This window comes from Hibiscus syriacus, unplaced genomic scaffold, assembly GCF_006381635.1.
Source record: "Hibiscus syriacus cultivar Baekdansim isolate YM2019G1 unplaced genomic scaffold, ASM638163v2 tig00111276_pilon, whole genome shotgun sequence".
Taxonomy (NCBI): domain Eukaryota; kingdom Viridiplantae; phylum Streptophyta; class Magnoliopsida; order Malvales; family Malvaceae; genus Hibiscus; species Hibiscus syriacus.
In genome coordinates, this window is record NW_024063043.1 from 41,893 (window position 1) to 113,981 (window position 72,089).

General features: G+C 33.4%; 2 protein-coding genes, 1 long non-coding RNA gene, 1 other non-coding gene and 3 pseudogenes across 5 annotated transcripts; 2 read left to right on the top strand and 5 right to left on the bottom strand.

The window, feature by feature from the left end:
- Positions 1-5,066: 5,066 nt before the first annotated feature.
- Positions 5,067-8,209, bottom strand: LOC120157814 (annotated as a pseudogene).
- A 28,723-nt stretch (positions 8,210-36,932) lies between these two features.
- Positions 36,933-37,669, top strand: LOC120157832. The gene has a single exon (XM_039168839.1). It carries the CDS (start codon positions 36,938-36,940, stop codon positions 37,526-37,528), a length of 591 nt encoding a protein of 196 aa, XP_039024770.1. The 5' UTR covers positions 36,933-36,937; the 3' UTR covers positions 37,529-37,669.
- A 258-nt stretch (positions 37,670-37,927) lies between these two features.
- LOC120157831 (vacuolar protein sorting-associated protein 60.2-like) lies at positions 37,928-41,015 on the bottom strand. 2 transcript variants are annotated; one of them, XM_039168838.1, is made up of 7 exons: positions 40,780-41,015; positions 40,471-40,622; positions 39,969-40,062; positions 39,334-39,405; positions 39,116-39,248; positions 38,752-38,906; positions 37,928-38,135 (listed from the first exon to the last, which is right to left on the bottom strand). In XM_039168838.1, the coding sequence occupies exons 1-7, from the start codon at positions 40,846-40,848 to the stop codon at positions 38,082-38,084; spliced, it is 729 nt and encodes a 242-aa protein (XP_039024769.1). In that variant the 5' UTR covers positions 40,849-41,015; the 3' UTR covers positions 37,928-38,081. The 2 variants fall into 2 exon arrangements, with proteins under 2 accessions (XP_039024769.1, XP_039024768.1); XM_039168837.1 differs by having other exon boundaries at positions 39,138-39,248; positions 40,780-41,009.
- Positions 39,151-43,799, top strand: LOC120157834. The gene is made up of 3 exons (XR_005519174.1): positions 39,151-39,274; positions 39,601-39,604; positions 43,789-43,799. It is a non-coding gene; the product is annotated as an uncharacterized LOC120157834 (long non-coding RNA).
- On the bottom strand, positions 41,714-44,922 carry LOC120157833 (annotated as a pseudogene).
- A 4,695-nt stretch (positions 44,923-49,617) lies between these two features.
- Positions 49,618-49,690, bottom strand: TRNAF-GAA. Its single transcript has one exon. It is a non-coding gene; the product is annotated as a tRNA-Phe (tRNA).
- Positions 49,691-50,625: 935 nt separating this feature from the next.
- LOC120157785 lies at positions 50,626-54,512 on the bottom strand (annotated as a pseudogene).
- Between the last annotated feature and the right edge of the window lie 17,577 nt (positions 54,513-72,089).

Here is a 72,089-nt window from a genome sequence, read left to right on the forward strand (position 1 = left end):
TGAGGGAGCTGCTGCAACAAGATCCAGGTCTTGCTCGTCAGATAATGTCGATGAGTATGTAACTTCACTCTTGTCGAAAACTCCTTGACTTGTCGTGTTCAGTTAGCACCATAAGTGATGTTAAATCACCTATCAAATCCTACAATTGCTGTAATAGCGTTCCATTTTGGGTCTACGTGAATTCATGATAACTTGATGTTCTTAAACTCTTATCTATCTCTTTGTATTTGCTCGATGGATTAGAAATTAATTTTAAAAAAATTAGATAACTTTTATTTATATTAAATAGTTAATAAGAATATGCATTTGGAACTTGGTTAAATGATGTTAAAATGGCTTGCAAGTTGCAACAAAGTAAGAATTTGGAGAGTTACTTTTCGTTCTCTCCATAAACAGGATGCCTACTTTCACACTTTATGATGGAAAGCCTCAATTCCTCTGCCAAAACAGATTGGAAAAATTTTGCATCACTACATACAGATATACGATTAATGTTTACGATTAATTTAAGAATGTTTTTGAAAAGTGCGGTAGAAAATTTGTATGAGTAGGCCTGCAAACAATCGACCGGTAAGGAATCATTCGACGGGAAGTTTGTTTATGTTTGTTTATTTGTTAAACAAATGAATATGAACAATATTTTATGTTCGTTTAATTAAATAAATGAACACAAACAAAGGACTCGTTCGTTCATTTACGTTTATGAACGTTCGGTAACCTGTTCGTTTATGTTTATTCATTTATGTTCGTTTATTTATACTCGTCTATATTCGATCCAATCTCCAGTCCGTTTAAAACATTAAGACCTAATACATTTTAACCTTAAACCCATCAATATTTGAAAATTCTGTTAATACCCAATAAAAAAGGATCTAAATCAATTAAAGAAATATAAACCCTAAAATTATTTTAAAAGATCCTTTCAAATATAAACCTAATTAATTTTATGTTAGTTCGTTTATGTTCGTTCGTTTGTGTTTGTTTATGTTTTTTCATTTATATTTGTTTATCATTTTAATGAACAAACATGAACGAGCACGAACCAACTACATTCCTTAATGAATGAATACGAACAAGGAAATCTGTTTGTTTAACTTTTCGCGTTCGTCTGTTTGTTCAGTTTGTTCGTTTAACTTTTTTTTTTCGTGATCGTCCTCTTGTTCCTTTAACTTTATCAACTGCCATATCAGCACTCCAGTTAGATATAAATGGTAAGTGATTTGATTGAATATAAATAAATAATTAGATGGTCTGATTGATAAATTTAAAAGATCGGTAAAAATAAAAGTGTTAAATAGTTAAGTGGTCAATAGTATAATTTTTCCAATATAATATCAAAAAAATTCAAATTTTAAAATAAATTTAAGGTTTTTATAAATATTTGAGCAAATTAATATCTTAAAAATGATGCAGAAAGACCAAAAGATTGACAGGGTTGTAAAATAAATTTAAAGAAAACAAGTTTTAAAAGTGTGTTTAATATATATATTCAAAAAGTGGGTTTTTTTTTTAAAATATTTTGTTATATATCCTTTTTCAAATTATTTAAAAATATTTTTATAAAATTTTTGAATTGTAAATTTTATTTTATTCTTGAAAAATAAAATATTTTATTTTTGTAAAGAATTACAATTTTTTTCCAAAAATTTTTATTCTGAATTTTAAATAATATTTTTAATTTGTTTTTATACATCATTTTTAAAACATACAACTCACTCCTACTTTTAAGAATCAATTTATTATTTTTTTCTCCTAATAAAAAACACGTGTTCTAGTGAGAGAAGCTCTAACCGTAATCGTTTTTCAAATTTCAAATTTCCACGAGCACATGCGTTTTTGAAAATTTTTCTCTCCACCGTCATCCACCCATTGTCCACCGACGTCGTCCGCCACCCGCCGCCGCCGTCCGCCGCCACACTCTGACCACCGTTTGGACGTCGTTTTTTAGTGGGAAGATCGCCAGATCAAGGTGTTTCCTAATCTGGGATTGGTTTTGCGATTAAGACTCTGATTCGACGCAGATCTTCAAGCTGCTCACTGCGTTTTGAAAATTTTTCTCTCCACCGTCATCCACCCATTGTCCACCGACGTCGTCCGCCACCCGCCGCCGCCGTCCGCCGCCACACTCTGACCACCGTTTGGACGTCGTTTTTTAGTGGGAAGATCGCCAGATCAAGGTGTTTCCTAATCTGGGATTGGTTTTGCGATTAAGACTCTGATTCGACGCAGATCTTCAAGCTGCTCACTGCCGTTTTTGCCTCCACCCGCCGATCGTACACTGGACATCGCATCTCCACCGTGCTCAGAGCCTCTTTGCGACCATAACCCATTATCTTAGTGTCGAGAATCACTGCATCTCACCATGATTTTGCAGTGAGAAGTTTCGGCAAGAACAGACGTACAGACCTCCAAACCTTCTGTTTTTCTCCACCGCCATCCCAGTCTTCAGACACGAAACTATTGGTGGATCTCCTCCGAAACTGTTTTGAGCTATTGTTCTGGGAATTTAATTACAAAGGGTGATACGTAGATTCAGATGCTTGAATCAAATTCTGTTGATTAAGGAGGTATTTATTTCTTCTAGCCGGCAGTTATAAAAGAGGAAATAAGAAACGAGATGAGTTCCCAGGATTTTGAAGCAGGTCTTGATACCCCACGCCAAAACAAAAATCCATCCAAAGGTCTGAAACAGCAAGAGCTTATGCTTTCAAAAAGAGCGGCCAAGATAAAAGAGGAAGTATCCGAGAAACGGGTTGTAGCTGCCGCTCGCCGGACTATGACTCGTCGTCAGTCCGCGATTGAGGAAAAGGAGATCGCAGAACCTTTGGATAAACTGGATAATAAGGCGAAGCGCATAGATTTTATACTGTCGAAGGCGACTGAAGCGGAGCTACAAAAGAAAAGAGTTGGGCAACAGGCAACGACATTGCAGATATCGAAGGAAGCAAAGAAGAAGCAGAGTTGGACTATGGCGGAGGAAGAGTTTGAGAGGATGGTATTGGTGACTAACAAGAACATGGATGATTCGTTGGTTGAAGCAAGAGCGTGGATGAGACCATTGCGCAGATTTCTGAGGCGGAAATCCTACAACCGGATCGCCACGATTTTAATTACTGATGGAAGAAAGACTATCCAAAAATCAATATGGGCATAGAACTGGCTGTTTTACGTTATACATTGATAACTGACAGAGAAGATCCATTGGAGTTTGGATCTTTATTTTGTCCTTACGGTCAGGTTTTGGATGCCTTTATTCCAAATAAAATAAATTCAAAGGGGGTACGTTTCGGGTTCATTCGCTTTGCAATAAGTGGAGAAGCCAGAAAAGAGATCTCAAAGATGAATGGAGCTCGCATTGATGGTTGTAAAATTGGAGTCTATTTTGCTAAGTACAACCCAAGACATTCTTTTTGGAGAAAGTCTTCGCCGGTTGTTCACCAAAAGCCCAAGAGGGATGATGCTACAAGAAAAAATCTCTATTCAGTAGATGGTGTTGTTAATGAAGTTAAACTTCAAGTTTTGGATAACTGCCTAAGGGTTAGTGCAAGAACTATACCAAAATCAGTAATCTTGCCAGCCAAATGCAAGACAAATGACTCAATGGTTTCTCGTTAATGAGAGCTACTAGGAATGTAGTTATCATGATCTTCGAGGACTCTGCTATGTTGAGAAGGGTGAAGAATGAACATTCAGAGACTCTTGCAGAGTGGTTTTCCATAGTTGAAGCTTGGTCGGAGAGTCTAGTTGTAGAGTGCCGTCGAGTATGGGTAGTTTGCGAAGGGATTCCTTTTCACGCGTGGAGTTGGGGTACTTTCAAGAACATTGCGGCTAGGTGGGGCAAATTATTATCAATTGATGAAAGCTCTCAGTTTCCCTCATCTTTTGATTGTGCAAAACTGCAAATCCTCACAGAGACTACAGGTAGAATTGATGAGTCGTTGAGCTTGAAGGTCGGTTCTATTTTTTTAAAAATCACGGTGCATGAAGTTGAGCCTTCTTTCAAACTAAACTCTTGGACCCCTGAGGAAGTCGATGACTCTCCAGACCTGATTTGTTCTCTCGAGACTACGTCAGAGGATTCTCTGTCAGGATTGTCGGTGCCATCCTCAGGTTGTAATTGTCCCGTCGAAGATGATGTGATTGAATGTCCCCATTTAGGGAAGGTGTCACCCATAAAGAGTGTCAAAAGTGATGAGAATCCGAGTAACAAATTTGGTGAGGATGATCTTTTCGTGGAGAATCTACCTAATAAATCAGTTGACCATTTTGATGGAGTTAGCCTTAGGGCCTCGGAAGATGTTCTTATGATGGGTCTCATTACTTCTCATGGTTCAACTTGTGATGCAATACATTTAAAGGCAGATACCCCAGCAGTGCCCCTTATCCCTGGGGAATTAAGAACAAATCGTGGAGTGAAGAAATGTAAGACAAAGAAAAAAGTTCGGAATTAAGAGGCAAGGAGACATTGATTGAAGGGAAAGAAAGGTGGTTTTGTCTCAGTGAAGATAACTTATCGAGCTAACTTTGTTGGTGATTATGAATCATGTTGGTATTTTGTGGAGTTCCCTTCAGAGGCGGACGTTTTTGGTTTAATGGTTGCAGGTGTTTTTATGTATGTTATGTCAGTTAGTGTTGGGTTGTTTTCCTTTTGATGAAGGTTTATCTTAGGTATATTGTTATTGCTTCTTGATCTTTGTGGTCGAGAAGGTGAGAGTTTTAGGTGATTATGTGTTTTGTAATGGTGTTTATCACCGTTTGAGGGTAGTTCGTGTTTTCATATGTAATGGGAGTTCATTCAATAAAATATGAGATACTCTTTTCTTCCTTCCAATGAGACCTCAAACTTCTATATAAAAAAAAATCTTTAACCGACCTAAAATTCATATTTCATGCACTGACCAAACTCCAACTTACCCTATTTCTTAAACGAAGGATAATACAAGTAAATTGTATGTTGTTAAAACATATAGAATAAGATTAAAAAACACTATTTTTCTTATAGAACATCAAAGTCTAAACAAGCCTGAGTAGAAAGAAGACCAATAATAAACAAAGCCGATCATATAATATCCTAAATAATTCTCGTATTTAAAAGAGAAAAACAATAATAAAACTCGGAAAACATCATATGGAACAAAAGGTTGTACGTACTATCATAAACAAAGAGGTCAACTCCCGAAGCTAAACCTTTCCATATGTTCATCAGTTTCAAGAGCATATAGCGGTCCAGGATGACAACGCTAAGCAAGCAACAACAATATTCAAATAATTTTGTTAAACAATGCTACATCCACTTCTCACCGTCTGCCACCAACATTTGTTCGATCATTGTTGAGCGCATTGCACTCTCTGGGAGCCGCCGTGCATGTCCTCATCTTCCTCATAAGCCTCTTGAGCTTGTTGTGCTTGTTTCCTTCGCACCTCTTCCTCGAAGTTAACATCGTATAGAGTTGTTTCCTCGCACTCGCCCAGCTCCATATCAGTCAGCTGGACTGAGGTCTTCGGAGGTAGCACGGCCTCGAGCGCCTTGCACTGGTCAGGGGCCAAGGAGTCGGGAAAATCGACGGTGAACTGAATGTATAGTTTACCTCTCATGAATGGCCTTGACATAGGCATTCCCTCATCATTTATGGCCTTGCATTGACCTATAATAAAAATACTGAAATCAGGAGAATGAACAACATCCGCTAAACATACTCTGACAACGAGGATCAACCCCACTAAACATGAGAGACTTCTTTTCAAAACAACAATATTCAAACAGCTACCGATACCGACACCGAAAATATGTCAAAGATACACAAGATATTATCATTACCAGGCTTAACCACTTCCCAGGTTGGGTCTTAATGTGGAGTTGTCTGCCATCTAGGGGGGTCAGTAAAACTGGAAGCCACAAAGTGCCTCGGTAAGTGTTAATGTATGTTCTACGAATAAGTCATCACCCTTCCGTTTAAACTTTGAATGATCTTTTGTTGGAGGACAAATACAATGTCCCCAGTGACCGTGTCGGGCTGCAATGAAATTGTTAGCAAAGAACCAAGTTACTGACAGCAAGAATCTGGATTCAACAATATACAATAACAAAATGAAAGTCGGCTAAAAATTAAAGGAAAAAAAGAATCAATTTATTGGCCTTACAGCTTCATCAGCTTCTCCGGGAATGTTATCCTCTGCCCATTCTGCATACCCTTTTCAACATGAACCTCCAGTACTTTCTTCTCTTGAACAACTTTATCACCTTTGCACTGTGGGCACCGGTCCTTGTCATGATAGTTTCACCAGAACCCTTACACTCATCACAAGGATGCTGCATCTGTTGGATCATGGAAGGACCAAGGTGCCTGATGGAGACTTCATCCTGAACCTTGACAACCTGAACATTTCATCGATGCACCTGACTTGGACCCTTTACTGCAAAATTTTCACGCTGAGCATTTCTGTTAAAAATAGACCAAATAAAAGGCAGCCTAACCACTATTGATGCCATAAACACTAAGTTGCAACACAAACATTACTCAATTCAAATAACCCCCTGCATTTGGAGCAAATTACGTAGCGTGAAAGAGAGAGCTTTTTGGAAGTTCCATTATAGAGATCTTCCAAGAAACCCTAAGAGGATGGATTACATCCTCACCTTTTCTTTGTCTTCGGCCTCGACGCTCCCACCACCTGAACAGGCAACCAAGGCTTTAGAATGATGAAAATTCCATAACATTCTAATCACTGAAATAAAAAGAGCATGAATTAATCCAAAATCTCACACCAAAAGGATTGCCACCAAAGAAGGATTGGAAGATATCAAATGGATCATGGGCGCCGCCACCTCCTTCTTTAAGTGCATCCTCCCCGTACTGATCATATATCTCACGCTTCTCCGGGTCACTGAGAACCTCATAGCTTGAGCCAACTCTTTAAACTGAACTCCAAGCACACACACAATCAAACAGCTGATTTCTAGACACTACACACACTTAAACAACCAACACACCCAAATTCTAAACATTTCAAGCAAAAACCTTACAAAGAAGATTTCCGAATCATGACATAATGGACACAACGGAATGCATGCCACAAATAATTAGAACACGACACGACATGAACATAATGAATGTCATATCAAGTCATATAAAACCTTAAACATGATTGTGAATGACACACAAATATAGCATGTATACACAAATTTCCATGTCTGCTTTATGGACATAGTCAACAACCCAAGATACTCTGAACCCAAAATTTTAAAACATAATTAAACAAGCTGGTCGCTAGAAAATCCAAAACCTATATTACTCTCCAAGTCTTCATTTTGCTAACACGTAGCCAGCATCAACAGTCACTATTCGGACAGTGTAGGTACCCAGACCCTCAACTCATGGGAAAATAAAACTTTCAAGAAAAAGAATTGACAGTATCAGATTAGCATAGCTGAAAACCCAAAATTTTGTCATTTCCAGAACGCAAGCCTTATAAACGAGCTACTTCCTAGACTATTCAACCAAGATGGTTCAACCACGCCATCCTGTGACTTCAATTCTATCACCTTTCAACCCAATGGATGACCAAAATTACTCAACATAGCATGAAACTCAAAAAAACTCGATCAATGCATATGCTAATAAATCAGTTCATAATCCGCTCCACCCAATAATTAGAATTGACGAAACGGACTAAATCCAATTATTAAAACACAAAATCGGTAAAAAAAAAAAATTAACCTTTTCAGGATCACCACCCTTATCAGGATGATTCTTAATTGCAGCTTTTCTATAAGCCTTCTTCAAATCATCTTGGGAAGCGCTTTTGGAACTCCCAATATCTCTAATATTTAGTATTGTCGCTTTTCTTTGGAGCTCTCCCAAACATCTTTTTTTTATGAGATCAGACCCGAAAAATCAACAAATACACACAAAATCAGACTATAAAAATGTGAGATTCAAAAGAGATAGAACTAACGGATCTCGAACGATGCGCGAGGGTTGAAGAGAGCCACAATAGCGTACGCGGGACGGCGAGGGGATGAGAGAGAAAATGAGAAGGGTTGAACGAATGCAAATCTGTGGTTAGAGATGGAGCTATAGGAGGAATGGACGGTCCAGATCTAAAGTTGAAACACATTAGAGAGAGAGGTTGCTGAAAGGTGGGTGCTTGTTTTTCACTTGCTTTGGAATTGGGTTCATAGAAGATCTAGAATTCTACATACATTCACGCTTCTAATTAAATCGATAAAATTTAGAAGAGGCCATAATTGATAACCTTTTTCTTTAAAGGGATCAAACTGCAGTTCTACCAATTTAGGGACCAAGACTATATAAACATAACCCCTACGAGAATCTTCCAAGTATACATCAAACACTGGCATGCTCATATTTTTCCAAGACTTTACCGTATTTCGGAGGTTCTCGAAGTACCGTATCTTTGTATTTGTGTCGAATACGCGATGATACGAGTATCGCACACGAATACTTCAAGAAAAACTGTCTGAGCAACGTAGCTGCCGGAGAAGGACGAACATAGCTTTGCATAAAGAATAACATCAACTAACAAAGAACATCGAGGAGTCTTAAGAAAAACCATATATTATTTCAAGTTTTGACAGCCAGGTGACTTCATTCAACACACAACATACTGAAAAAAACACTATGTTCGGTTCAAACAGACAATAGTCGGACAAGGAAGCCGAAGACACCACAAACTGAAAACAAAACCGGTATTCGGTCCAGAACAAACAACAGTTGGACAAGGAAACCAAAGACGCACCACAAAATGATAAACGAAACCCGATTTTCGGTTCAAACAGACGACGGTCGACATGGAAACCGATGAGTTGCCGCAACTATCGGTTTGTTCCCTGGATATGCTGTCCATTGCACTTTTATGGACCAGCTGTTTCACGAGAGATAATCCTCCTTCCAGCTGCAAATAGCAAAAGAAAATCCCAAAGTAAACATCACTTAAGCCGGAATAGTTCGAGAACCATGAAGGCTACAAAGAATATCAAGTCAGATGAATAAGCAATGCAAATGAATGCGGACAGGGAAAAACAAAAGATTACTTCCTACTGAAGAACCAAAGAATTTAAAGTGATATTTTCAGGAAAAATGTTATGTGCTTTTAAACCAGAATGCCATCAGATTTTGATTGTCTGCAGTTATCTACTTGTATCATAGCATGAATCAAGCAACTCAACAAGTATATAACACTAATTAGGTCTCGTATCCTCATGAGATATAAAGATGAACTCTTCCGAAACTGAGCATCATGAACAGAGAAGAAAAATCACAGAAATTTAATATGTATAAATAGAAAGTTTGGAAACAGCACAGGTTAAAACCGAAGTTACCAGACCGAGAGTGTTCATTTTCTCTTGCACACCAATGAATTCTTGTTTTGCAGCGTTCAATGCAATGGCAATGCTGAAAATAGAAGGAAAAAATTTCCGATTATAACATAGGAACTTAAGCCTCAAGGTCAGAGCAATAAGAGCATGTAAACCAAACAATTATGCTGCTAAGAGAGTTCATTTCCGATGCCCAAATTCTATTTTAACTCAAATTAATAGATGGAAACTAATAGAAGGATATGCATTTATACCACTACCATCCAATAGTAGGAACAAATCTTATGCATGCAGTCTCTGTCACATGATTAAGCTTCATGTTTCAGATAGATTTAGCAATGTACATGGAATACACAGCATGGTACATATATTTAACCTTAAACAAATTCTCGATACAAATTCAGTTTCAGTTGTGACAGTTAAACATGATTTGAACATGAAATCATTTACAATACATAATGCCATCTTCTAATTGATAAATGCCAGTTAATACTACATAGATTTATGGTTCTGTCATTAATAAGGACATGAGGAAATTAAGCATTGTAGAATACATCTTTGTAAAGTAACTCGGACTTCATTATTTACCCAGCAACAGCCAAGTTTCAGATAATATCACTGAAGCCCTCCTCTCTTTAAGATTGATCAGCTTGTTTTCTTGTAACAAGAACAAAAGTACAACACTGTCTTCCCAACCAATCCCATGTTAAGTACATGATTTAACTATCTGTCGAATACTGGTTGATATAAAAGTTCCAACTACAGATTTTCCTAATGACTCTAATTATGAAATTACTTAAAATGCAGAAGGATAGCGTACTAACTACCGGTTCTTAAACTCATCACTAATTCAGGTATCAAAGGGCTGGTTTTTTTTTTTTTTTTTGTGGTGAGGATATTTGGGTGGCTATTGGCTAGCAGATGCACTATGATAGAAACCACTGTATGCTGCCCTTGATTTGTGCAGCTACCATGGATCCACAATGGTTCCGTATTATATATGATTAAACTGCATATTCCCTCGTCTAACTCAGCAGAAGCCGGAAAGGAGATTACTACTCTATGCAATAATATTACTAACATCTAACTACAAAAATGCTACTATAATCTATTTTTAATAGCCTCCGGAAAAAATTTTCCATGGCACGACAAAGCCTAAGAATAAAGATAAAGGGCTGTGTCTTCACAATATCGAAGGTGTTTTTTTCGGCCCGAAGATTTGACAGCCAATCCACATTTCTTCTCACTAAGGACAGAGTCACTCTTTGTGATGGATAGCAAAAATGCTTTCGTATAGAGAATTTATAATTATTCAGATGCATTTAATCCAATAGTAATAGTATAAAAGAAATTGATCAACAGAAATCCTCACCTTTCTTTGTCTTCCCTCCTCTCAGCAGCTCGTTGAACTGCATCACAGGCATCTGCCATACGACAAGCTCCGATGCTGGGAACCAAATAGAGAAAATTCATTTAGTTTAAATGCACAATCTCTACTATACCATCCAAAGAGATATTGCAAGAGATCATTATGCTCGGAAATAACACAATGGTATGTTATTGTTTTGGCAACATGAATTGAGTAAAATTGAATACTATGTCCAACAATATATTCAAGAAAGTTCGTTACTTTCTCCAAGAAATGATTATCTAGAATCAGTGTCGTCAAGAGCACAAGGTGCAGTCCACGCACTAGAAGAACCGTTATATTTCCCTAGGCATGACAATAAATGAATATGCATGTTCAATTTAATAAACCAGAGCTCACAGTTACAGCATCCTACTCTCATGACATATATATGCAAGCGATATGGAAAGGTCATAAAAACATGTTGGTATGGATCAATTGTAAATATCCTTAACTATATTTGTAAATCAGAATTAGTATCGAAAAAGTTTTCGGAGATAAACGACAAAAGTTTCATTTAATGAACAAATAAGATAATCATCAAACGGTAAGTTCCGATTCTTTTGCAAGAACACCACGTGCAACGGATAAGTTGATCGCCAAAAATCGATGCTCATTTATGGATCCTAAATCTATTTCAACCATATATTCCAAAATCGTTTTGTCGGATCAATGCATGACAAAACAGGTACCCGTTATTTTACCTTGCTGCGCTCCCTTTTATCTTAATACTCAGTTCAACCAGATCATGATAGTTCAGCACAGTCTGACCCCTGCAAGACAAGAAACATTACAAATCAAATCCGACCACGATGAACAAAAGAACATGAAAAGATATCCACATCACAAATGCAACCATAAAATCTCGAGAAAACAACATACAAAGCAGCAGTCAATTCTCTGAAGGTTTCTGCAGAATCACGGCAGAATGTGGGCAGCAGCGAGCGAAGAAGTAAGGGCCATTTATTTCCTTCATGCCATGACCATTCGGAAATGAATGTCGACCATGCCCTGCAAGAATTCACAAACATCAGAATTCAGATCTTAGTTATTGGGGCAAACAAAGATAACATCATATGGAGTGAGTTCAATTTAAAGAACCGCTGCAAAATTTTATGCATGTTTTACTAAAAAAAAATCAATGAACACCAACACACTGGATGTTGGTATAACATCATACTGATTTTATATGAACTTTATCAATCTTGGAAAGATCCTTATTGAAAAAAAACCACAGAAATCTTAATCTTTGAAAATTGTTTGAATTCATCAAACCTTGAAAGATGTAAAAAATTTATATAAATCCAATACCGAGAAAACCTATGTTGCTCCACCACCTCTTGGTTTTGAAGAAAGTGTCCGACACATTTTTTTCTGTGCCGGACACTTACATCCGAGTATGAGCAACATAGGAGAGAGAACAAAAGGGGTTTTGGGTTTACTTCTTGTTCCATAGAACGGATGATATCCATAAGTTCTCTGTTCAAATTTTCCCTACTAGAAGAAGCAGCCATGGATGAACAAAGAAAAGCTCAAACTCAAACTAAAGAGAGGTCTAGAGAAGAAAGGGAATCTGTTTGGTAATAAAAATGACGAAGATATATATAGGCAGTGGCAAAGGCAAGTAATTGAATGCACGAGGCTTTACATGTAAACATGCAAGATAAAGACATTAACGTAGCTGTCCCATTTTGATTCTTTCTGGGTTGTTCATTTTTCAGTGGCTGCTGCATAACTGAAACCGAAACGGCTCTCGGTTATTCACGTTGAATATCATTCCACCGTATATGTATCCGAAAAACACTCGTACATGAATACAAGAGTGTAAATTTTAAGAGATCCTTGTAAAAAAAAATCAAACATTTCGAAGAACAATTTACCTCAATCCTATTAACATAGTGGACCCTCTTCGTTCTCTGTTTCTGCAAGTTGTCAAGTGTCAACTGACGTCAGAGTTTCATTCATTCATAGAGTAATTGCATATTAAAATTATATTGATATTTTTAATTAGTAGAATTTGAAGTGAATTGGTGGAATTTGTTGGAAATTGCATGTTAAAGTAGAATAGTGAAATTTAGTGACTAAATTGAATTTTCGAAAAATTAGAAGGGCAAAGATGAAAATTCCTAAATGATATTTTTATATTTATTTAAGAATATTAAAATGGATTGGGTGCTGCTCCGTGGTTGATTCAGAATTGTAGGGTATATTTTCGGGCTTGACTATTGCTTGGGAGCGGGGTTACCGTCGGGTAATTCTGGAATCAGATTGCAAAGAGGTGAACAGATTTCGACGATGGTGTCGCATATACAGGAACTTGTCCGACGGGATTGGATTATTCCGAGTATGTATGTTCTCCGGGAGAACAACAGGTTGCTGATTGTTTGGCGCATATGGCTTGGAGTATGACTGAACAATTCCTGAATTACTTGGAGCCACCAGCTGAGATTGAAAACCTGGAGGAAGCCGCATGTGGAATTTGATCGAGAGCTTTTGCTCTTTCCGTTGTCTTAAAAAAAGAATATTAAAATGGAGATAAAAAGATGGCATGAAGATGAATATTCAGTAATCGTAATTTTGACTTTGGGACAAAAATAAATTTTTAATTCATTTTTAATTGGTTTTTAAAGTGAGAATAAAGAGATATTTTGGAAGAAAATTCTTGAACTCCTTCTCCGGTTGTTGTCCGAAACTCCATACCCAATGTAAGTAAATTTTTCTTTTTCATTTTTGATCAATTTTAGTGAGATTTAGGACTAAATTGTGAAATAAGAAAATCATCTACATTAAATTCCCTACATATAAATTGGTATAAATATCTCATTGATTCATGCTTGAATGGTTAAATGAGTATTTTTGGTGGATGAAGGGAAAGTCGAATTTCGTTGAAACAAGGTTGAATTAATTGATCAATGTTAGTAGCGTTGTGGAATTAAAATTAAGCATGAAAGTTGATTTAAAATCATTGGAGGTGTAACACCCATAACCTGTGTACATCTCGAAAAACGAGTTAAAGATGTTACATCAACATTATATAAATTAATTGATCATATACGTTTAAAAATTTGTTTCATTTAAAAAATAATTCTTTTTTCAACTTTAAAATATTTCATCAATCATATAAAATCATAAAATTACATTTAAATGTTCAAAATGAATATAGTTTTAGGCAATAATTAGGCAGTTTAGTGTTATTTCATAAACTATTTAAAACCCGCCTAAATACTGCTTGCTTTGAAAATCATTTTAAAAACATAAGCGTACCTAAATACTATTCATTTATAAATACAAATATAACTAGACTAACAAAAAATAATTGGTCCTAGTTAACTATTACAGACCATTTAAAATAAATCTGATAAAGTATCATACAAATATAATATATATGTCACTAATTAGTCAAAGATAAAATGTCTTACTGATATTGATATTAGGTATGATTTTCTGAAAAGATGCTCAAGGGGCTCCTCACTTCACGTTCCTTTCTCTATCTGAACCTAAGCATGAAAATCATCATGTGTTAAGTAAAACTTAGTGAGGCAGTAACTTAGCTAAGGTGAGACAAAACATAAATGTCATAAAGTAGTATAAAAATAAAATTGTAATTTAAAGAAAAACATTAAAACTTCCAAACCGAGCTATCTAAGTCGTTTTTCTCTTGAAAACCTGAAAATATTATCTCATGATTTTATCAAAAAATATGTAAGTCAACATAAAATATAGCAAACAATTATTATTCTTTTCATTCATACATATTCAAGAACTTTTATTTCATTTCCATATTCTTTACTTTCTTATACTTGTAATAATAACTTTCACATTTACTTTCATAATCCAATATATATGTAAGAGAATGCAATGTACGTGATTCAGACAAGTGTGCGCAGTTAGCAATTCAGTGCTAACATCTTAATCAGAATATGCACTCCAAGTGTATTCATATCATTTGCACCAATGGTGTTACATATAATGTACACAAATGTACCAGATCATAATCATAATCACTCCACATCATTGCATGTCAATTGTACATACTACTCTCAATGCAATATACAGTAGGCTTTCAGATCATATATCATTCGTTTCATAAGTAATGTTTCTTCAAAATCATTTTTACTTTAGCATCATCAAAATAGAACGTGGGCAATTCATGCCGTATCATTGATAAAACTTTATACAAATATTATATAAATAATTCATACTTAAATTAAAAAAACATACTTTAAAATAAAATGTGGTTGACTTATCACAAGTCGTCCTCAATCAGATTAATTAAACAAACTAAATATTCTCACTTGGAAACTTTACTTATAAATCAAAATATAAGTCTCACTAAGCTTTAGGTTTAATCCTTTGTTTTTCAATTGTTTCAACTACATAATTTATCTTAATTTCATACTCTAGCAGTTTGCACTACATTCAAAAAAGTATTATTCTGTATTAATCTACATATTTAAAAAATTATTCCGTTTATACACTAAAACAAGACTTGAATATGAATCTAACCATATAAGGCACTTCTTCTAATTTAGGATTTACGGACATTGCGAAGTTTAATAATGCCTTGTTGACAAAGCAAGGTTGTAAATTGATTAAAAATGTTGGATCGTTGATGAGTTGATTAGTTTGACAAGCATCATATATTGTCAAATAAATTATTCTTAATCTCAAAATGAATAATTAAATAGCGTAGTAAAGAGAAGAAGGTTCGATCAGTAGGGACTGAGGAATTGCTGATGTTGAAAGGTTCTAATTTTGACTTGATAAGAAAATAAAGAAAATGGGGGGATTTTAATTAAGTAAAAAAATAAATGTAAAATAATAAAAGAGGAATTAAAAATAGATTTAGAGGAACTAACGAAAGTAAAATTTGAGAAGAAAATCAATTTAATTAAATAGCCTCAGGCTTTGCTTCGCCTAAATTTCAATTGACCATCGAAGAGGATTTTACTCCAGATATATGTGGTTACAGTTTACAAGGTCCAACCCTTGTAACTTATTTTTCTTTCTAGTAAACCAACAATCCAAAGCCAATCATTGGGATTCAATCCTTATTTGGACTAACCACGACTATCTTCGCTAGCTCCAATCTAGTTTAAACGCTGTAAAAGCCCGATTCATATCATGTTGTCTCAATAAGAATCGAATCCGATCTCAATTTCTCTTAGTGGATCATTGCTAAGTGTGTTCACAGGAAGCCGAATATGCTACAAGTCGATCCTTCCTCCCAACTTTAAATCAGAACAACATCCAAGCCAACATGTACTTTTTGAAATGAAATTGTTTTGATTTTTAAAGGTGAAACTGATTGTCAAACCAAGTTTGTAGAAAATTGAGAATAATATTCGAAGATATTAAATTCTTTCCAATTTTCACTATAGAAATTGAGTCATCGCTTAAGCCTTTGGCTGATTGGGAAATTAGCTAAGCATGATAGAAATCATACTTAACACGTTTTTAAATAAAATAAAATAAAAACGAAAAGTAAAATGAAAGAGAATAAAAGAAAAGAAGAAAAATGTTATAAAAATAAAAGCAAAGAACAAAACTAAATTGAAGTATGCTTCAAGCTTTACCCTGAGAGTAATTATAGCTTTCTAAAACCCTAAAACTAAAATAAAAATAACTAAGGATAAAATCCTAAAAATATTCAAATAATAAAATCCTAATGATAAATAAATGATAATTCCCATATTCAAATTCAAAATAATTCATAGTCATCTGCATATCCTTCTAGAATGCTAACTAGATTGCTTTGTGGAAGCTGTTGACTAGACTTTTTAGAAATTGTCACGTCGGACATCATCATGCCCACTAATCTAGCCTTGATTCCAGAAAATAAAAAAAAATGTTGACCTTGCTCTTTAAACACGATTTTCTAGAAATTGAAGTCATGCATAGAAAACGAATCAAAACACCCCAAATCAACAATATCAAATAGACAACAAGGAGTAGTTAACGACAAAATACTAACAAAATAATTCACTCGTTAGTTCGTGCTAAGTATTTCTCAACCACTGATTTTTTGTATGCACGGTCGGGATCGCTTCCATCCTATATCTGGAGAAGCATTTGGAGTGTTCAAAAAGAGATTGAATTGAGGGTCCGCTAGAGGTTGGTTCGAGTAATGATATTTCTTTTTGGAATGACTATTGGTTACTGAAATTTCCATCGATCCAGATTAGTAACCCTCTGGTAGAAAAATTGAATTGGGTTTCTGAGTTAATTAATAAAGAGACAAATACATGAGATTTTAATTTGATTCACGATATCTTTTTGTAACACCCTAAAAATCGGGTTAGTAGTTTCGGGTATAATTGTTGGGCTTATAGTGCTTGGATAAGCTAAATTAAAACAATATGGTTAAGAATGAAGAGAATTGGGCTTAAGGTAAAGCCCATAATGTGAAAAGGGGGTATTTTTAAATTAGGGCAAAAAAGGGAAAAACTAAGGTAGCAATTAACCCCTAAAGTTTTGAAAAGTTGAATTTCACTTAAGTTGGGTGATGTCAACGATGGTTAAAATATGAAAACACCCCACCTTATTTTCCTCACCATTTGTCTTATTCTTCCTCTCATTTTCCTTTATATCATTCCTTTTGTGAACATCAAAGTCAGAAACTTGGTTGTTTAGAATAGGTAGTTCGAGTTTAGAAAAGTAAAAACATTAACATCTCAAGGTTTGGCCATAGTGACCAAAATTGGGGTTTTAGAGAGGTTTTAGTTTTAGGGCTTAGAAGTGTTCCTAATTCATTCATGAGTTGTTTGAATCACGTTTCTACTCATTTAGAGTTTTTAAATATGTTAGCAATCATCTTATTTGCTTGTGGTTAATGAGAGATGTGGGTGAAAGCTCAAAAGCCAAGAACAAGGAGAAGTTGGTACTTGTATGATCTTGGGAGCATTTTTCCATCAGCTAGTACATTACTAACTCACTTATACCTCATGTAGATCATTAGGTTGTGTTATGCTTGCTTGTTGTTTTTATGGGTGCAAATATGGGTCATTGTGATTTGTGAAGAAAATGAGTTATTTGATGTTCACGTTGTTTTGGAATGACTTATAACGATGCTATAAACCCCTATAAAGTTTAGTAAATGTTCAAGAGTCTTAGAGGGGCTTGCGAGGGGTATTTAAGAACCCTTTTCATGCCTAAACAATGTATTTTTGGGTTGTAGTATTGGTACTGGATGAACAATATTGATATTGTTCTTTATATAGCCTTAAATAAAGGAGTTTGGATTAGTAGTATCGATACTCAATCATTAGGTATCGTTACTTCAGGGTGATAATCGATACTAGCAAGGGATTATCGATATTATGTACACTTTTCAAATTCCAGTAGCCAATTTTGATATCAATACTCATGGGAGTATCGATATCAGGGATAGAGTATCAATGCTCTCAATATGAATTTCGATAATATAAATAATTTTGAAAATCAAATCTGAATTTTTTATTGGTACTCGGGGTAGTATTGATACCTCAGGGTGAGTATCGATACTGTTAGGCCAAGTATCGATACCCTCGTCCTAGTTTGGGTAGAAAACTCAAATTGTCTCAGGTACTTGGAAAGGCAGTTAAAGAGTCTTCGAGACTTCTCTAACATCACTACAAGTGAGAATATCAGTAATAATAATCATTGTAGCGAGAATAACATATTAATGTGACATAAGACTAGCCTTTGCTTGATACCTGGGAAACGACAAGGACACCCGAGCTTCTTATGTGTATGCATGTTCGGTTTACGATTGAGAGTAAAGATATCCATATTTTCTCTTATCGGTGCTAAGGCACTTTAGTATCAGTACAAATCACACTTTCGTATCAGTGCTGAGGCACTTTAGTATTAGTGCTAAGGCACTTCTGATATGCAATGGCAAGATAATGATACGTGTAGGTATTAATACGTTGTGTTTATGCCTTATACATTGATATGATTTATGCTTAAGCAAATCACAGAGTACGTCTTGTTTATTTTACTGGGCATTTATGTCATAGACACTTTGTGTAACTTGAGTCGTAACTCTTGGGACAACTTGATTGTATTTGAGATTTATTTTTGGGAGTTCCCCCGTTTTGTAAACTGGATTATTTATCTTTACATTAGAATATCAATGAATGTTTTTAATTGTGAAATCAAAATGTTTTTTTAAAAAAGAAAATTTTTATGTTAGCTACTCTAGTGGTCCTGTGTAATATCCAAACTTTTAGGGCTTTGGGTCTAATCGAATTTGGGTGTTATACTTTTCCACGATGAAAGCTGACAAAATTCTTTTCATCCCCCTCCCTCTAATGGCGATTGAGTATTACAGGGTGTGGGGTGGTGAAAAAATAGGACTCTAATAAACGTAGTGGTTAATATACCCTTGTTTTTGTTCGAGTCTACAAAAAATTATTTATTATTATTACTTTATTATTATTATATTTATTATTATTTTTTTATTAAATATTTTATTACAATTTTGTAGGCTTTACCCAAAGCCCAATATTGGAGCCCAATTACAAATAGGCCACCCAGACCCACTAGAACTTAACTGGGATCTAACCCACTCAGCCACCGACCTAAAACCTGACCCGAACCAACTCAATGTAATTAGGGTTTTGAAACCCTAAATGTCATCAGCTGAAGCCAACCACCGTCGCCTCCAACGACTCTTCAATTTCCCAGCCACCGAGTCGCTCAAGTCGAGCCTTTCCTCACCGTCGTCGACAAACCTGCACCGAACAGTGACAGAATGTAACATCCCAAACTAAGGGTTAGTGACCAAATTGTAAAATTTCAGAATTTGGTGATTAAAGTAGAATAGTTGAATAGTTCAATGATTTATGTGGAGATATTTCTTGAAAGTTGTTAGTAATTATTAAAAGAATTAAAGGGCAAAATGGTCATTTGACTTGGAAATTATAATAAAATGATATATATAGTCATGTGGTGGATATGGATGAGGAGATATTTTATCCACTTCATCTTCTTCTTCTTCATCATACGAGAGAAAGAGAGAGCCAAGCTTGCAAATGTAAGTTTTCGAATTTGTTGATTATTTGTTGATTTAAAGCTTGGGTTTTGATCATTTGATGATAACTAAGCTTAAGGAAATCTTAAGTTATCTTAAAATCAAAAGATAAAGGAGTTATGATAGATTAAAGAAAATAGGGTTTTAGGTGGAATTTTGAATAAGAAGGTTTAAATGAATTTGGAGGATAAATTTGACTTGTCATCTATGAGAATAAGAAGTTAGAAGTGTTAGAATTAAGTTTGGATAACATGGAAAATTTGGTATGATTATTGATTTCTATATGGAGAATAGAATTTTGAGGTTTAAGATGAAATAAATAGATATAAATGAGTTTAAGCATGTATATTTGAGTTAAGAATATGAAAGGGAATGAAACTTGAAGAATTGAAATTGAAAGAGTGAATTTTCGTGCAATGAACAGTGATTTCTGGGTAGGTGCATTGATGCATTAAGGGGGTGCATCGATGCATGGATATTTCGAAGCTATTCTGTGTACCGATGCACACATAGTGCATCGATACACTCTTAAAGGAAAAGTTGAAATTTGGTTTATTAAACTAGCATGAGTTATTAACATCAAGTTATAAGGTTTAGGCTTTTGATAATCATCTCGGAAATTATATTTATGTAGATATCGAGCCTAAACGAGTTACAGAACAATCAAAGAGTTAGGATTGAATCAAAGCAACCAAGGCTAAGGTGAGTGCAATTTAATTTGTGCTTATGTTATAGAAGAACATTGGCTTGCGAGGAGTCAGTGACGGAGTTACTACGGTAAGAAGTAACTCTTAAAATGTTATTGTATGTGACATGATATACATGACTACATTATGTAATATGAATGACATGAAATGTATGTATGCTTGATTATATGAGTGTATATGTTAAATAACAGGTGCGAGTACATGTTATTGTGATTGTGAATAGGTAGAAAGGAAATATATGTGAACAAAAATGATATATATGTTTAAGTGAAACCATGCAAAGTGATACGAGCTATGTGACATATGAATGAGAAATAAACTATGTGATAAGGACATAGAGACTGAAATGAATATGTGATAATGAAATATGAGAATATACGAGAAAGTCATGTGATATAAGATATATAGTTACACATATTGTGGTATGTGACAGAAAAGAAACAACAAGTGATATGAAATGCATAAATGACAATGCCCATGTTATGTGATATGAGAGCTAGTGGTATATTTGGCATGCCAAGAGTCGAGGGTTTACATATGTTCTACGGAACATATGGACATAATTACCTATGTCCTTCGGGACATATGGACAGTATATCTATGTTCTAAGGAACATATGGACAGTTTACCTAGGTTCTTCAGGACCTATGGACAGTTGTCGAGGTTCTTTATGACCTCTGGATAGGTCCTTCTGGACAATTATACGAGCTGTAGTGACAGCATAATAGTGTACAACCTCAATGTACTCACATACCTTAAGTTCTCACTAGTGTACATGGGCTAATAAAGAGATTAAACAAATATACTGAATGTAATATGTATATGTGAATTGTTATATGGAATAGATCACAGGATTTATATAATGGAGTATTGTTTGGTTAATGCATGATACGTTATGTATAAGATTGTTAAATTATAAGGATTAATGATAATGAATATGAAATGTTAAACGTGTTGATAATGATATATGTGCATGTGGGTATATTTTATAGAAATGATATATGTTTTATATGATATGATCGTAATAAATGTTCATGCATTTGATATGCATTATATGATGTTAAGTGCATTTCTTTATGAAATGTTTTATAGTTTCCATTATATGTTTATATGTCTCACTAAGTCATCGACTTAGCGTGTGATTGTTTCACACGTAGGTTTGGAAAGCGAAAAAGAGAAGATTGATAAAAGTTATGCAAGATAGGTCAGTTCCTCCTTTCCAAAGATCAGATCAGAAAAGAAGTTAATAGTACGTATTTTGTAATACTTATAGTGGTTGGCATGTAAACAAAGATTTGAATCCGATTTGTTTTAATCGGTTTTGTAAAATCATATGATTGAATTTTGTAAGGTTTTAAATGTGTATATGTAAAATGAAAATTTTATATAGATGAAACCTTGGATTTTATGAATTTATACGTATTTTTACGAAGTTACTGTAGCAGTGCATCGATGCATAATTTATATTCGAAATTTTTCACTGTTCATGGTAATGGTCATTATTGTTCATATGGTACTGTTCATTACTATTAATACGGTACTGTTCACTGTTCATATCGTATTTTATTGTTCATAAAACATATATTTTCTTGAATTGGTTATAACAAATATGATTCACAAATATATTATCGTATTTTCTTAAAAAGAGTTCAAATATTTGGATATTTTGTAAGAATATCATTTTTAAAGGTTAATGTGACATCTCAGACTCGTATTCGGGTCGGATACGGGTTGGGGTGTTACACAGAAGCACTTATCCATCAGTCCATCAACAGTGAAAAAATCAGAAAAATATCAAAACAAATCCAATAATATCCCGAAGAGAATTGAGTTGTCCATCACAAAATCACACATGCAATCATATCTAAATAGAGGGAGAAAATGGAGAAAATAGAGAATGGATGATATTCGGGGATTCATGGAAACCCAGAGAAAAAATGAGAGAAATAGAAAAGGGGTTTCGAAGGGAGGAAAAAAAGAAGAAAACAAAAGAAAATCAAGAGAGAGTTACAACCAAATCGAACCAAGCAAGAACAAAAAAAGAAAAACATAACAAAGAGAAGAAAGTAGAAACTTATCGAGGGTTTGAAGCCAGTCGGGAACACCAACGGTCGTCGATTTTTGAAACCTTTGAGAGGTAAATCCGTAGATCTAGGGAGTTACAGGGTCTTTTAGGTAAAACAAGTTTGGTTTCAAGTAGATAGTGAAGAGATGAGTCTTTTGGAGCATTTTGGTTTCCTCCGGGCGCCACTGGCAGCGGCGATTTCCTTTCTCCGATGAGATAATTGAGAAAGTTCCAATGACTCTCTCTCTCTCCCCTCTGTTTAAGGAATGAAGCAAATGAGGAAGGCTTGTGTATTTTGGCCTTCGAATATCATATATATATTAGGATCAAAACGCTGCCGTTTTGGGCTCCCCTTTCATCGTGTTTTTCAAGCATAAAAGGGTAAATAACATGTTTAGTCCACCCCTTTTGTAAACTTTATCCGTATTTCTCATTTTTCTATGGTCTAATAGCATTTTAGGCCCCTGACCTTTTATATCATTTTATTTTGGCCAGTAATAAACTTTGAGATATCTTAATTTGAGATCTTATTTTTCCATATTTACTTTTTAGTCACTATCTCATGTATTATACCATTTTTTGTTTATGTTTGAATGTGACCACCATATTTGAAAATATTCTATTTTAGTCATTGGTTTCATATGTTATGTAGTATTGTTAATATTTGATTTTGTTCATGAAATTTATAAATATTTCATTTTAGTCATTATTGGGCATTTGGTTTAATTATTGTTTAGTCCTCCATGTTTCTGGTTATTTTATTTTAGTCATAAATATTATTTATGGGCTATTTACATTTTTTGCTGCTTGTATTATTTAACATTTGCGATTTGGGTTCTGGTTTATTTTGTAATTACTGTTTAGTTCTTTTAGTTTCTGTTAATACCATTTTAGACCCTTAATTTTCTATTTTTACTATTGTAGCCCTTTAAGTTTCTTTTTTGCCATTTTAGTCCTTTAAATTTTAGTTTTTACTGTTTAGCCCTTTAAGTTTCTATTTTTGTAATTTTAGTCCTTTTACTTTCTACTTTTATTATTTAGTCCTTTAAGTTTCTATTTTTTCTGTTTAGCCTTTTAAATTTCTATTTTAGCTATTTTAGCCCTTCAAGCTGTAGTTATTGGTAAACATGTATATTACTGGTTCCATTTATTGTATATGATTTGTTTCACATTTTTCCATTCATGTTTGTTTCCATGGTTTTTTTTATTTATTTGTTAATATTATTCGAATAGTTTCGAGAATGATATTTGTAGAATGGGCGTGGAAAGCACCACTTGATCGAAGTGATGTAATCCAATATGACATTCGAACCAAATACGAACTTGAAATAAATTAATTGTATTTTGCTAATTATTAATTAATTTCATTTTAAGTCGAACATTACAACGAATGTCTCTAAATAATAATTTATTTCATTTCATGCAAATTGTTGATCTTCATTCTACATTTTATATTCGATTTATTTTTTTAGTTAATCAATTTATTTTGTTGTATGTAAACATCGATTTTTTTATATATTCCATTCGCATATTTATCGATTAGGGAATATTTTTTACGGATAAGAAATAGACGAGATAGCTTTCTCGATGGAGGATTGCTAAACTCGAGGTTTCTTTTCAGGTTAAAGAATTTTTCCTAATTAAATAATTCGAGGCAAATTAATTAAATCTCAATAAATGGATCATATGTTAACTTTATATTTGATTCATCATTTCCACCATTTATGAAGATGTGTAAGTGACATAGTACCAATTTTGGGCGTTGTGGGGGTGTTTACCCTTCCCCACGTGTAACCGACTCACGAACTCATTTTAATAGAATCTTTGTAAACGTAGATCAATTTTTTTTGTCTTAAAAACGATTTTTCCTTAAAATTGTTTTAAAAGATGTTTTTAGGTATTTGACCTACTTAACCCAAAGGTCGATGGCGACTCTCTATCCAATTTAATTCAAATCAATTTAAAACCACCAATTTTTCAAAATAAAAGTCATAATTGTTTTTTAAATAATATTTAATTATTATTAAAAAAATAGTTATGACAATCACCTTCTTATAGAAGAAGAGCTCGAGCTCAACCAATGGATTAGTTTGTACAAGAGGCTTTGAGAAAGTGACCGTGAACGCAAAATCAAGCTGCAAGGTTGGAAGTTTATTCACAACTTTGTTCCATCTAGGAAAAAATCTTCACTACAGTTGAATTTCACCCACCCCTTTTTGTTTTAAGTTCTCAAATCAAGTAGAATCGATTGAACACATGATGTGGGGATGTGGTCTGACAAGGGAGATATGGGAAAACTTCCATTTATGTTGGTCTACTCACGACTCCTTAAAGACAATGAAGGAATGGTTAAGTCGAGTTTTTTAGAACTATCTGAAACGTAAACATAGAGAATGTCTCACTATCATGTGGGATATATGATATACTCACAATCAGCCTTCTCATATGGGTAAAATTACAATAATTACAGAATTTACTTCTTTCATTAGAACATATTGTCAGGAGTATGATCTTATCCAGAATAGAATTCATGTCCCCGTACCTTCACAGTTGATCCGGTGGAAGCCTGCTCTTGCCCCATGGGTGAAGTACAACTTCCATGCAACCTTTGAGCATGGTTCTAGGAGCTTGTAGGAGAAAATTAGAATGAGTTACCTCTGCGTTTGCTACTGAAGCGAGAGTTGATGTGCATGTGATCCAACTAGTCGTCGATTTGGGTTTCATGTATGTCTCATCTGAGGGAGACTCTCATTCGGTAATATTGCATTTAAACTCTAACGAACCTGATTTATTAGAGATTGATGAGCTAATAAAACGATTAAACTCTAATAAACCTAATTTATCATAGATTGATGAGGAAATAATGGATGGGAGAAGACTGACCTATAATACCCCAAATTTTTTGTTAATGACCAAAATGTAAAATTTGAAAGCTTAGTTGCCAAAGTGTGAATTTAAAAAAGTGTAGGAACCAAAAATGTAATTTTTAAAAGTTATGTATTTTTCACCATAAATAAATAGTTTACTCCATTATTAACATTTGGGTGGAAATCAAAATTTTGATTTGGAGTTTATACAAAAAGTTATTAAGCAGTAAAGTCTGATAAAAATTCGGTTCATCAGAACAAATCGAAATTTTGAGAAATTCTGAAAGAAGATGGAGAAGGGTTTTCTATAATTTAGAATAGTAAAATTTAACATGGATCAGAGTAATTAAGATCAATTTTTTATGTTAAGCTAAAATTTGAAATTTAGTGATTAAATTACAATTTTTGAAAATTTGCAAAGGTAAAGGAAGAAAGTGAATTTTATTTTGTTCATATTTGAATTTGAATGATGATAAAGGCAAGTAGCATGGTAATTTGATAATTATCATGGAATTTTAAGGGTAAAAAGATCTTTTGGTATAAAACAAATTTTATATTCATTTTAATTAGATTATAACATGTGTAAAGGTTAATAAATGATGAAAAAATCAAGAAATTTTGGTCATCTTCTTCCCCTTGCTGCCGTGAACACCATTGAAGGTGAGTAAAAAATTTATTTTCCATTTTTAAGTTATATCCTTTTGATTTTTGGATTAAGGTATTAGATAGAGAATTAATCTGCTTGAAATTCTCTATCATTTGATATAATTGGTTCATGGAAAACATGTTTGGATGATGAATTTCATGATTAGGTTTCATGAAGAAGATGTTGAATTATGAAGAATTAAATGGTGATTTTTATGTTATTAGTGTTGTAGAATGATTTCCAAGCTTATGAGATGATTAAAATCATCTAAAAATGCCTATATATGATTCGGCCATGGCCAAGTTTCTTGAAGATTGGTTGAATTTGGATTTAATTTGATGTTGAGATGATTGAAATTGCATGAAATTGAGCATAGGAGCTCGAATTCATGCTTTAAGTTGAATAAATATTTAACCCTAATGTTCTTGATAGGTTTGGACAAGATAAAACAATTAGGGGGAAATTATTAAAAAAATTCCTATAGTTTATATTTGATATTGGAATGACTTTACAAGTTTTAGAAGTTGATTTGGACCAATTTGGAGTCTTGTGAAAGTAAGGAGACCATTTTCCAAGTTTTTAGAAATTCAAGAGATTGATGTATAAATGTTTAATTGTGAGTGTACTATGCTGGAAATTAATGTTTAGATGCTGAAATTATGTTGGAATGTTGAATTGGGGACCAAAAAATTTGGTAAAGCTTGGTGACTAGGTTCGAAAATAATAGAAACTTTGAGGATTGAATTGTAAGTTTTCAAATGTGAATATACTATTGAATATATTATTATAAGGTTGGAAATTTTAGTAATGAAGTGAAATAGTGAAGGACCATTTCAAGTATATTTGAAAAGTTAGTATGATTCTAAAAGAATTCACAAATAGTTATTAAATTGTAAGGTTTATGAATTTCAGTGACTTTGTGAGAATACGAATATTGATGGAATTGAAGTGTTATTTTGGAGATATTGAAGTTGAAATGGAATCGTGAAGTGATTTTTATCTCAAATAAGTATAGGCTTTTATTTATGGATTTAGTTATGGGATTGTGAATATGTTAGTTTAGTACTAACATATACTTTGCATATATAGTTATTTGTTTAATGTGGTCTAGAATTTGATAAACCTTGTGATCAAAGCAAATCGAAAGGGAAGGAAAAGTACGATATTAAAAAGGAATATCGTCGTAAAAGGTTTGATAGTGAGGCTAATAAGGTGAGTGCATTCTTACTTATTTCAATGTTTTGAAATAAATCGAATATGATTTTATTATAATTTGTTTATTTTACAATATTTTTCTGAAATGGTTTAAAATAATTTTGGGTATGAACTACCCAATTGTTCTGATTTATGTTATGGTTATTTTTGATTTTGCAATTGAAATGTGGTTTGAAATATAAAGCTCATTGTATGTGCATTTAGAGTTAGTGGTAAGAATGGAATGCCATGAGGTTGAGTGATTCAGTATTTTTGTACTATAAGTGTGTTCTGATATCTTTGTGTACATATATCTTGCACCATTTGTGCGTTCTGGCACCAAAGGTGAGTTATGTTCTAGCAGTTACGACTCTGTTCTGTTATGGCAGTTACGATTGCATATTGTGCACACACCTATTCTGACTCATGTACCTAGTATTTTCATTTGTGTACATTGGGCTATATGCTAAATGTTATGAAATATACACAAATGACTGATTCATTAAAAGTAAATTTTTCTTTGAATGATTTCATATGTGAAAGTGACCTGAATTTCATGGAAAGTAAATTTTTCTTTGAATATTTCAATATGTGTGAATAAGAATTGATGTTCTAAATGCCATTTTAAGGTTTCAGATGAAAGAAAAAAAATTTTCAGTCTATTATTAACTTGTTCTTATATTTTTATATAAGACATTTTTAGTAAGAATATATATATTTATTCATTTTATGTTATTATAATTTTATGTTGAAGAATGCCTCACTAAGTGGTTACTTAGCGTATGATTATTTCATGCATAGGTAAAACAAAAGATTAATCAATGGAGTAGGGAGCATAGCAAGCATCACTTTTGGGAGGATCGCATCTAATCCAGTATTAGTACAGTATTTAACGCTTTTGACTAAGCTAGTTGGCATGTATATTTAATATATTTGTTTTAATTACGCTGGTAATTAGTTTATAAATCGGGTTGTATTATATAAATTAATATAAGTAGTATGCATTTTAGGAGGTAAATTTTATATTTCTCCAGAAAGGTAATTAATAAGTTATGATTATAATTAGAGAAAATAACCTCAGTGACCAAAAATCCTAGATAATATACGATTTTGACCAACTTTTTTTGGATTTGCGAAAATGACCAACAAAATCACAATGCGATCTCTAATTCGCATTGCGATCTCCACTATCGCAAATTCGCGTTGCGATAGTCTACAATTGTCGTTGCGATTTTCCAAATTCGTTGCGATAGTCTACAGTTGTTGTTGCGATAGTCTACAGTTGTCGTTGCAATTTTCCAAATTCGTTGCGAAAATTCGTTGTGATAGTTAAAAAAAAAGATTTTGTTTCTTAAGAATTTTCTCTAAAAAGATAGTATCCGTGCGGACGTGTCGAAGACATGTATTATCACGACCACGACCACGACCACGACCACGACCACGACCCGACCCGAGACGAGACGAGACGAGACGGACGGCGGCGGCGGCGGCGCGCGAGAGTCCCCCTTGTTCTCTATCACTCAACAAGGAAGTGGGAAAGCCAAGCCTTAAATACCATTCTCAATAGTGTTTCCAATACTATGTGGGATTGAGCATTACCAACACTTGTTTCCAATACAATGTGATTATTCAGGAAACAATTAACAATCATGCACCTTAAAACAACTGAATCAGCAACCAATTGCATTAGTATTATAAGATTAAATATGTCATAATTAAAAGTCAATCTACAATCAATCGCGATTATTGTAATTTTAAGCAAAACATTCAAAAATAATATCACTATTTAAGGCTCAATCCCACATAGTATTGGGAACAAGTGTTGGTAATGCTCAAATCCCACATAGTATTGGAAATACTATTGGGAATGGTATTTAAGGCTTGGCTTTCCCACTTCCTTGTTGAGTGATAGAGAACAAAGGGAACTCTCGCGCGCCGTCTCGGGTCGTGGTCGTGGTCGTGGTAATACGTGTCTTCGACACGTCCGCGCGGATACTATCTTTTTAGAGAAAATTCTTAAGAAACAAAATTCTTTATTTTTAACTATCGCAACGAATTTGGAAAATTGCAACGACAACTGTAAACTTTCGCAACAACAACTGTAGACTATCGCAACGCGAAATGGAAAATCGCAACGACAACTGTAGACTATCGCAACGAATTTGGAAAATCGCAACGACATTGTAGACTATCGCAACGCGAAATGGAAAATCGCAACGCGATTTTCAACTATCGCAACGCGAAATGGAAAATCGCAACGCGATTTTCAACTATCGCAACGCGAAATGCAACACGAATTTGCGATAGTGGAGATCGCAATGCGAATTAAAGATCGCATTACGATTTTGTTGGTCATTTTCGCAAATCCAAAAAAAGTTGGTCAAAATCGTATATTATCTGGGATTTTTGGTCACTGAGGCTATTTTCTCTTATAATTATACTGAAATGGATTTTTACATAGGAAGTTATTGGGCAGTATTATTTTAAGTATGATTCAATGTCAAACTGCCACAGTGCTGCCTAAAATTGGATCTGATTTAAAGATCAAAATATTAAATTTTAAGCTATGGTATTTATTAATTTTATAAAAAAGGAAATTAAGGAAAAGTTTCAAAAAGTTTTTAATTTGACCTGATTTTGTTTAGCAAGTGTTTAAGAAGTTGACGTGACCAGGGATTCAAATTGCGGTCGCGGTCGCATTTTTGGTTGCGTTGCGTTTATCATGGTCGCATACGTAACATATGCTATCACGGTCATTGCAGGTATCGCGAACATGATGTTTTTAAAATTTGCATAACTTATTATAAAATATAATAATTATAATTATAAAAAAAATCAATTTTAATGATTTTTAGAGAGTTTTATAATCTATATAACCTTATATTAATACGTGAACACCATTTTTAAAATTAATTCAACATGGAGTGGGGGTTGCACAAAGTTTTCAATGCAACAATTGGATGTTACTAAAGAAATAAATGTTTATTGAAATCTTAAAACTATAAAAGAACAAATTACTTACCAATCTTTGGATACATTTGGAAAGTTGAGAGAGATCACCTCAATTAAATGCATAAAATCAACTTGGCTTTGTACTTATTGAAATAGAATAATTTGAGAACAAATATGAGAAAATTCAGTTTCACTGCAACAATGACAATAATACGTTAAACATTAAAATTGAGAAAGAAGATATAAATGTTTTAATATCATTAAAATAAAAAACATTGATTAAAAAATATTTAAAAAACATACCTTACAAAAAGTGGTGGAGGAAGAATTTAATTTTCACCAATTAACTAAATAACGAGGAGCTTCATATCATTCACCTTTATTTTGAGAACCTTATTGACTTGATTCTTGTGACCTTTGCCTAAAAATATAAAAAAAAGTAACATTTTCACCTTGATTTCCATATAATTGCCTCAGATGATATATTTGGGGATGAGGATACATGAGAGGTGGAGATGGGTGATAGATAGGTGGCGGAGGGTGCATTTAAGGTTGATATGGCACACCATAATTAGAAAATGATGGATAATAGTCATATGGTAGTGGATAACCATATGAAGGTTAGAAATATGAAGAATGTTCTGGTGGATAAAAACCATGTGAAGGACCGTGTGAAGGTCCTTGAGTGCTAGTAGATGAATCTCTCTGTCCAAGGTTACTAGATCTCGATCTTCTACCAGATGAAGAGCCTTCTGAAGTATGCTTCTTACCTTTTCTTGTTGATGGAACTTTAGGTTCACTTCTATCTATTCTAGCTTCTAGAGATATATTTCCACCAAATTTTGATCAATCACAAAAATGTCCACTAGTGGTATCAACTCCATATTATCTTCCATATCGACTAGAAGATCTAATTTCATCTCTACCACCACCACCACTATCATCATCATCATTATCATCATCAATTGGACTTAAACCACCACTATCAAGTCTATCACCACTTTGACTTGGTGTTGCACTAGAACTTGAAGGAGACATATTTTGTTGTTGAGATTCATCAACATTCATTTCATCATCTGAGGTATCCACATGCAAGACACCGGTAATTTCACCATTTAACAATGCATTCTCTTTCTCTTGAATCCAATCTGATAATAGATCAACATCTTCAAAGATATGATCAAGGTTGATAGGATTAAAACTAGTGGTTATATCATCGATGCTCGTTCTTTTCTGATGTCTTATCTGGAACCTCATATTATAGTAGGTGAACTCTAGTTTCTCAAGTATTTTATACTTCAACTTGTTTCTTGCCTTGGTGTGAATATAGTTAAATGTGCTCCAATTTCATTCGCAATTTGATACAGAAGTTGTTTGACTGAGCACTTTAATTGCTAATCTTTGTAACTCAAGAACACATGTGACATATATTATCCATCACTCAACTGCAAAATAGTATTTAAATTTCAAAATAACTTAAAAATGTACAATATAACTAAATAATATAAATTAAATAATTTAGTTAACTATTTACCCAGATTCATTTGCCTCCAAGCTCTTTATACTTGTGGAGTATCGAATGTCTCATGTTTATCTCTAAATAGTAACAACTGCATATATAAAAGATAGAGTAAAAATAAAAAAAATAGATTTTCAAATTATGTAATTAAGTTTCAAATTATGTAATTAAGTTACAAATAATAATATTTGAATCTAACTTGATTAACCATCATGACTTGAGTATCAATAGAAGGTTTTAATCTTTCAATTACTGATTGTGTACCTTCTAATGTTTCTATCAATACATTCTCATAATGTTCCACCCTAAATTAAAATTGAGGGTTGAGAAAATAACCTAAGCATAATTTATAAGAATATCAGTAAATAATAATAATCTAAAGCTTAAAATAATAAAATTATATTTATAATAAAATATAAAAATAATTCTAATTATATGAAACATTTTATCTTACCAGCTGAATGCAAGTTAGAATGCATAAAATTTCATCTATTTTTAATAATCAACAACCTCATAAATAAAACCTATTGTTGGTTTTTCATCACTATCCACAAGTCTCAATAGTTTCACTATGGGCTTGTAAACTTTTATGAGGTCATTTGCTTTTTATCAAAAATCTTTTCTTAAAATAATCTTTTTGACTTCACAAGCAAGTCCCTTTTTTATTGTCCCCGTTTTGAATATTTAAATTCCTATATATTCATAAAAAATAAAATAAAATAATTTAAATTATCTAAAACTAATAAAATCATTAAAAGTTACTATATTTAAATAATTATATAACTAATTATAAGATACTGACCTTTGAATTAAACATATCTCGCAAACCTTGCTTTTGTCTTGTTATCTCTTCAAGCTGAATGAAATGAGTTACGAATCGAGTAAGAGTGGTTCGAAGTATTTACTTCACATTTGTATACTTCTTCATTAGATCAATAGTTCAAATGTGATTGTATATGAAGCAAGTCATTTTTTTAGCTTCATCTAGCGCTTTTGTTGCACTAGATCTTTTCCCAATATATTCAAGGCATAAATCTAAACAATGAGCTACACATAAGGTCCAATATAGATGCTTTCTTTTCAACATTATTTTTTCCAACGACTTTCATTTTTGCCTCATTATCAGTCACTATTTGGAAAATGTAGCTTTCTCCAATTTCTTCTACAACTGAATCTAATAAGTTGTAGTAGAACTCAACATCTCTGCTACGAACACTTGACACATCCATAGATTTCTAAAAAATATTTTCTTTACTACAATAAACAAAAAAAATTTGATGATGTGCATTTGGTTCAAATTGTTGGTCCAACCATCACACATTAGAGTTGTACCAAATCTTTCTAATTAGTCTTTAGTCCATTTACCCAATCACGAACTCGTTGAAACTCTGATTCTAAATACACATCTGAAATCTCATAAGGTGTTGAAAGCTTTACACATTGTCTAACTTCTATTAACACTTGAATTAAATTATATAACCATGGAGAGCTTGCTAATTGAAAAGAAAGCCATTAATATATTAAAATTTTAGATATTGCTTCACTCACCTTCTTGCGTAAAATTTTTAAAAGGGAAATAGTGACCTTTGGTTGTTTTAAGCTCTTGCTTCTAACCAATTCACGTATAGCTCCTCATAAGGTAAACTCGGACTTACTTGAGATGGATTTACTTGTTCTTTCTCCATGATATCCTCCAACTGATCCACGGGAAGATCGCCCTTCTTCATAAATGTTACTCCAACCACCAGTACTTCGTCTGAATTCTTCCCTTCTATGGCACTCATGTTTTGATTGGTTACTTTCTCGAGTTGCTTGTCTCATAGCATCAATATCATCAATGAATCCCTCATTTTCATCACCCTCTTCCCTTAATTGGGATAAAAATTCATATGTTCTCCTATTTTTGTCTACTTTCTTTGTGTTTCCTTCTTTTAATATATTCATCATACTTTCTCTAATGACACATGTTAATAAAATATAAATAATTTAGATTTTATATTATTAACAATTATATACACATCTATATTGATAAATTTATAATAAAATTTAAAAATGATAATAAAATGTCACATATCAGTAACATTAGGGCATGGCGCAACATTTCCGGTTTTATGAGCAATGTGCTCTTGAAGTCGTGTAATTCCTCATTTCACAACTTTACCAAAAAGTTTATATGCAATGCTTCCTCTCGCATTTGACATTGGAGTTACAAAGTGTCAATCTATATCATTACTTGGTGCACCCTCTAATCTTTTCTTCGGAAACTCTTCACATGGTGACATGTTTAATTTTTATCTATATAAAATAAACATAAAATTTGAATTTAAAAATATAAACAATTCATTACATCTATTATCATAATATAATATAAAAATAGTAAACAAAGCTTATTGCATAAATAAAAAAATAAAAAAATTAAGTGTATGAATTTTTTTAAAACCCAAAATAAGATATTGGATCATTTTTAGTCCAAATCTATTAACCTAAAGTAAAACTATTTAAGTGTTTAAAGTAAGCTGATTGGGTCTGTTTTGGTCTAAACCCAAAACATTAAAAGTAAAAAACAATATTTAACACCTAAAATAGAAATTCCTAAATCATTTCTTCATCTTCTATCCTGCTCGTGCGTGAAGAGTGGATGCAGATGCAAAAACGCAGAAGAAATTTAGAAAAAAATGTTTTTTTTGTTAAATTCGTTGATTCGTTCCTTTTCTTATTTTCTTTGTTGTTTTTTTCTTGTTCTTAACTTTCTTTGCTTCCTAAACTTATTTCCTATCAAGAAAAAAAAAACTTACTTTGATGCTGCATGTTACACCAAAAGCAAGAAGCTAGATAAAATAATCAGGTACTTACATGAATATATGATCTTCTCCGGTTCTCCTTGAAGTGATTTTTTTTTCCTGATTTGTTTGATTTTGAGTTTGAGCTGTGAAATTTGAGAGAAAATCTGAAGTTTGAAGTAAGAGATTTGAAATTCTAGTTGGGTTCGTTTTTTCTTTTGTTTTGAATGACTGAATATCTGTTATTGACTTGTTTGTGTTTACCGATTCAATAGTTTTTTTAATTGATTTTGGATTACTTTTTTCACTTGATTTCAGTATTCAAATTGCTTTTTCTTTTTTGATTGAAAGCCTTCTGAATTTTGTAGAGGAATATATTCTTCAGGTTGTCCTTTTTCATTGTTTGATCGAGGAATTGTTTGTTTGTCTCTTAATAGAATCATTTAACGTTGAATCTTAATAGAATCATTCAGTGTTGAATGTTGAACCGTTAAGCATTCAACGTTTTTATTTCGTATTCAGTACTGACTAATTCAACATAGAAGTACATTCTGAATGATTCAGAGTCATTATCAAATAGCATGTCACATTAAGAGTTAATTCATATAGGGTCTCTGAATCATTTAACACTTAATCATTTTAAAATAAACAAACAGTCCCTTAATCAATTATCAATATATTTTTTTTTAATATTTTTGAGATGCTGACTTTGTGTAACGGAAAATAACAAAAATAGCGTTATTGTCGCATCATACCGTTATTTTGAACAATAACGGTTAAGGACGGCGCCGTGACGGCGAATTTAACAGTCCCCCGTAATGGAGTGCATTTAATGATTAAGGGTGTTACATACCTATTCCTTACGTGCATGCTCGTTTCACCATGTGTCACGCTCGGCCAATTGTGTAGCAGATACCTTGGCGCGAGTAGCGACGCTCTCAATTTGAACAGAGAATGATGAGTTTTAGGTTGAAGACGCTCTAGCTCTTGTGTCCTGTCAAGCGACGGAGGATCGTGGATGGCTAGATCCGCCGTAGTTAAAGAATCTGTTTGCTTTGAGGCGACTGGGTCCAGGTCCAATTTCAGTTTTGTTTCTTCAATTTATTTACTTGCTTGTTCGATGATTTCTGGTTCTTGCAAGGAATAGAAAGGTCAGTGCTTTGAGAGGGAGTTGTTTTGTTTTTCAGGATTAGTTTTAATTGTCTTATTTGAGTTTCTATTTTCAATGTACTGATAACGAATTTATTGATTAATGTTTTGATTATACTATCGTCAGAATCTTTAGATAATCAAGTATCGTATTTAGGGATGATAAACGGATACAATTTTGTGGATTCCATACCGCACCCACTTCAATTGTGGTGGGGATGGGTATAATTTTAGCGGGTAGTGGGCGGGTAGTAGGCGGGTGTGGATTTAGAAAGTGATACCCGTCACGGGTAGTAGGCGGGTAATGGGTTTGAGACATTACCCACCCCGCATCCGCCCTGCATTCGCCCGCCCACTTTCTATTATATATGTAGGTAGTAGTGAATTTAAATTGGAGCGCTCTCAATTGGAGGAAATAGAGAATGATGATTGTAATACTGGAGTATCATATGTCACAAGTATTGTTTGAAATTTTAGAATGTTGTGCCAAATAACAAAAACATTATGTGTTTTTCATTTATGTTTATAAACTTTAATTATGTCTTTTATTATGGTGTTTTATGTACTTTAAGATCTATATTAAAATTTAACTCAGATAATCCTTGGATTATTTTATTATGTTTCTTAATAGATATGTTTCTTAATGGAAATGTTTTTTTTATGTTTGTTGCTTATATATAACTTAAGTTTGCTTTCATGCGGGTCTAAACGGGTACGTCGCTCGTGGGTAGTGGATGTGGGGATGGATTTGAGAATGTACCCGCGTGAGCGGGTGTGGATTTGAAAATTTGTACCCATCATGGGTGATGGGCGGGTGGTAGATTGAAAAATATTAGGTGGGTATGGGGATGGGGGAGGGGGTATCCGCACCCGACCCGCCCGTTTGCCATCCCTAATCGTACTACATCATAATCTAATTCGGAGCTTGACGATATCGAATATAAGATCAAATATTATAATTCAATCTTTACCAAGTCACAAAGAGTGCATTTAAGCCATTCTACAAAATTCGTCTCATCTGAAAACCCCTTCAAAACTAATAAAAGAATTCTACAAAAATATTATTCTAGAAATTTAATATTTAATTATTAAAAGAATTCTCATCATTAACACAATCAAAATAAATAAATAAAATCCTAACAATATTCTAAAGTCTAGAATTGGTTTAATGATCTCAAATTAATATTCGAAAGAAGAAAATTTTGTTTACTTTATTATAATAACAGTTGGACCAGCGAGGGTGAATAATAAGGTCAAACCTATCACTAATGAACTTTCTTAAGCGTAAACCGAAATGAAATCAAATCCATGTTTATTCATTCCAACTATGTATAAAAATCAGTCCCCTTACATCAACAAATCTTCGCTTCTTTCAAACCCTCACTACAAGATCACCGTCGCCACAGCCCCCAACCCCTCGCCGAACCTCAACTACCCTTCCCGCCATGAGGCGCTTCTGTCCAATCCCAACCCTACGCCTATCTTTCCTACCCCCTTCTTGGCCCCTGCTCGCCTCATGCTAACCATGGTGACGTGGATCCGCACGCGCCGCCGCCGGTGTCTTCTCCTCTTGCTTTGCTCCCCTCTCCTGATCCCCTTTCTCTGCGCCACTTTCCCTATCCTTTGCTTGGCTGAAATCTGTTTCCGGATTTGTCGGAGGAGGAGCGGCGGGAAGGCGGCGGCGCAAGAAGATGAGGAGAACCGGATACGGAGGTGTGAAGAAGGTTGTTACGGGGACGGAGAAGGGAGAGAAGCTGGACTGTTGCAAAGGTACTTGGAAGATCAACTGGCACTCGTTGGATCTGTTTATGAATGTGGCGATGATTCAGACGGTCATGCTCATCAAGATCTTGACCTCGACTGCAGAAGTCCGCTTTTGAGCTGATTGTGTAGCTTCTTCTTCTTTACTCCGATTCTGTAAATTATGCAATTAATCTTTAAATTTTGACTTTCACTTCTTTTTTTCTTCTCGAAATTTGAGATGGCGAACTTGTTGCTCTGATATGAACTTTGAAATTGGAAAAAAGTGTGAAGTTTTCTTTTTATTTTAGGGTAGGACAGGTTCCTACGGCTTTTAGTTAAGAATGGTTCATGTACAGTATTAAATGTGTAAATCAATGACTTAATTCTTTAATATAAGCTTATGGTACAATCAATGAGTGGGGAAGAGATGGATGTGCCGTCACAACATTATTTGATTGTCTAAAACTTTAAATCAACACTTCATATATTATAAGTAGTTCGGAAATACAAATATGATAATGATATATTAAATAACCAAATATGATATCCAAATTTCCGAGTCGAATGATTCAGTCTTATTATATAGCTCCCAACACCGTCAAGTGAAAATCAATTAAATTGCACTGGTAATTGAAAGTTAATTCTGCACAATATGGTCACAAAGGCATGCTCCATCCAACTTCATAGCCCGATATCTAACTGCGGACGGATGCTCGTGGAACAGTTGGCAAACCTAGTTCATCCTCACCCTGCAAAGTGCATCCGAGTTAAAATAAAAATCAAGATATTATAATTGGAGAATTTGATTCAGATTCAGATGCAGATATCAAGATTTAGATATTTCAGCAGCTTAACCAGTAACAGCTCTATAACTAAAGCGAGCTTGACAAGGCGATTGCCAACGGTGGTTTACAAAGCACATGGCCATTGCTGTAAAAACAAAAAGGCACGGGGACTTGCACTAGAGAAAATGACCTCCTATGGAAGTATAAAATGTGAAACTAATCTTAACGGTCTTTTGAAAACAGTTTTAGTCTATGTTACTTTGACTTGGTTGTGAGTGTTCAACACATACCCATGCCTGATACTGATATGATCAAATTTTCAAGATTTCCATGTATATGTTTGAATATGTGCCAAGGATGGGGTGTTAAACATGGATACATAAGGGGGGAGAAAAGAGTTTGAGCAGCATAGGTCTTTGCAATAAAGTTGAGGTTGGGATGGTGCCAGCAGAGTGGACATTAAAATTGGAAAAAGAAAATCACATATTTGACCAAAATCCTATCTACGTAAGTATATCCCGATTCTAGTATTGGATGCTAATATAAAACATGACTAACATTGCAGAGTATATCAGTTTACCTGGGCATTGGCCCTGCCAGCTGCTGCTGCATTTCCTGATGGAGCTGAAGGTAAATTGAGCTCTGCATCCAAATCCGGTTCCTCCTTATCAGGTTGAAGGTACGAAGGAACACCATCAGCTTCAGTTCCCATGTCTGCTTCCAATGCATCAAGTTCTGCAATCCAAAATAGATTATCAAGGAAATATAGATGGCAACATGTAAGTTACATGCAATTCTAGCAGACCCTAAAGTCTTTCAGAAAACCATAAGCACATTAAAGGCAACCATAATCTGGTTCCATCATTGACTTCTTCCAGCGTTTCAAGTAACAATAGTCTGCAATACTTGCATCTAACTAAAAAAAGAAATTTGAAGCCTGTGACTTTGGATAAGGTCAATGCTTACCGCCCATGATTCATCCTCATCAATATCATCAGGCACATTATAGCTTCGGCCTAAAGTCTCTTGAATTTCATTACTCATATCCATCATATCCATCATTTCATCTTGCAAGTTCTACAAGTAAAAATAAGAAAATATCAGTTAGACTTCATTATAACGGACAAAAGGTGCAGAATGTGAAGTATAAAAGAGTACAGACGTCTATATCTTGAATCTTCACAGTCTTCATCATTCCTTTCAGCTCCTTGTTGGCAGATTTCAAGGCTGACATCTGGCACAGGAAAATAATTATGATTAAAATCACAAGGAGAGGTAGTTCAAACATAGATTATGAAATTCAGGGCATCTTGGCTTGGACTAGTCCCAGAATGAGCATAAACAATTCAGGATATAGATGATCATTCATCGCATATCCATGAAAGAAACCTCTACCTAGTGTGAAATTGTTTATCCTACCTCTTGCAAGCTAGGTAGACAATTCCAACATGAGAACTAGAAAAACCAAATTGTATAATCCCAAATTATGCCCCTTTGGGCACTATCAAGACACAGATAATATACAGTAAATATACGATAGCTCCAATAAACCCACTATAGCAAGGAGTAAACAATTGATATCAGGTAGCAACTACCCTCAATCTTATAAAAACAACAAATGGCAACTCAATTGCACCCATACTCTTGAAAAGCATACACAAGGATGAGCAATACTAATGACAGGGCACATATCAGTATCATGTTAGAAATAAACAATAGTCTTATCGGTTAATGGATGTCTGCAACAGATCAGATTCATAAATGGAATGTATAAGGAAGTCAAAGGCTACCACATACAGTTTGCTGAGCATCTTTAAGACCCTCAGAAGCGAAAGAAACTTGATCAAGGTTGAATGTCTGATTATAAAGCATATCCCGTTGCCCTTCATACCTATACAGAAGCCACAAGTGTATGAGATGATTAAAAAAGAAAAGAAAATAATACTTGACTGAAAGACGGATCAAATTACATTAAATATTTTCCCCAATATAGTACCAAAAAATAGATGATTAAAAATCTTCATTAAATTTTAGGCAAAACAGACACACACAAAAATCACCCTTAGCTACAAATATCAATAAAAAAAGAGGTTATTGATTACTAAAGCAAACAAATTCGCAAACACGCCATTGGCTTCAATAAGTATTATAATCCATCCAACATAACATATATACCGTCACAGTAACAGAATTCACATACTTCAAAGATAGTCCATTGATAATAACTCGACATAAAGAGGTTCAAACAATGATTATTGAATAAAATAAGGAAATATTTTGATAGAGAAGAAGCACGTACATTCGTTTTTGCTTGAGAACCCTCATGGCTCGAGCTTTAAGAGCCTCTTGAGCAGGGCCAGGCCTCGTGCTTTTTATCTGTTCCTTATACCTACTCAACTCAGCATCAAGCTTCTTCAACTTCTCATCCACCGTATCCCCTCTTTTGTTGATCTGATTACAAAATCCAATCCATGTGATTTCACAGATCAAGGGGTTTTGAAATGAAACAGCCCAATCAAACACGTAAACCCTAACACTAAGTCGGAGATCAACAGATCAACCGAAAATACGAGAAATTATAGAACATAAAAAAGATAAAGTGAGAAACCCTATCGGAGGCGTCTTGAATTGAAGGTGGGGGCTCGTTGTCTTTCTTAACGCCGAACACTCGCTTCATCTTCTTTCCTTATTGTGAGATTAGAGGAAGAGAAGGGAGACGGGAGAGGGAATTTGGTTTTGATTTCGGAGATTGCAGTGTTTGTTGGAACTCGGAGGGTTTCTTCTCCTTGTCCTTCAAATTACGCGTTGTTAATCACGATGTGCAATTTCTAAGAAAAGCATCTAGCAGGTCAGATTTCTAGAACATAGTAATAAACAATGATATTAATAAAAATATATTATTTTGAAAAAAATTAACCTCCAAAGTGCGACAAAAAAATACTTTTTAAAAGTTGTATATAAAGCAACGCGTTTATGATTTTTGTAGTAATTAAGTACAAATCAGTATAATTATTTCAGAATTTAAATTTATTTATAATTTGTATTAAATTTAAAAATAAAGCAGATGATGAACTTCAAACAAAACTAAATTAGAATATATAATTAGTTTTAATTTTGCATTTTTTTATCAATAATTTAACTGTGTATTATGCTTTTTTTTTAAATCATATGATATTCATTTTTTTTATTTTATAATCATTTTTTAGATTTTCTTTAAATCATTCAGTTTATCATAAATTTTAGGGTCATTTTTATTTTAACATTATTTATTGATATCAAATTCTCATAATTCAAATATTTTCTATTAAGAATCTACTTTTACTGTTATAGTTTTATAAACTATAACCTAACATAAAACTTTACGTCTATTCCTATTTATATTGTATCTGAATCAACTCATGGCATTTAATTTCTACTAAAAATAAACCTTATTTTAGTACAGAGATATATAAAAACAGCAGGGTAGTCTAACATAATCTTAAACAGCAGTGTGCTACACATACCAACAGCAGTCCATGTACAAGACGAATGGGCATAACTATTTTTGTACATCTAAACAATGTAAACTATTAATTTTTATAGTGTGTATAAAAGAAAACACAATGCAACGGTTCTTAAGTTCTGGTTGATCTCAGCCATATAGAGTTAACATTTGAAACCTCCACACACAAATAGCCACAAGAGGATGATCAACACAAGAACAGCTCCTACCATCAGTTCCATTTGTAGTTTCTGCAGCCACATCCTCCGTCGCAGTTGCCGCCCTTGCCTCTGGAAGCTATCAGCCTATGATAATAATTCGAACACCATGAATTACAAAACTGTACATCTAATGGACTTACCTAGTCCCTAAACAAAACCACAAAAGATAAAACAGCAACAGCCTGGAATTGCAAGTTTTCTGTTTTGTCCACTAGAAGTTCGATCTTCTCCCCACGATCCCAAAGCTGCTCGGAAATGGAATTTAATTATTGATTTCTTCACAGTGAGCTACAGCGTATATTATTAGTTTTCCTTTTGATAATTAAGAAACAGAAACATCAGACAGTTTTAGCGAAGGAACAAGCAGATTAACCCCAAATTAGCACCCTCCACAAAAATTCATAGAATAAAGTGTTCACGGATCTCACCCACGATAATTTTATTGGAAAATTCAACCCCCTCTCTTCTCTCTCTCCCCAAATGAAAAGTGCAACATGGAGTCATACAGCCACATATAATATTCACCCATACTTAAGAGGCTCAACAGAAGATTAACCATAACCGAGAGCACAAAGACAAACAGCAAGTGTCTACGCCTGATATAATTTTAAGAATATGCCAGCTCCATTCATGTTGTCCAGAAAACCATGAACCAAAACCAATATACTATTACCTTTAACAACACCATTTTCCATTCACTAGTTTCAGCTGAATTAGAAAACTGAACACTAGCTGTTTTGCCATGGGAAAACATTCATTTCAGTCACAGCCCTGAACTTTTAAACAGAAACTTTTGGAATGAAAAGCTTTAGGTCTTGTGGAAGTAACCCACCAAACCTTATCTCTCATAGGCATTTGTACTACGAGAAGCCAAAAATCTCCATAGCATCGAAGTCACAATAAGATAATTGGTTGGGAACTACACTACGTTTGGGCTGAGATCATACTGTACGTCGGTGAACTAATGCAACAGGAGTAGGATATATGTCTGAGTCCTTACATAATTTTGCGCGCACAGGCAGGTATCCAGTACAGAGTTTTTTGATTCCTCCTCTTAATAAATTGACTTTCAAGCTAAGCTTTGAGTCAATAAATACTTGATCAATTGACCAAGTTACTAAGTCAACAAAACCAGCTTGGTAGAGTAACTGAAGGTTGAAAGGATTATTATCCTATATAGCGACGATGGAGCTCAGAAATTGCAAGACCAAAATGGGTTTATCCACTTGACAAATGTCATTCTAACTACAAACAAGGAAGCAAACACTCTTAACCACATACGAAGATGTGACATGTAAATAAACCCAAACGTAGAATGATACCTTTTACATACATAATGATAACTCAGCACTGATAATAAACTCCTTCGGAAAATATAATTAAGTTATCCGAGACTAGAAAACTCATTCATATACGCCTTCTGGCAAAGCAAATGCTGGAATAAGATGGCTAAGAACATTACACCAACAAAAGATAATAAAATTAGAGTCAACTCATTCATATATGCCTGCTGTGAAAGTCAATACCAATAACAGCATCTAACATGAATGCAGAGGCAAGAAATTTTCTCCTGTATTGATGAATAGTCAGAAACCACAAGATGCAAAGGCAAGAAATTTTACAAAACTGATCTGCCGGTTGAAAAGTCAACTGTCGTTGGATACACAGCCATAAAACATTTGAAACTTGAAACATAAATGTACAAAGAACAGGAAAAAAAAGTTCAATACTGATAACAACAGATAACATGAATACTGAGTAAAAAAGAGCCATAACAAGTTAAATATTTATAGACAAGTTCAATGGTAACCACAGAAATATGCACCAGCCACAGGAAAAAAGGAGATTGCTACAAAATACTTAATCTCTACAGTCAAAACCACACATCCATTTTTCCATACTTATACATCTCAAGAAAATAAATACATACCTTTTCAATGTTATCCATCATAATCCCCTTCACCTCAGTTATTTGAGCTTTTAAATTTTGAGAGCTTACTAATTTCTTCTGGATGGTTCATACAATATTGCATGTGCTCCTTAAGCCTTGGACTGTCATACATAGCAAGGCATTACAGGTTAGGATTATACCATCATGTATATGACCATCATAGGGTAAGTGGATAAATGTAACAACTTAACATTGCCAAGATTTGTACGCACCCAAATTCTCTGTCAAGATTATATGCAACGGTAAATTGGTCCTCAAATAAGTCGTCATCATCTTCATCATCAGCTAAAGGACGGGGACCCTCATTTCTTATACTTGCACCATATCGCTGTTTAAAATCATCTAGCACCCAGTCGAGGAAAAAAAAAGGCATACTCCTGCCAACTGCTTCATCTGCAACAACTAGAAACACTGCAAGTGGAAACAAGCACCATCAACCAAAAGAAGGCGCCCATTTTTCATTTTGTTTAATATCACGTCCATATAATTTAGCCAAAGCAGCTTTACCCTTTTTCTCTGCAAAAGCTGTTGGAAGAATCATTAATTTCCCAGCTTAGCACCGGCAATAGAAGGTGCTGCACCCCTGGTTGCCTTCACATAGGAGACATAGTCACTGAAGTGCATTGTAAATAATGTGCCTTGGTAATGGGTCAGTTTGATACGCTTCCTGAGCGACTCGATGATAGGGCCACTGAATCCTGCCTTTCAGACGAGCGAGTCAATTTCCTACACATTGTCCAACCTGAAAGAAACAGAAATACACAAAATTCATGAGCATCAGAGAAGAGTTTGCTCCAAAAACTTGTTTCGTTCGAACTAATTTACTAAGAGTCTGTTCACTAAAAAAATTACACAGACCAAACCTAACCATAGAAGACAATCATGCATATAATATATACATACAGACTACAGAGGCATATATGCATATCACAAAAAGAGGAAGAGAAGAAAGCAAAGAAAAGTCTTCACATCATATAACCTCATTCGACTTAAAACAGGCAATAAAATCTACCTTCATGCGCCGGAACCTCAGGTAAATATGTAGCACTTTGCCTTGTATTATAATCAGCAACAAACTCAATAATTATGCCATGTTCCAACCTGTAAGGAAAATGTAAACGAAGGTAAAGGCCATATCCAATCCAAATATTCAAAATTTGATCAACCAATACAGTCGCGCAGTGCATTTTACAGACTATATTACTTGATCAGATGTTAGAAGATTGAAATCGTGATGAATTACATACCTCCCAGTGAAGGTAGTTATTAGCTGTTTCATAATCAGTCAGAATAGAAACTGTACATTCTAAAAAAGGCAGTTCTTTAGCTTGTATAGGGGGAAACCTGCGGTCCCTCAAAGCACTGTAAACAAAAGAAATAAGAAAATAAGTAGGAACAAACTGAATCGATTAAAAACTTGTAGTTCGTATAGCACATAGAGTAAAGTCAACTTTGAAATGACAAAAATCATGTTACAACCAAACAGAAGTAGCAAATAGTTGCAATGGCCTTAACCAAACAAAAATAGCAAAGAGTTATAGTGGCCTTACATTAGGGATCATGATGCATATTTTATTACGACACTAGAATGATTGGATATTATCACGTAGGAAAAAGATCTCAATGGTAGAAAGTATTATAGGAATTCAAGGTTTCTTAATTTCTTTAGAGTAATTATACAGAGCTAAAAAAGTGCCATTTGATTTCAAGCATCATCCCCTATTACTTTCAGGTGATTTGGCTGCTCTCGGAACTTCTAAGTTCTACCCTCTGCTGAACTGTTTTACCATCACAACAAGCGTTGCTTGGAAATCAAGCTTAGGTGACTCGAAGCAAGACATCAAATCAAACAGTGCAGTTTAGCCAACCTTGTTACTGTTAACTAATCTAAATAGCAGCAGAAAGCTCACAGCGGACTTACTAATCACTAAAAATGACTTCTCTTAGTACTTGTCAGATAGTAATTAAGGCCACTTCTTTTATAACAAGCGTTCTGACTAGAAGTCAAAAACCACTATTCTCCCATGTAACATGCCTAACTTTAGTCGTATCAAATTTCATAATAACATTTTATTATAACAAAGCATGCTAACAACCCAATTCTGGTATGAAATATGATTAAATCAATCTACAGATATAGCAGATCTACAAAGTCCAATAACTTAATTTTACAAAGCACTTCCATCCTTTCCTTTTTTTAGGTCTATCCAAAATGCTCCTCTTTTTAGAATGCACGTTCCAAATATTTTATTTGTATCAGCTTAATCATTTTCTTACGTATATCAGTTATGAATCATGATTAGGGCAACAAAACAGATTCTATCTAAATGATAGAAAATGAATAAAAGTAGAAGAGTTTAAGAATGAGCTCACAGTATATATTGTCATAGACTCGTGCTAGATATATCAGCTACCTGGGGAGTGCACATACACATACAAAGATAGAGAAGTGAAGAGGGGAATTAAATTCCAAAGTACATGTTTTTCAATTTGGTCTTAATACCTTGTCAGAGCATAGTCCATAAACCCATTAATCAACTGGCAAGCTTCAAGTGAGCCGATACATCCTCGTAGACGAGGTTCCCCACCGTTCACAACCTTCTTCCATGTCACAAACAATGGGCTTAAAACAGAAGATGATTTCTCTCAAATGAAAGCATCATTTTCAAAGTAAACAGAAATATAATGAGACCAAAGAAAACTAAAAATACCGGAGACAGTTTAATGACCATCTATTTTATACCAAAACCCAACAGCAAAAGATAACAGAATAGAATCAGTAAATGAAAAACTGCAACGCTTCTGAAATTCTCTATTTGATAGAGAAAAGCAACCAGAAGAACAGCATCCATACTTTCGGTGCCAGGCAGCATGACCTTGGCAGAAACAAATCAGCAAATAAATAACTATAAGAACCTTACAACCAAATTGCCAAAATAAAAAGACGGCGGTAAACCAAATAGAACACAACTAAATTCAGAAAACAAATAAACGTGACAATACCCTAGCTAAAACAAATAACTGAGACAATAACCCAGCTATAACTCATTTATCACATAATTCCAAGTCAAAGCTAGTAAAGAGCTTTAACAAATAGAGCATAGAGAAGCACAGCTCAACCAAAACTTAAATTGATTGTAGAATGTGTGCTTGCATTCAAAAAGCATTGCCTAAACAAATATTTTTTGAAGAAACTAATTTCAATTTAGGTTACGAACATAAGAGATGTAGGATATATTGATATTATTTTATACAAATGGCCGAAAGCAATATCTTATGTCAAAGGGTTCAAACTTTTAGGAAGTTATATTAGAAATTTAGGGGTCTGATCAAATAGAAAATACAAAGAAAATATACAAATCATATGGGAATTTGAAATTCCCGTGGGGTGCGAGACTTCCCGCCAAGCCCAGCACCCCCTCCGTCGATCCTTGTTTATGCATATAGTTAATGTAAAGTATGAAATTTACTTTGTTGCACCTTTGAATGCAAATTGCAAAGATAAGCTTTTGAATGCAAATTTACTTTGTTACAACAAAAATACAGTGTAGAAGCTCTATGTTACTCATATATTACTTGAACATGAGTATACGTCCAACAATGATATATTCAACTATGTTTCAAAGGTTTTCATATATTGAAGTGATCAGGGGGATCATATTGGTCAGGCAGACACAGATACTTCAAGGGAAATAGAGTCAAATAAACCAAAATAAGATATATCGGATATCATATTCTTACATTAACCAAATTGCTTAAAAACTAAAGCCAGACACGTGTTTTGAAGTGAAAACATTGAATTCTGCTGTTGATTAAAACATTAACACAATTTTCTTTAGTTGGAAAACTCTAAAACAACAATGACATCAAATTGAGTTCCCAACTTCAACTAATAATTTCTCTTTCATATTAATAACAAAAAAAAACTATAAACTAATATCAGACACACGCAGGAAAAAAATTCGAATAACAAACATAAAAACATCAGCATCCAACCCATCATTACAAAAGAGAAGAAAAGCAGGAAACTTGGATTGAATAACACATGGATCACAAAACAAAGAATGAGGGAGAATAAATTACCGTTGGCCCTAGTCGAAGGCGGGAGGAGCAGCCTCTTCGCTATTATAATGGGCCAGCGAAGTGTCGAAGCAGTAGACCACCATTTCCTTGTTGCCGACACCCACTTCCTTAATTTTTCAAGATTTTCTACTGTCTCTGTGTTTTGGTTCCTTTTTGGCCGATTGCACCTCCCTTTCCTCCCTTCCCCCCCCCCTCTCACGTCATTGTTTGCCCTTTAATTTAAAATAATTTTAATAAATAAAAGAAAAGTACAAGTGAGGAATAGGTATTTGGTTTGGTTTGAAAAACTTAATATATTACTATTTGATATTCTTAGTAAAAAAATATATTAGTAATATTGAGATGCAATTGAATATTTTTAAAAAATAAAATATTTAGCATTTGAATACTATTTAAAAAAAATTATTTTATTACTAATATATCAAATATTAATTCAAATTTTATCTACTAATTATTTTGTCTTTCGGTGTATGTTACTAATTGTACCAATAATTACTAGTCTCTCATTACTTAGATATAATGAAAACAAACACATCTGATTGTCCAACAAGCATCCTCTTTGAATTTCAAATTAAAGTTTCTCATTGCATGTAATAATTTTTAGGATAACTCTATATTTAGTAAATAAACTATCCGTTTGGGTTTGTTTTAGCACCTAAACTTTTATTTTTTTTTAAAAAAAATCATGCATAACGTTTAGTTTTTGTTTTATTTTAGCATCACGTCATTAAAAAATTAACATTTTTAGTACATAAACTATCAGTTTTGGTTTGTTTTAGTACTTAAACTTTCAATTTCTTTTAAAACTTAACGTTACATTTTGAACTGAGATACTAACATGAAACAAAAACTAAAGTTTAGGTATTAAAACGGATCAAAACTAATAGTTTAGGTACTAAAAGTGAATTTACCCTAATTTTTATATTACTAATCATACCTCCTTATGTTTACTAGATTATATTAAAATTTTAGATACAATATTTATAATTTATAATAGGTCCAGTGATTTTATTTTTAAATAATTTAATTATATTATAATAAATTTGTGTAAACATAAAATTAATCATATAATATAGAAAACGATTAATTTTATTTTATAATTTTGATATAGTAATTCGATTGAAATAATTATAACATGAATTGATATGATATCAATTAAAATGAACTAATAAACTAATGTATTAGTTTGTTTTTTAAATAAGCAAGATATTTAATTTATCTGCAGACGTATCAATAAACGTCTTGTCAATTATAGACTGAACAAATACAGTCGTGTCTATTAAAAATAAAATATAACAATAATCGCTTAGAGATAGTCTATAAACAAAACCATAACAAGTGAAGCACGATGTACATAAACTGAACACACTAACGACTCTGAGAAACAAACATGGAGGAGAGAAACTTGAAGAACCAAAATGACAAAGAAAAAATGATCTCCCCTTAACTAATGTATTGGTTAGATAAACAAGTTGAAATTTTAAATATGAGAAAACGTAGAATATAAATATAATATTTTTATACTAATTCAATAAAATATTTTTTTGAAATTATTTTTTCAAAAAAGGAAATATTATATAAAAACTTGTATATTGTTAATATTTTCTGTGTACTATAAACAAAGTTATGGACCATATGATATTTGGGTCACCTTTTAGGTCAGGCCCAATAGAATCTGTATAACATTTCAAAAGCGAAAACAAGATATTTTGCGGTGAGCGTGGATCGAACACGCGACCTTCAGATCTTCAGTCTGACGCTCTCCCAACTGAGCTATCCCCGCGTTGGCGTTAACCTTGTATCATTATATTTATCTTATATAACAGAATGGATTTCCAGTTCCATAGTTCATATTCAACGTTTTGAATAAAAAATATTATTTAAATATATCTGGAGTCTGGAAAATATAATTGTCTGCCCAGCTCAGTTGGTAGAACACAAGACTCTTAACCTTGGTCGTGGGATCGAGTCCTATGGTGGGCAATTTATATCGGAGGTCTCCTATGGAAGTTGCTCTCAACCTGGCGTTGGGGGCAGCCTAGTATCCTACCTCCCCCTTATCCCATTACATATAGGAATAGAGTCAGTTAATTTTGAATTCTGGAAAACACCACGAGCATAAAAAAATTAATGTAAATCTTAATTATTTTTATTTATATTAAAAACTTGGTTTACCCTTTACAGTTTTTTGCAAAAAAATTAATAAATATAGTATGTTATTTTTTAATCAAGAATATATATATGTCAGATCTAATGACAAGCCACGTTATATTAGAAATAAATTTAGACATAAATATTATTTTTTGATAGATTTTTTATTATTGACGATGAACTTAAAACAAGAACTGCAAAACAGACATAGAATACTGTGTTAATACTACACATAAAATTAGAATATGCTTGATGGTTGTGCCTTATAAAATTAGAGTTTTGAAACATGATGTATAATAATTAAAATGATTTAATTCCTAAAAAAACAATTAGAATTAAAACTATCAAAATTGTGACAAAACTATATATATATGTAATATAAAAAAAATCATCTTCAATAAAATAAATTTAATTATAATCATAAACTATATAAAACATGACATGAATAAAGCAAAAGTCCGAGAAACATTTTAACCAAAAATACAACAGATTTCATTTTTCCTGGTTTGAAGGTTGAATTGTTTTTTTTCAATCAAATTCTACATGGCACTCCTTAAAACATCCATTTGAACCGGTCAATAGATCGCTCCAACTTTTTAACTGTCTCAAATATTTCCATGTATTTAGCCAAAAAATTGCAACATAGCATGATAAGTCATCATAACCCAAACTTTGAATGTCAACTAGCGTGCTGCTTTTAACAGACAGACAGATCTGCATTCTCCTGCAAGTTACTACAACCATTGCACATGAAAAAGAGGGGGGGGAGCAAAAGAGAAACGGAGATATCAATCCATAACACAGAAACGATACAAAGGTGGCCGCCTGGCCGGTCATAAAGATGTTCAGTCCAAAACGGATTCATGCCCTCTTTTTCCTTATCCTTCCTACGACTTCTCTTATCATCTGAATCTCGAGAATACGACTTCTCTTGTCTCCCATGCTTTTCATGCCGCTTCTCATCCTTTTCATGTCGCTTCTCGTGCTTTTCGTGCTGCTTGTGCTTTTGCTGCTCTCGTGCTTTCGTGCTGCTTCTCGTGCTTTCGTGCTTTTCCCTTGCTTTCCTCACGCCTCTTTCTCTCCTGCTGCTTTCATAGTCTTCTCCTCCTTCAGCATTATGGCTGATGGCACAGGTTCCTCAACCTTGACAATCTCAGGTGAGGCTTCCTTCTGAGTGGATGGAAGTGTGCTTGGATCTTCCCATGGACGCGGCATTCTGTGGCATGAGCAAAAGAATGGGAAAAGGGAGCCAAAGTGAAAGTTAAAAAGGGCAAAATCTTGCGAAATGGACATTTTATAGTAAAAATATGAACTATGGTATTCTCAAAGAGTTGATGCCATTAATCCTCTGGCAATAGCATCCATTCACTACTATAGATCTAAGTAATTCGTCTTGAAAATCTAGCACCACTCCTTGGATTTGTACCTAAATGATCTCCCCCACTCCTTAGAACCCAAAATAGCAGCAAAAATCATTCATGGTCCTAAAAAGATTACATAATTTATAATAATATTGAAAAAAAACAGCAATATGAAAACAGAACAATCACTTTGCATTTTTAAAAATGGAAACAAACAATTTGCACCTCTTTTATGAGGTATAGGGTGATTGCTTTTGATTTTGTGGTCGAGAAGGTGAGCTTTAGGTGATTATGTTTTTTGTAATGGTGTTTATCCTCGTTTGAGGGTATTTCGTGTTTCATATGTAAGAGGCGTTTTATTCATGAATATGAGGTACTCTTTTCTCTTCCTATGTTCGTTAACATACTTCTTAGTATGTGGACGAATACAAAGGAGTTTTTAATGAGACCTCCAACTTCTATCAAAAAATTTGCACCTCTCACAGTATAGCTTAATTGTTCTATTGTACAATCATATCTTGAGAAACTTATTTTTAGATAATATAAATTTACCACATACCTTGAGAAACCAAGACCGTCAACCCGTGCTGCTTCAGCATGGCCTGCACCCAAGTCCTCTGCAGTAGACCCTCGTTTCACAAGTTCTGAAAGCTCATGCTTATCAAGGCGATTCCCTGAGGTTGACTAGAACGTTTAGGAGCCAGTCCAAGAGCCTCCCTCATGGCCTGCTCCTCCTCTTCTTGACTCTTCTAATTTCTTCTTTAAAGCCTCTGCTTCTGAACCCTTGGAATTTTTATCCCTTGCATACCAGTGCAGATCCTTCCCTGTATTTTAAAAGAATCATGTTATGAGTTGACAGGCTTTTGCTTATGGCAAAATATTCACAGCACTAAGTTCTCCACCACAATTCACTTTTGTTTTTGGTGGGGGATTCACATAATCACTCATGCTCTAGCTTACAAAAATGCTACAGCTTTGTACTGCAAACTGAAAAGTAAGAGAAAATCATACCTTTTTGCCATCTTCCAACAGGTGCCTTAATACTGTGACCAAGATAATTCTCCCGATGTTTATCAACTTTTACATCATCCCAACTAAATTCTGCAAGTCACAAGAAAATACTCTGATGTAATTCACCTACACTAGTGCACAGAGAATAAAGACACTCATATAGTTACGCAAAGATTTATGTAACTGATGTAAAAACAAGATGTAGAAAAATATTTAATCAAATACACAAGAAATAAAAAAAATTCCTCAAAATGCTAAAATCTATAACAGCATGTCGATATACTAAACCATGAAAAGCACTCAAAGTCTAAAAATTTAAAATGTCAAAAGAGAGTAGGAATTGAAATATCAATAGTGTCGATCCTCGACAAGGTGAGAGGACTGTACTCCTAATTGTACCATTTTGTACACTTTTCATTCACCCTTCTCCAAATGGCCAGTGAAATATTTGATGATATAATTGTCCTAGGCGGCTCATAGGGACTACGAAGGCAAGAACAAATCTATAGTTAGTATCTGGTAATTGGAGATTCCTCTACTCCTACTATACCAACAAATCTATAGTTTGGACAAGGTGAAGGAATAAATATGCTTATTTTGATAGATATTATTTTGGACTTGAGTTTTCACTCATCTTTATGTTATAACAAACTATTTTAAAGCTCCTGCAATAATTAAGCTTTTTTCCTTATGTTATTACTTGCGTACCAAACGTAGCATTAGAATTTCAATGCCATCGGTTCAATGGATTCCATGTAAAACATAGAAGTGTATTTCTATATACCATAGCCTTTTCAATTGCAATCTTTTTGGCTAACCTTTCACCTGAATTCTAAGCATACATTAGAATGAGGAATTCAAAGAGGATTTCTTTTGTGAAGAATTTCAAAATTCTAAAAACAAAATATCTTGGAAAAATAAAAACTGGAAATTTATAAATTATTAGAACTTGAATGAGAATACAGATATTCCTTGCTTTTAATAAGATGTCAACATTTATTTTATTCCTTCTTTCATGCATCTTTTATTTTCTTTAGTTCTAACAACAAAAACCATTTTACTAAGATTTCATGAAAGAATTTGAGATCTAGAACAGAAAATAGCTCCATAATGGAGATAGAAAATGCGAAAGAAATAGAGCTTCCTTTATGATCTGCTAATTGGTAAATAATGCTAGTTCCCAATTTTCTCTATCCGCTAAATGCAGAACCAGCAATTGAAGCATAGAGTTGAAGTTTGCTTCCTATTTTCAATATTAAGGTATCTGGCCAGATAAACACATTTCCAGAAACAATAAGTTCCAGTTTTAAGTGAACAATTAATTAAACTAGGTACAACAGTGTTGTTCAACTTCAAACACGAAAGTGATCAGCAAATGTTGATTCAACCACACAAGACAAGCCAATCAGATTAGATGAATTTGCGATTTATCTTCAGGTTTTCTGCCATGGAATTCAAACTTATTTAATTCCCCTTATATTTATGGGATAAGCCCAAACTCCAGCATCTTAGATATAACTCCTCCAGAATCAGGTTTCTAAGGGAACAAAATTGTGGATATTATAGCTTCAGAATGACTAACAAGCATATCAAAATAGGGACGAAGAAAGAAAATCAGTTCATAGCTATATGATTATGACATGACCAACCTAAAATTACCATTCAAAAAAATCTATTAAATTATAACTTGAAATATTTCAGAATTCAGAAATACTTAAAAGGGAAAATGTAACCTTGAATCCAGATCGCAAAATTCTCTAGATCAACAAATTTCATCGGTACACAAATTTAAATTACTAATTCCATTCATCTCTTATCATTCAATTAAAGAAAATCATAAGAAAAGGGTGAAAATCCTAAATTGTTGATATAACAAAAGTTTGTTTAAATTGAATTATGGAACCTAACAAGACGAAAACCCTAGAAACAAATAAAACCAAAAGGAAAAGGGGAAAACGAGGAGGAAAACTTACGATCTCGGCCACCACGAACGCCTCCTCTGGTTGGATGATACATTTTTCTTTCCTTCTTCTGTTATGTCTGAGGGAAGAGGGGAACGAGGAGAAGGAACACAATATGGGGAATTAGGTATTGAAGATAGAGGAAATATAGCCCAGCGTATGGACTAATACTAAAAGTGAGAAACAGGCCGGAAAGAAGAAAAAAAACGCCCAGAGCAATATAGCCCAGAAACGGATAAAGACCCAGAGTGGCGCTGCACCAGATCAAGCCCAACGAGGATTCAGCTCTAATAAGAAACCAACTAGGAGACCGTTGCAGATATTGACAAAGACAGACATAAAAAATTTAATTTGAGACCAACTTCTAAAATTTTAGACGGTGACAAAATTTTATAAAATTTTAATAAAGTAAAAATAAATTATTAATTAAAATAAAAAAAATATTTAAAATACATATTAATTTGAAAATTTTAGAGAGAATGACTGTTCTCTCTCCATATATATCAAGATTAAGAAAGGTAGAATTACTGTAAATTTTATTAAAATGCTTTTAGATAAAAAAAAAAACGAAATCTCGATGGCTATAAAAAACTAATGTCAACTCATCTTTTTATATGGATATTTGATTAATAGTTTTTTAAATAAAAGTCAACTATGTTTTTTGATTAATAATTGTAATTTATTGATTAAATAATTGTAATAAAAATAAAACATAACAAATTAATTGTTTAAATAAAAATGATCATATTATTTAAAAAAATAAAATTATATAAAGAAGACAAGACAAAATCTAGATGTCTAAAATAATATAATGAAAAACCAATACTTGATTTTATTATTGTTTTGTCGATGTACATCATGAATGTAAGTAATGTTAAAAAAATATCACTTTAACCTCGGGGATGATCCGCCTATTGTAGTGATTACACACATCAAGGCGAATTCGTTTCGAATGTTGTAATACCCCCAAACTTGAATCATGGTCTGAGAGCATTATTGATACCGAAAGCAAGAACAAGATCATTGAACGATGAATCAGATATACGAAGTGGACAATATAGTTGAAGAGCTATATATTTTTTAATACAAGATTACAAATCTTAATCACTACTTATCAATTAATTCGAGTAAGACATGAATCCCAATTTAGCTATGGAAGTTTCCTTTGATTTCAAATCTGTAATTCATTAAACTGATTACTAATATCAAACCACATGCATAGCTAGGAATTTAATGAACTTAACATTACATCATCATTTCATAATCTACTTATATATTTTCATTACAAAATAGACCCTTAATGGATATACCAAATGATATGCTAGTAAGCTAGTTATATTCCCAAAAGAGTCATTATCGATAGATATATTAGGGTCCTTTAACTACACGGACTATACTATTTCATTTGGTTCTTAGGTACATTTCATATACAACCTAATTACCCACCATATGTATGAAATTTGAACTATTATATTCAAAACTAAGCCACCAACTAGAGATAAGGATAACAAACAATTAATTCTTCCCTTGGATTGATTAGCAAAGGAGGTGGAGCTTCGAATACTCTAGAACTTGTGGTTTTGGGAAAAAAGGAACAAGAGTGATAAATTCTTATAGTACTTAGTGAGGTAACATTTAATCCCTTTTATAAATTTCCATTAGTCATTCTTAATTCTTATGCATACTTATTTGATCATATATATATATCATTCGATCATACCATATAACATAAAGAACAAGTAGTTCAAACTCACACTGACTATAGAAACCTAATTAAATGCATGTACTTGAATTATACTACATTATTCATTTAATTATCATGCTCATGCAATCATTCCATTCAAATAAGAAGACAATTTCACAATTCGAATACATGTAACTGAATACAATTAATCAATGCATTTATGCCTTGGTCGTTACTTTAGCCTAGATAATCAACTCTCCAACCAAATTGTTGCAACAATAATGCATCGTAGTGCTGGTCAACCCTCATACTATCACTAAAGACCAACTAAATGTACCCTTCATTTATTGCTAATATGCACCGTAGTGCTATACCGCAGTCTTCCATTACACAATAGCTCAGACTCTAAGGCATGTCATTCTATCTAGTACCAACTATTAACCTAGGGCTTATGTGATTTCAACATACATGTCATATATTAATTACTTGTCTATCAAGCAACATTACATATCAAGGCCATTCGAATGATACTCTTCATGTTACATTATTCCACAATAATTGAATCAATATCATTCAATGAATCGCCCATAAACCAATAACTTAGAATTGTAACATGGATTCAATGCAATGAAAACATCAAGCTTTATCTCAATTATCAACATGGAACATAATTTAATCAAACATGGCAGCATGCATCAACACATTCATTAACAATTCAAATCGGTTTCGTTAAGCTTGTATATATTTTATTATTCATTTATTCCCTTTTATCTAAAATTTACAATATATTAAGCTTCATTTAATAACATGATAATTAAATAAAAATTGATATGCAATAAGAAAAGAGTGGTTGTGACCTAATTCCTAACCCTAAATAGAGTTACACTCACTATACTCCGACTAGTTATAGATCACTATTCCCTTTAGCTTAGCTTTGGTAAGTTCTCCCTTAGATCCTTCAGTCACTTCTCCCTTAGATCCTTAAGTCACTTCTTCAATTCCTTTTTATACTAGTTTATATACAATGTAAAAATATCATTAAAGTTTATTCGTTAACAATTTAAACTTAATTAAATGATATTGCATCAAACAATTTATGGTTTTGGCATATTATACACCCTTTAGTATTCTGTTCATAATTTTAATCTACTTTTTAGATTTCAAATTGGTTTGTACCAATGGAAAGATAATTTGATTATATTTCCAACCATATATGGCTCATAATTTAGTTCTTTCTACATTAATACATATTTTCAATTAAATTCAGGTCAAGTTTCAGTAACTAATATGTCTTTTTTAGTAGTTAAATGCACTTTAATGAGTTAATTCACCTAAAATATTACTAATTTGTTGGGATTTTTGAAAGCTCGAATCGACAACTGGAACGGTTTGCAAAGAGGGGTCGGAACGGTTTTGTGTTTAGGGAGTAAGGAGATTGAAAGATAGAGAATTGCACAACGATTTATAGTGGTTCGACTTTCTCAATCAAAGTCTACGTCCACTACCTTAGCTCCTCACCAAGGATTTTCCAACAAATTCACTAATTTGTTCTTTCTTTTGAGGCCAAAGAGTAACCTTACAAACTCCCTAGTTTTTCCGGGCTAAACTAGAACCTTTACCGGGCTAAACTAGAACCTTTCCCTAGCTTTTACACGGGCTAAGCTAGAACCTTTCCCCTTTACAAAAGGATAAAAGATGTAAACAAGAAAACCTCTCTAAGGTAGGAATTTACAAGATTGAGCTCACAAAAACAAAATATTTACAAGAGAAAGATGAAATAAGATTGAAAAACTCTTCTCTTGTGTTTGATTGCTTGGATAATTGTTCTCTTGCATCTTCAAGTGTCCTTAGGTTGTATTTATAGCTTGGAATGTTTTTGAAGTCGTATATAGCCGTTGGGGATGTTTTGGAGCAGTTTGGAGATGAGAAACAATTAATAAAACAGCTTGGAGCATGGGGGAATCGGTACCCCTCATGGGGAATCGGTTCCCTAAGTGCAATATGTTTTTGACGTTAGACAGGGGAATCGTACCCCCTGGACAATCTGATTTTTCTTGAAACCCTTTAAAAAGAAAATATTTTTAGCTCGATTAAGGCTTGAATACTTTGTAAAATTGTTTTAAAATAGTTTAAGTATAAAACACAATTTTACACTTTAGTAAGGATTAAAATGAACTTTGAAAGACTTGGAGTAATATTTTGATATTCGAATAATTACAGCGAATATACTGAGAAAATCTTTTGTAAAATCTTAAAATTCATTTAACTTAATTTGTTATATCGAAACATCAAAATGTTTTCAACAATCTTTCCCTTTTTGATATAACAAAACATTTGAGTAATTTTAAGATTTTGAAATCAAGTTTGAAATTACTCCCCCTTACTTTAACACTTATCCACTTTAACACCTTAACACGTCTCCCCTTTTTTTGTTAAATCAAAAAGACTCTAATCTTTGAAGTTCAAAATAACTTTGAAGAGTAAGTAGTAAATTTGACATTTTAAAAATCATTTGAAAAATCAAAGCTCCCCCTCAATAAATGCATTCCAAATAAAATTTAGATTTAAGAACAATACACTTAAACAAAAGAGAAAATAATCTCAGTGACCAAAAATGCCTTATAATATACGATTTTAACCAACTTTTTTTGGATTCGCCAAAATGACCAACTAAATCGCAATGCGATCGATAATTCGCAACGCGATCTCCGGTATCGCAAATCAGTTTCCAGATTCGCAACACGATTCTGACTATCGCATTGCCATTTCCCAAATTCGCGTTGCGATTTTCCTAATTCGCATTGCGATTTACGTATTCGCGTTGCGATTTACGTATTCACGTTGCGATTTTCCTAATTCGCAATGCGATTACGTAAATCGCAATGCGAATTAGGAAAATCGTAATGCGAATACGTAAATCGCAATGCGAATCTGACTATTGCAATGCGATTTACATAGCGCCATTCATATTAACGTGTATTTTTTTTCAAATTCCAAACACGAATTTCTTAATATATCGGAAACTGAACCGTCCACAGTATATCCCGTAATTGCAACTCATAACCTAAAACCTAAAATCACAACTCAGTCCCATCTCCATCTCTCACTCTCTACGGCGAAATCTGTCCCCATCGCCTACGAAATCCCTCACAACCATTCACGGTCAGAAATCCCTCACAATCATTCAGAAATGGAAAATCAACCTCCGAGGGTTAGTTTTTTTAATTATTTTTATTTTGAAAATTTTGCATTATTTTAGGTTTTTCATATTGAAATTGATGATAAGTTTACTGGTAATTTCAATAATAGATTAACCATTTCACTTAGATTTCTTATTAAATTCATTCGATTGCTGCCAATACTGCTAAACTGTTTAGTCTTTAACCCTGTGAAGTTAGTATTTGTCTTTGTTTTGTCTTTTGGTTGAAGTAATGCAGAAGAAGAATAGTTTCTAAACTTAAAATCGCAACATGAAAATGAAAATCGCAACACGAAAATGACTATCGCAACGAGAGAAATGAAAATCGCAACGAGATAATCGCAACGCGAAACCAAAATCGTATTGCGATTTTCATTTCACGTTGCGATTCTCTCGTTCGATAGTCATTTCCGCGTTGCGATTTTCACTCTCTCGTTGCGATTTTCATTTCAACCAAAAGACAAAACAGTGTTGCAAATTTTAGTTTCAAGAATAAACTACTATTTATGTTTATTGTTTTTGGTATATCTTCATAGTGTAGTTTTTGGTATATCTAACTTGGTATGTTTATTGTTTTTGTAGAAATTTTTTCGGCTTCATTGACATTAAGGAATAAATTTAGCCTAGCCACTACAATTGCTTCGAAGCTTTCACCTGCACAAAGAAAATTGTTTGAGGAAACCTGCTTCGGGCCATGGCTGAGAGTATAGCATCCAGGTGGAGATGCTGCCTACCTGCATCCGCGTTATAAAAATGTCCATAAACAATTGGTAAGTTTATAGGCTTTTGGTTTGAAAATGTTTGGTTAAGTACCTAGAATTCAATAATTTGTTGTTTGTAGGTTTTAGATGTGTAGAAAGTGTTATTTGAGCAAATGTTTGGTTTCTGCAGGTTAATCTCATAAGTGAGCTGCGTGAAAATGATGTATGGCTGCAAAAGTTGATTCAATAGTAGATGAGGAAATAAGAATTATTGCTTATTTTTTTATTGTTTAATTGATTTGTAAAAGATGATTTGTAAAAATTGATTTGTTTAATTGATGTGAACATAATTCTTATTTGTGCTTGTTTAATTGATTGAAATGTAATGGTTGATTTTGTTGATTTCAATCTGCATTATGTTGAAGGTAAAAATGACTATCGCAATGCGAAATGAAAATTGCAACGAGAGAATCGCAACGCGAAATGAAAATCACAACGACAAAATCGCAACGCGAAACTAAATTCGTGTTGCGATTTTCATTTCGCTTTGCGATTCCCTCGTTGCGATTTTCATTTCGCATTGCGATAGTCATTTCCGCGTTGCGATAGACATTAAGATGATTGCGAACGTCATTTCCGTGTTACGATAGTCAAATGAATGCCTAATAAGTGATAACAACTGAACAGATCATAGCAATTTTCAAACTCAAGTTACTAATACATGTCTAACTGAAAATGTTAAAAGTTCACACATAAAATCCACATAATACAACGTTTGCATTTAAAAATCACCTAAGTTAACAGTCCCAGAAGGTGAAGCCAGTTGTGATTGGGATTTTAAAGATGATTGCGATTTTGATTGCCTTTTGCTTGACACATATGAGCTTTGGATTTTGATGAGGATCCATATTTTGGTAGAGGAAAAGATGATTATGATGTCACTGGTGATCCACATGTCAACCTTGTATGACCACTTTCCTTGCACCGACTACATGTCGATCTCTTCTTCTCTTCACCCTTAGACGGTATACGATCGTGACTTTTTGGTCGGCCAGGTAGCCTTCTGTCCATGGCTGGTGGCAAAACTGTTTGTAAGTCATCTGGTATGTCCCACTCAGAAGGATGTGGAATAGGGTAGACAATCTCACCATAAGTCTGTCGATATACTTCTGTAGTGTAGCAATCCATAGCGTATACGCTTGAATCATCATGGTTTAGATGAAGAGAAACTTTTATAACATGGTCACACGGATAACCAGATGTTTTCCATTTCATACAACTACACGTCTTTGCATTTAGATCGATAAGCCCATTTAAGTTATTATCCAGTACTTCAAACAAAGTGTTTGAACATGGTTCAACTCTCCATGACGTTAACTTCACAACACGTTTCGTTATCTTTTTTTCTGTCCATGGTGTAACACGATGTTCCAATGTTCCTGTAAATTTAAATAAATAATACTTAGTAAAATATATGATAAGTTACGAATTTAAAGAAATAATACCTGTATGGTTTCTTTTCTTGTAGTACCACTGTTGAATAGAGGCTCGAAAAAACTCCATTAACATAGTAATGGGTAATTTCCGGGAATGACGACTTAGAGCGTTGATTGATTCTGCACTATTAGACGTCATGAAACCATATCTTGCTCCAAGTTGATGTACTCTTGACCATCTTTCAAACCCGACATCTTCTAGTGTTTGGGGCACACTGAGGCAAAACACGTCTTAAACAGTTTATATGCTTATTAAAATCCACTTCCCGATAAGCTTTTACAACCTTCCAGTATGTCCATTTGTGATTTTTTATACCAACAGACATTGATTTTAGATTTCTATACAAATGAACACCACAAAGTCCATGAAAAGCATCTGGGAAACACCTTCTAACATCGTTGTCAATTGAGTTTGCCCTATCGGATATGATTGTCAGATTGCTAATAGGACCTATGCAATCCCTAAGATGCCCCATAAACCATGTCCATGAATCAGAGGTTTCAGATTTTCCAACCCCGTAAGCTATTGGCAGTATCCCATTGTTAGCATCCATGGCTACTGCTAATAAGTTTACTCCAAGGTATCGACCTTTTAAATGTGCTCCGTCAACTAAAATAACTGGGTGCATGCAATTAATAAACGAACAAATCTACAAAATCATATACACAAGAAATATAATCATTTAAATGTGAAATGCATGTAAATAACAAAAATGAGTCAACAAAATTATATTGATTTACTAACCGCAGCACCAATGGCGATAAACAACAATTTAAAGTGTCCATCTCTATCTGTTTTGATATGAGTTACCGACCCAGGATTTTTCAGCTTTAAATTGTGACAATAAGCCGGCAGTTGGGCAAACGATGCTTCTGGCGACCCCCTCAACAATTCCAAGGCATAACATTTGGCTCTCCAAGCTTGAGAATATGAGATACTAATCTTGAACCGAGCATTCATGTCAGTCATAATTTCATGTCCCCGATATACCCTACCATTCAAAAACATTAACTCAGCCAGAAAACCACCCAACACCTTTTTGTTTGTCCTGTCTATGGTGAGGAAAAACTTGGGTTCTTGAACATGTATGTTTATCAATAAAAGTCCTAACTTGAAACATTTTGCAATCTTTTATCCTCTTTGCAATCATACTCCACATACAGTTTTTGTCAATCATACACCTTGTTTTGAAATGATCTTTGCTTGATTTGTTAACTTTTAGTTGATAGCCATCTTCCACACATTTCGTATACAAAGCTATCTTCAAGTCTTCCTTTGTATCAAAACAATCATCTTTCTTAATACGAATAATTTTTGTGTGACAATCAACTGCTATCTTTACCAACTCTTCTTCCGGTATCTGAAGTAATTCTGGCATATTCCAGTTATACTCCCGTGGCATTTTCTTCGGGGACTTTTCTTTGGGGATTTCTTCTTCTTCTTTTTCTTCTTCAGTGTTATATGAATTACAGAATGGATGTTCAACATGTTCATTTACAGTCGTAACTTCCTCCTCATTATCATCAACAACATCTTCCTCGGCAATGGCTGTTTCATCATCAAAATTCGGGTATTGACCAAGATCAAAGTCCGGGTATTGACCAAGATCAAATTTCGAATACTGACTAGTACTCATAATTTTTTTTGTTGGCTCATCATCGTCTAACTGGTCAATACGAAAACCGGAATTTGGTGCTGAAAGTTGATTGGGATTTGGATTAGGGAAATTTTGTGGGTTTTGAGATTGTGTTTGGTATTGGAAATGTGGTGAAACAATATTTTCTTGGTGATGAAATTGTGGTGGAACCATTAAATTTTGAGCACCATAAACTAGGGTTGAAAAACTTAGTTGATTACTACCCACTACTAACCCAACTTCACTACTTCTAGGTTCAACAACATACAATGTAACATCATCACTTGAAACACTAATGTAAGCAATGAATCGTTACACATCTTCATTGTCGGTTAACAAATAAACTTTATCATTTCTCTGATAAGATAGCCTAAATCCACTTAGGGGCTCTAAATTCAATTTATTTGCAATATGTAACATTAGAGTTTCATAAGTTAACTTTTTTAATGACAGTTTTAGTTGGAGATTCATGGGTAAAGGCATATATTGTAAAACACCATGAACATTCTCCCATGACCCTCCAAAACACAAATCTATCCAAACATGATCAACATTAGATGATTTCATTATTGTAAATTAATTTACTAAGCAAACGAGCTGCGAAACTAAAACCTGTTACCGGATGGGGAAGGATGTCGTTGGATATAGGAACGGATGTCGCCGGAGAGAGTGATAGATGGAGATGGAATGAGTTGCGATTTAGGGATTTAGGTTATGAGTTGCTGTTGCTGCGTATTTATATACCTAAAACATTTATGTTGTGAGATTAAAACCTGTTGCGAATTCAGAAATCGAGTTGCGAATTTGAAATTCAGTATTACGATAGTCAGAATCTCGTTGCGATTTACTAAATCGCAATGCGATTACGTAAATCGCAATGCAAATTAGGAAAATCGCAAAGCGAATTTGGGAAATCGCAATGCGATAGTCAGAATCGCATTGCGAATCTGGAAACTGATTTGCGATACCAGAGATCGCGTTGCGAATTATCGATTGCATTGCGATTTAGTTGGTCATTTTGGCAAATCCAAAAAAAAGTTGGTTAAAATCGTATATTATAAGGCATTTTTGGTCACTGAGTTTATTTTCTCTAAACAAAATTGAATTTCAACAAAGAATAACAAACATGTTAGTAGCACATGAAATTCAATATATCCAAGACTAAAATACTTTATGCAATACCAATTGTTGAAATTTGATATCAATACCAATTGTTAAAATTAAGTGCATATGCATAAAGTTTTCCAAAAATGTTATGCATTTGAAAATTTTGATATCAATTGTTAGAGAGATATCATTTTCATTTAAACCACATACATAAACATTCAAGTTTAAGTCAAAAATTTTAAAATTTGTAAAATCAAAGTATTTGAAAAATTGATATCAATTGTTAGAGAGATATCAATTGCATTAAAACCAATTTTGACCAAAATTTTATTATGATGAACCAAAAATTAATATAACTTTAAAATGTTCATCATAATCATCTTTTCAACATACATGAGATTAAAACAATGATGCATAATCATTTAAAACAAAACTCATGCATGCTTAAAATCAAATGAGCAACCAAATAACCAAAATTAAAAGCATTAAGCTTAGAGGTTACCCATTCCTTTTTCATGTGTGGCTAGAGCATCTTGAATATCATCACTCTCATCACCATTGCTCCCACACACCTACAAGAGACATTTAAGTAGATTTTGGTATCCAAATTGCTTTGGATCCTTGGACGTTAGTTTCAATGCCCTTTCTTCCTTTCGGAACCCATAATTGCCTAATTTTAAAACGTTTTCCTTTCTTCAAAGGACAAGTATATTCCAAATGACCATGATAATGACAATGTGAGCATATTGTCATTATTGAACTAAATGAATTATTTAAAATGATTTCTTTTTTTTGTTAAGCATTCAAGCTTAACTTTTAAATCAAAATTTTGTTTTTCAAAACTATCAATTTTATTTTTGAAAACTCTAAATTCTTTTTCAAAATTTCATTTTGGCTTTCAAAATCTATTTTTGTCTTCAAAAGAAAATCGTTTTCAATTTTAAATTTTGAAATCATTTTCTTATATTTGGAGTTCATGGTCTCAAACTCCGAATATAACCTATTAAAAGCATCTTGTAACTCATCAAATGTATATGAATTAAATTCATTTGAGTTAGAAGATATCTCGGGCTCTTAATAAGCCATTAGAGACACCACCTTTGTTGGTTTTTCTTTCTTGTTTCCATGGATTTCCTCGAGCTTATTCCAAAGCTCCTTGGCACTTGAACATGAAGAAACCCCTTCATAGATTTCAGGACCAAATGCACAAAACAACATGTGCATGGCCTTGGCATTAAGTTGAGCTTTCTTCCGTTCTTTGTCACTCTGCTTCTTCTCCTTCTTCTTTGGAGAAGAGTAGTCATTCTCGATTATCTCTCATACATCAAGATCATTGGATTGGATGAATACCTTTATTAATTTCTTCCAAAGATGATAGTTGACTCCATTGAAGTATAGAGGTTTGTCGGTTGGTAAGGAGTCTTCCATGTGGAATGAGCCGGAGGTGGAAGCCATCTTCTCGGTTGTGTAGGGAATTAGTAGAGCTTCTTCTAGGATCGTCTCAAGGTGGTTAAACCTTCTTAACGAGTTAGGCTCTGATACCAATTGTTGGGATTTTCAGAAGCTCGAATCGATAACCGGAACGGTTTGCAAAGAGGGTCGAAACGGTTTTGTGTTTAAGGAGTAAGGAGATTGAAAGATAGAGAATTACACAGCGATTTATAGTGGTTCGACTTTCTCAATCAAAGTCTACGTCCACTACCTTAGCTCCTCACCAAGGATTTTCTAACAAATTCACTAATTTTTTTCTTTCTTTTGAGGCCAAAGAGTAACCTTACAAACTCCCTAGTTTTTCCGGGCTAAACTAGAACCTTTCCCTAGCTTTTACACGGGCTAAGCTAGAACCTTTCCCCTTTACAAAAGGATAAAAGATGTAAACAAGAAAACCTCTCTAAGGTAGTTGTTTACAAGATTGAGCTTACAAGAACAAAATATTTACAAGAGAAAGATGAAATAAGATTGAAAAACTCTTCTCTTGTGTTTGATTGCTTGGATAGTTGTTCTCTTGCATCTTCAAGTGTCCTTAGGTTGTATTTATAGCTTGGAATGTGTTTGAAGTTGTATATAGCCATTAAGGATGTTTTGGAGCCGTTTGGAGATGAGAAACAATTAATAAAAACAGCTTAGAGCATGGGGGAATCGGTTCCCTAAGTGCAATATGTTTTTGACCGTTAGACAGGGGGAATCGGTCTGGGGGGAATCTGTTCCCCCTGGACAATCTGATTTTTCTTGAAACCCTTTAAAAAGAAAATATTTTTGGCTCGATTAAGGCTCGAAATACTTTGTAAAATTGTTTTAAAATAGTTTAAGTATAAAACACAATTTTACACTTTAGTAAGGATTAAAATGAACTTTAAAAGACTTGGAGTAATATTTTGATATTCAAATAATTACATCGAATATACTTAGAAAATCTTTTGTAAAATTTTAAAATTCATTTAACTTGGAGTAATTAATATGTCTTTTTTTAGTAGTTAAATGCACTTTAATGAGTTAATTCACCTAAAACCATTACTAATTCCTTTTGGTACATTTTACCATTGTTTAATATGTCTTTGTTATTTATTTTTAACTCTCCTTTTTTTGTCAATCATTCAATTAAGTCCTCTAATTAATATACTTTTCGAAACTGTCCAGTTTCATCATTCGTACCAATACATTTACTTAAAAGTTGTTAATCATGTCTAATCGACCCTTAACATGTTGTTATTTATTAAGTTCAGTTCTGGTCCTGTTTCAATATAGTATTACCAGTTTTCCTTCTTGTCTAATTAAGCCTAAAATGTTTCAATTTGTTCAAAACATTCCCTAATTTATTTTCCAACAACAATGGTGACTAGTTTTAATTCTAAGGTCAATTTTCATAATTGTACAATATTTCCTATTATTTGAAGCTTCAAATCTTTAACAAATCTCAATTTCCAGCAAATCCATCCTGCACAAAATTTTTCAGTTTAGTCCACAACATTCGGATCTTTGTGATTTAGTCAGATGCAATCCTTAAGCTTTTCGATTATCGCCCTTTAAACCAAATCAATCTACAATTTGTTTAATTCCTATAAATTTTTTATCATACATGCTCATTCCATCATGATCTATGTTAAATTTTAATACCATACACTATTAATAATAAATAAATTTATGTTAAACAAAATTTGAGAATCATTCAAATTAATCTTTAACAAATTTAGAATGGAAGAAGAGAAGAAGCTTACCTGGATACAAGATAATTTTTTTCCTAGCTAATCCAATCTTGAAATTAAGCTTGCAATTGAACATGTATGGCCGAAACTCCTCTTTTCTTTCTCTCAATTTTTCTTTCTCCAAATTTTCTCAATTTTTTTATTCTTTGGTCGGTTACCAAATGAATTTGATGAATGTGGTATTACTTTATCTTTAATTAAGATATAAATGTCCTAATTAGCCTCCCTTAATGGTTAAGATATCAACTTTTCAAGGGCAATTGTAGGAATCTAGAAATTTAGCTTGCAATTATAACATTTGTATCTAATTCCTACTTGATCACCATAATTCAGTCATTATTATTTCACTCCTTTCAATTAGGTCATTAATTATATTCAATTCTAATGTTTTTTTTATTTAATTGAAATTAGGTTACTTTAATTTGATCAAATCAATTGTTTAAACTTCTCAATTAAGTTTTAATTCAATTCGATCCCTAGGTAAATTGGTTTAATTCAATTAATCCAAGTTTTTAATTCAACTCAATAAATATCCTAAACAATTCGATTAGGTTCTCTTTCAATGTAATTAATTAAATTTTCAATTCAGCTTGATTCTTTTTCTTAAACAATTTAATTTATCCTATGTAATTCAATTAAATTGGGTTTTCATTTTAGACAAAAATAGTTTAATTCTCCCAGACTAGGATTTCAGGATGTTACAAAGGCAGTGGTTTTACCACAACACGGTTAAGGGTTTTGAATTTTTCCTTTAAATTTATTATCTCAGTCAGTGCTAACGGTGTGATTTTGTAATCTATATTCCAACATAATCTTCATTGCCACGTGGGCGAAGCGACCATGACTTTCACTATCAGTTTAAAGATTATTCTTAAGCTTACTTCTTTTTGTAACAAGTAGTTGGTAGTTCCAGAAGGCCAATCCAAGCGAGAATACGATTAGAGTGCGTTTGAGTAGGACTGAAATATATTGACCTTGACTCTATAGTTAGGTAATGACCAAATATTATTCAGGACTCGTCAGTAAGAACTTTTAGATAATCGTTACCGAACGGAAAACTTAAAAGAGAAAATAATCATTCTCAATATCAATTAGTTTGAAAGGATGAGTGGATTTCTAAATATTGAAGATTCAATTACGTAGGGTATTATATCCTAGTCAAATCAAAATGAGATCCATGCTTTTTAATGTAAGGAATTGCACACGTTCAAAGAAAACTATTGAAGGGATCCTTTCAATAATGCCAAATTGAACTTCATGTTCAAGAATCTCAGTGCCATCGTCGTCGATTGAGAATTTATCTTCTTCATTATGGATTTCTTGAGAGTCTGTGACTTTGTCTTTTTAAGAAGATGTGGGCTTTATCGAGATTTACATAGCACAATCCATAGAGGAGGCAAGGACGGGAGAGGTGACAAGGGCCGGTGAATGAGATGGGGCGTCCAGGGGATCTTCAACAATCTCATTTAATTTCTAATTTATATAAATTAATCATCATTTATTTTAAATGTTATATATTTCACTTTTTTTATTAATCTGGGGTAAGTATAAGATAATATATGTTCAAAGATAATTTACAACCATTTGACATTGAATGCTGGTGCTCGAACTCGAGACCTCAAAGAATAACAACAATTACTTTACCACCAAAATCGTTTGGTTCGTGCTATTTTTTTAGATCATAGTCAAATAGAAAAAATTAAATCGACAAAAAACCTAAATATGACGCTGAAAAAAAATTATATGAGGATTATGGGATGAAAGTCTTAGGAATCACAGTCTTTCCCGCTTCGTGAAGTTAAGATATATACTTAGAGATTAACGATGGTAAAGAGAGCACAAGAGTATAATTCTCCAAAATTTGGAGATTCTTCCATTATACAAAAGAATAGTAGGATTACAAGGATGTGCTTACAAAATTTGACTCACACTCGGTGGCTCTCTCAAGCTTGAGGATAAAGACTTCCCAAGCTATTTCTATTCTCTCTAAAAGAGGCTCTCTAACTCTCTTGTTTCTCACTCTAAGAAGTGGATTCTCTTAGTAATTTTGGAACTCTTGGATGGTTAAGAATGAAGTTTCCCACCCCTATTTATACTACTCCACCTCCATAATGAAGGTGGAGATTACTTACATCCAAGGGTAGAGATTAATTATCTAGAATGCTCCACATACTATAATAAACTCTACACTATTATATTCCCTTCCATATTCTTCCATATTGTTCTATAGGGTTCCACATATCTCCAGAATATTACAGATAATTCCTGTAACATCCCAAACTGCGGGTTAGTGACTAAATTGTAAAATTTCAGAATTTGGTAATTAAAGTGGAAAAGTTGAATAGTTCAATGACTTATTTAAAAATGATTCATGAAGGGTTATTAGTAATTATTAAAAGAATGATATGGCAAAATGGTCATTTGACTTTGAAATAAAAAAAATGATGATATATATGTATGAGGGGATAAGATGAAGGAGATATTTTTCTCCACTTCTCTTCTTCATCTTCTTTCTTCTTCCTCCTCCACGTGAGAGCTCAAACAAAAGGTAAGATTTCTTCGTTGTTGATATTAGCTGAAATTTAAGTTGGGTTTTGATCCTTAGATAATAATTAAGCTTAAGGAAAGCTTAATTTGTCTTAAAATCAAAAGATGAAGAAGTTATGAAAGATTAAAGAAAATGGAGTTTTAAGTGAAATTTTGAATAAGAGGGTTTAAATGAATTTGAAGGATGAATTTGACTTGTCATCTATGAGAATAAGAAATTAGAAGTGTTAGAATGAAGTTTGGATAACATGAAAATTTTGGTATGATTCTTAGCCTTAAGAATTTGGATGAAATATGGAAGATTATAAAGTGTTGAAATTATAGAAATTAGTTAAAATTGTTATAGATGAGTTTAGTAGCATGATAAGGTTATTATACATGAAAATTTGAGTAAAGTATTTATGAATTTCGAGTGAAAATAGACTATTCTGGATAGGTGCATCGATGCACTATGAATAAGCACCGATGCACTAAGATAATTTTGAAGGTGCATCGATGTATGGGAATTTCAAAGCTATTTTGTGTATCGATGCACCTATAGTGCATCGATACACCCCTAAGGAAAAATGGAATTTTGGTTTATTAAATTAGCGTAAGTTATTAATACCAAGTTATAAGGTTTAGGCTTTTGATAATCGTATCGGAATTTATGTTTATGTAGATATTGAGTCTAAACAAGTTCAAGAACAATCAAAGAATTAGGATCAAATCAAAGCAAGGCTAAGGTGAGTGCAATCTAATTGTACTTATGTTATTAATCAAACATTGGCTTGCGATGAGCCAGTAACGGAGTTACTATGGTAAGCAGTAACTCTTAAAATGTTATATGATTGAGGTGATTCTTATGAGTGTATATGCTAAATGATATATGTGTGTATATGTTAATGTGATAGTAAATAGGTATAAAGGAAATAAGTGATGATATGAGAATCTATTATAAGATATATGATATAAAAGTGTAATAGTGAACTATGTGAAAGAACCATGAGATACATGAGCTTATATGAATAAGTTTATATGTTATTCTACGAGCTATGTGGTATATGAACATGAAATCATACGAAAAGTGACATGAATTACATGAAAGTAAACTACGTGATTATATGCACATATGATATATGACAGAAGAAAAGAAATATGTGATCATAAGAGCAATGATATGAGTACATGAATTTATGAAGCATAAGAAAAATGCCCATGTTATACAATACGAGAGCTATAGGTATAGTTGGCATGCCAAGAGTAGAGGGTCTATGTGGCCCTTCGGGACGTATATATATTCTTTGGAGCATGTATGAGGTCTTTTGAGACACCTACTTGATCCTTGGTATATGTATATGATTCTTAAGGAATTTATATGTGGTCCTTATGGACAATATTATATGACACTACGGTGCATTTCTACGCGGCACTTCGGTGCATTTCTACGCGGCACTTCGGTGCAAATTCTACGTGGCACTTCGGTACAATTTATACGAGCTGTGGTGACAGCATTTGTGCACAACCTCAATGTACTCAAATACCTTAAGTTCTCAAAAATGTACATGGGCTAATAAAAAGATAATAACAAATACAATACCTATGATGTATATGCTTTTGGTGATATGAAATATGTTACATGAATTATATGATGTTATGTGTATTATAGGATATACGGAAATGATACGTACAAAATCATATGATAAATAGAGATTATGATGATGATGGTATATGTATGCATTTTATTATATGAAATGTTATATTGTTTTATTTCATGTTTTATATGCCTCACTAAGTTTATGACTTAGCGTGTGATTGTTTCACACGTAGGTTTCGAGAAGAGGAAGATTGATAAAGGTTTTGCCAGACAGATCAGTTCATCCTTTCAAAAGATCATATCTGAAAAGAAATGTATAGTATGTATTTTGTAATAATGATAGTGGATGTCATGTAATTAAAGGTTTAAATCTGATATGTTCTAATCGGTTTTGTAAAATCATATGATAGAGTTTTATAATGTTTTAAATATATTTATGTAAATGTAAATATATAGCAATGAACGGTTAAATTTTACGAGTTTCATGAACGTTTTACGAAATTCACTGTAGCAGTACTGTAGCATTGCATCGATGCACTATAGCAATG

Bases quoted from the DNA above. Each gene is read 5' to 3' on its own strand.
- LOC120157832 (XM_039168839.1), top strand. From the start codon at position 36,938: ATGAAATCAAATCCATGTTTATTCATTCCAACTATGTATAAAAATCAG.
- LOC120157831 (XM_039168838.1), bottom strand. From the start codon at position 40,848: ATGAAGCGAGTGTTCGGCGTTAAGAAAGACAACGAGCCCCCACCTTCA. The intron at 40,623-40,779 runs GTTTCTCACTTT...TTTTGTAATCAG, and splicing joins TTCAAGACGCCTCCGATAGG to ATCAACAAAAGAGGGGATAC. The intron at 38,907-39,115 runs GTCACAGGCTTC...TTTGGATTGCAG, and splicing joins AAGCATTGACCTTATCCAAA to AACTTGATGCATTGGAAGCA.